This window comes from Phoca vitulina, unplaced genomic scaffold, assembly GCF_004348235.1.
Source record: "Phoca vitulina isolate PV1807 unplaced genomic scaffold, GSC_HSeal_1.0 scaffold43, whole genome shotgun sequence".
In the NCBI taxonomy this organism is placed as follows: Eukaryota; Metazoa; Chordata; class Mammalia; order Carnivora; family Phocidae; genus Phoca; species Phoca vitulina.
This window is the reverse complement of record NW_022589746.1, coordinates 10,689,368-10,761,024: the sequence shown is the minus strand read 5'-3', so window position 1 is coordinate 10,761,024 and position 71,657 is coordinate 10,689,368. Positions and strand designations below refer to the sequence as shown.

The 71,657-nt window shown below is 42.7% G+C and overlaps 3 protein-coding genes and 2 non-coding genes across 5 annotated transcripts in view; 4 read left to right on the top strand and 1 right to left on the bottom strand.

Moving 5' to 3' along the window:
• Nucleotides 1-1,721, top strand: part of LIPN (lipase family member N) — a 14,375-nt gene extending 12,654 nt beyond the window's left edge. Inside the window, exon 9 of the mRNA XM_032430386.1 lies at nucleotides 1,488-1,721. Within this exon, the coding sequence (XP_032286277.1) occupies nucleotides 1,488-1,721 (234 nt within the window). The remainder of the gene's footprint in view (nucleotides 1-1,487) is intronic.
• A 6,399-nt stretch (nucleotides 1,722-8,120) lies between these two features.
• Nucleotides 8,121-8,227, top strand: LOC116648464. Its single transcript, XR_004302531.1, has one exon. It is a non-coding gene; the product is annotated as a U6 spliceosomal RNA (small nuclear RNA).
• Nucleotides 8,228-27,025: 18,798 nt separating this feature from the next.
• Nucleotides 27,026-43,389, top strand: LIPM (lipase family member M). The gene is made up of 9 exons (XM_032430415.1): nucleotides 27,026-27,166; nucleotides 29,843-29,960; nucleotides 32,956-33,154; nucleotides 33,998-34,107; nucleotides 36,612-36,748; nucleotides 37,128-37,274; nucleotides 38,325-38,396; nucleotides 39,578-39,649; nucleotides 43,120-43,389. Exons 1-9 carry the CDS (start codon nucleotides 27,062-27,064, stop codon nucleotides 43,387-43,389), a joined length of 1,230 nt encoding a protein of 409 aa, XP_032286306.1. The 5' UTR covers nucleotides 27,026-27,061.
• A 2,132-nt stretch (nucleotides 43,390-45,521) lies between these two features.
• ANKRD22 (ankyrin repeat domain 22) lies at nucleotides 45,522-70,167 on the bottom strand. Its single transcript, XM_032430383.1, has 6 exons — nucleotides 69,863-70,167; nucleotides 54,323-54,514; nucleotides 50,842-50,949; nucleotides 48,612-48,689; nucleotides 46,394-46,492; nucleotides 45,522-46,115 (listed from the first exon to the last, which is right to left on the bottom strand). The coding sequence occupies exons 1-6, from the start codon at nucleotides 69,881-69,883 to the stop codon at nucleotides 46,038-46,040; spliced, it is 576 nt and encodes a 191-aa protein (XP_032286274.1). The 5' UTR covers nucleotides 69,884-70,167; the 3' UTR covers nucleotides 45,522-46,037.
• Nucleotides 51,058-51,130, top strand: TRNAK-UUU. Its single transcript has one exon. It is a non-coding gene; the product is annotated as a tRNA-Lys (tRNA).
• Nucleotides 70,168-71,657: the final 1,490 nt, after the last annotated feature.

Below are 71,657 nucleotides of genomic sequence, written 5' to 3'. Positions count from 1 at the left end.
TATTTAATTTATATATTGTTTCCATTTACAAGAAAATGAAACAAAAATGTCACCCATACACTTAAGACCATTGTTAGTCAAATTCTTTCTTTTTCAGCTTTATTGAGGCAAAATTGACAAATAAAATTGTAAGATTGAAGGATACAACGTGCTGACTTAAATATATGGGAGTGTCAGTGTCCTTAGAATTTCTCAATGGTTAGCTGGTCCAATCTGAGTCCAGGCTGATCCTGTCTGCTTTGAGTATGATTTTAGGTCACTTGAAGTCAAATTTTATTATATTCTGGCATTATTACTTTGCCGTCTTCTTAAGTTCCCAGCACAATCTTTGTGCCCACTGCATTTTATCGAGAATAGGGAGACTAACCCGTGTCAGCTCCACGAGGGTAGAGATTTCCTTCTGTTTTCTTCACCAGTGTTTTCTCACGGGGCAGAGGACCTGGCACTTCTTCCCTTCCTCCACTCACTCCTGAACCCCGGAAAATGTAGTTTGGGTCTTCATCTTTCTATTACAGCTACTTTATTTAAAGTCGCGGTGGTTTTTGATTGTCAAATCCAGTGGCCTGTTTTCGCCTTCAGATGTGTGTTCTGTGAGGTCACACAGCCCCTGACCATTCACTCACTCAACCCGGACTTCCACGATGCCGTGATCTTAAGTCTTCCCTTCCCTTTTTGATTGCTTCCTTCGTCCTCCATCGACACTATCTACTTTCTATCTCCTCCACTCAAATTGTCAGCCTTCCTCCAAGATTCTTCACACCTCTCTCCCTTTCTCCCTTGGAGAATGTAGTCATCCCCATAGCTTCAATTATCCCTTCTCTGGACCATCCCTACTGTGTGTCTAGATTGTTCCAGGATCTACCGCCAGCCTATTCCTTCCTCAAGGCATCCCAGACTGATGGCCCTACAGTCACCCTAAGACTGAGCTCTGAGAAATGACCCTGCTTCATCCCCCCAAACTTCCAAAAGATGTCAAAATACCTTAGCCTAGACCTTGACTGTCTGTCTCCAATCTTATATCCTACTGCATTGTCCCACGCAGTTTCTTCCCTGGGTTCACTGGAGAGCTTGCCATCCTGACCACGGTGTACATGCTCTGGCTACCTTCCAGGAAGCCCTCCCACCCTCATCCCTATCTGGCAAAATCCAACTGTCCCTCAAGAGTCATTTCAAATAACTCCTCTTTCTAGAAAGCCCCCGGTCAGAAGTTGTTTCTTCTTTGCCTTCACTGCCATTGTATTTGGGGAGTGTTTTGTGGCATTTGACATACCCTACTGTGTAGGCAAATGTTTGTTGACTTATCTTGCCTTGTTCCTTCATACTCCTTGAAGATACGGACCATTGCAGGCATTCTTTCTACTTCCCTCGGTGCCTGACAGAACTGTGTTCATAGTCAATGCTCATTTAGGAGCCCCTCTGCGTACCTGAACCCAATTGTTGTAGTGAGGAGCTTTCTCTCATGAACGTTCTTTCTCTCTTTTCCGTAGAGCCGTCCCCCACTCTATGACTTGACCACCATGAAGGTGCCTACTGCTATGTGGGCTGGTGGCCATGATGTCCTTGTGACGCTCCAGGATGTGGCCAGGGTAATCCCCCAAATCGGGAATCTCCAGTACTTCGACCTCTTGCCTGACTGGAATCACTTCGATTTCATCTGGGGCACGGACGCTCCTCAGCGGATGTATAGTAAAATCATAGCCTTGATGAAGTCATACTCCTGACTGCAGCACATCTCCATCTTGGTTCAAAGTTGCTTGCCAGCCCATGGGAGGCTTTGGGAAAGAGACTGATCAGCAAGGAGGCCTTCTCCGGCATCCTTCACCTTGTTTGCTGTTGCTGAGGGGCTCCCTTACCTGGCGTCCCGGCTAGGAATTATTTCAACTGTGTTGCTCTTAGCTAAGAACTGCACACACCTGAAATCTCCAGTCTCTTCCCCTCAGTCAGGGGTAGGCCCAATTTTTCATCTCTGTGAAATATGCACTTGGGAGAGTAGTTCAAAGAGGACTTTTCCTTTCCTAGTTAAAGTCAATTTCTTAGAAGGAAAGACTTCATTTGGGAATATATTTTGGGTGGCTGTGATCATATGGCCTACTAGAAATCACAGTTAGGTGGTCATCTATAAACAAGCCATGGTCATCTATGTTCATCCATAAACAGGCCATGAAAATAAGCTCTGGCCCACGTCCAGCATGAAAAAGAACAGCCCACTGGAAAAACTAATAAAATTGAAGTATTCCAGGAGCCCACTTTACTGTTATAAGCTAGGAAAAAAAAAAGAGAGAGACAGACAGACAGACAAAACTGGGAATGACTACGTAGGATATGCTGAATTACTGATTATTCTGAAGTTACAACACATGAGAAATAATTCTGTCCCGTCTTGCTCTAAAGATAAGTTAAACTGATCACCAGCGGTGTTTTCATGGTCGAAGGGGAATTTATACAATTGCTTGCACCCAAGTGACATTTAAAGCAGCTTCCAGAAAGCCTATTTTAGAAGCAGCAAGGGAGGCTCTAGGAATATTCCAAGTCTTGCTCTGTTTCATTCTCTAACTGATGCCAGACCTTGATTTTAGCATTTAGTATGGAGTTCCAAGAGGAACGTGAAGTTTTGTGTCCGTTTCTGGATTCCTGAATGGTGGAAACTTGCAAAAGTTCTTTACCTTCTATGAAGATTTCATTAACGGAAAACTCTTTACGATCCTCAAGGAATCATAAATAAATGGTACACATACATACCTCCCACAGTTAATTTTAAACAAGTAAATGTAAATTAGCTCCCTAATATTTGCATGGAGGACTAAGGGTCTTTTGGATGTCAAATACCACATAATCATTCTTTAATAAATAATTCATACTTCATCATTTTTAACCTTAGTTTTAATGTCTTTCAAATGAGTAACAATTTTAAAACACTTGGGAAGCCATTTTAAGTACAAATCCTTCCATATTTGTATAATTTTTATTTATCAAGATTGGACTGTCTAAGTTTGTTTTTAGTGACTTTTAGAGAGCTCTTCGAAGAGTAGAATGTAGTTTTCTTTTTTCTTTTTTTAATTTAAATTCAATTAGCCAACATAGAGTATATCATTAGTTTAAGATGAAATGCTCAATAATTTATCGGTTGCATATAACACCGAGTGAAAGTGTAGTTTTCATGCAAGCAGTACAGTCTTTTAAAGTCACATTTAACCAAATTAATCAAAATGCATTAAATAATATAACTATTATAACAGATAGAACAGGCATAAGTAAGTCTGAGAACAAATATCTAACTCTTGGTAAGCTTACAGTTCAACTGGAACGAGTGGAAAGATGTGGCCGTAATAGATTAGCTTATTCGTTATGAGTATTTAAGAGGCATTGGACATCAGTTAAGACACCTACAGAGAGAAAAGAGGCATTGGTTACTATAGGAATCTAGTTAAGTGGACGTCAGTTGAGAGAGCTCCTGCAGGATTTGTCTTATTCGGCTATTGCTATAATGCTGTGTAACAAGCAATCGTGAGTAGCTCAGGGGCTCCCAACAGCAAACATTCCTTTTTCATGCTCACAGCCCTGCAGTTTGACTGGGGTGGCTCTGCCTTGGGCTGGGATCACCAGGGCCTGGCTCAACCCGGTGGGTTGGGTCCTGGTCTGCTCCACATGCCAGTTCATTCTGGAGCTAGCAGCTAAGAGGACTCTGTTCTTCACAAGGTAGATCCCAAGAGCACAAAGAGGACTAGCTCAATCATAGCAGCATGTTTACAGCTCTGCTGGATTCACAGCCGCTCCTACACATGTCTCTGCTGCAGATGACCCAGCCGAGCCTGCCCCAGGGGGGTGGGGTAGTCTGCCTTCCCTACCGGGGGAGGCTGTAAACCACACGACCAAGAATGCGCGTACATCATGCTGTGATGCAGGAGTGCAGAAGTGGGGAAGAATCCGTTCTACCACACACAGGTACAAAACTCAAAAGATAAAAATAGGGAATACGATAAAAAGTAAGTCTCTCTCCCTGCCTTGGCTCCTGGTCCCATGGTCTCCCCTTCAAAGACAATTCATTCTCACCAGTGTTTTTGAGTATCCTCCTGTGGATTATACCATGCATATTCCAGTAGCTCCATAGATACTCATTGGGGTTTCCTTCTCACCTAACTGTACCATACTATATATACTGTTTCACATTTTGCTTTGATCACTTAATATATCTTGGAGATTTTTCTCTATCAGTTCATATGGAACATTATGATAGACTACATGGAATTTCATTATCAACAGAGATTCAGATGGATTAGGATCTTTTGTAATTATACACATTGCTGTAAAGAATATCATACAGACAGGGCACCTGGGTGGCTCAGTGGGTTAAGCGTCTGCCTTCGGCTCGGGTCGTGATCCCAGGGCCCTGGGGTCGAGCCCCGCATCGGGCTCCCTGCCCAGCGGGGAGTCTGCTTCTCCCTCTGCCACTCCCCCTGCTTGTGCTCTCTCTCTCCAACAAATAAATAAATAAAATCTTTTAAAAAATTCTCAAGCTATGCTTTTGCAATGTGTGCACTTTTTCTATTATATATGTTATATTTCAATAAAAAGTACGTTTTAAATACACTAAGCTTTTCTGCTTAAAATCAACAAGCTATGAAGTACAGAAGAAAAGAACACTTTTTACCAATACCTCTACTTTTTTTATTTTTTGCTCTGCGTATTGTAGCAAATATATTGACTATGATAAGTCTGAATAATAGTTTATTTTTTGCTAGGAGTTTTACAGGAAATATCTCATTTAAAACTTATAAGCCTATGGGATAAAACTATGGTCACATGAGGCACAGAGAAAAATGAGATATAAAAGCCAAATTTTCCTAAGATTGCACAAGTGAAGGAGTCATGATTTTAATCCAGGATGTCTGACAGTATATATCTGTATAAATGTGTTCAAATGGTATATAAATATCGTTGGGACACCATTCAGAAAGTCATGTTTGTATTACCCTAGACCAGAATTACTTGAAAAATAAAGGCAAGAGATGAGAAAATGTTTTGGAGTTTTTTGGGAGAGGGGGTTTGTTGTGTTTTTTATAAACTCATCAAAATCTCAAATTGAGATGAGAAGATAGAACTACCCTATGACCCAGCAATCCTACTTTTGGGTATATATCCAAAGCAACGCAATTCCCTATCTCAAAAAGATATCTGCACTACCATGTTCATTGCTGCATTATTCACAACAGCCAAGACATAGAAACCTAAGTGTCCATCAACAGATGAATGGATGAACAAAATGTGGTATACACACACACACACACACACACACACATGAGTAAAATATTATTCAACCATAAAGAAAGAAGGAAATCCTGTGACAACATGGATGGACCTTAAGGGCATTATGTTAAGTGAGGTAAGTCAGACAGAGAAAGACAAACATTGCATGGTCTCAATTATTTGTGGAATCTAAAAACATCAAACTCAGAAACAGTAGAATGGTGTTTGAGGGGGAGGGTGGGGGGAAATGGGGAAATGTGGTCGAAGGGCACAACTTTTAGCTAAGATGAGTAAGTTCTGAAGCTCTCTTACAGCATGGTGACTGTAGTTAACAATACTGTAGTGTGTACTTAAAAGTTGCTGGGAGAGCTTTAATGTTCCCACCATAACAACAAAAGAGTAATTACGTGAGGCAAAGGACGTGTTAACTAATCTTATCTGTGGTAAACAGTTCACAATATATGAGTGTATCAAATCATCACATTGTATATCGTAAACTTACACAGTGTTATCTGTCAGTTATACCTCAATAAAGTTGGATAAAAAATTTAGATGAGTAGATCACTAGTCAGGTCAATTGTAACACATTTTTCATCACTTTGTCTGAAATACCAGGATCACTTCCAAGTAAGCATAGAATCTAGCAATCCACTGATGTGGAACTTGGTTATAGACTTTGTAATATAAAGTTATTGAAAATTTGACAACGTTTCTCCTTTTTTTTCTTACCGTTACATTTACACAAAGCAAGAAACTCGTAGACCCCATAAACAGACTCACTAGGGAACTATAGTTTCTCAAGCCTGAATATCCCATTAATATTTTGTATAGAACAAGGTAAATCATGACATTAATTTCTAATACAAATCCAGGTCAAATGTAAAGTCTTTGGTGAGTTTCTTTCAGGAAGTATGGTGAGGTGAAACTGGACTAAAATAATGGCTTTTTGAGACTTATTAATCCAAGAGCAAGGAAGTCACTGGAAACTCTGCTATAGGTAAAAACACCTGGTCCTAGACTCTATCAAAGCATCTCATCAGCCATGTGAGGTGGCAAAGCTCCAAACACAGGAGACAGGGCCTTGGTCAGCTCTGACCACTTGCCCGTTGTCCTCCTATGCGAAGCTCATCCACACCTTCCAAGGTCTGGCTCAAGCACCACCATTTCTGAAAAGATTTCCTTGAACTTAACGCCCCCAAATTAATACTTCTTCTTCTAAATCACTTTTTATTATGCTCCTGCATTATCTCTTTAGTCTATCTCCCTAATCAATTTTAAGTAGCTTGAGAACAGGAGCTTTGTGTTTCTTACCTTTTCACTTCTTAAAATCTTTGTTTTGAAATAATATAGATTGCTGTGAAATTGTAAAAATAGTGCAGAAAGTTCCCACATACTCGTCCCTCAGTCTCCCCCCAAAGGTAATATCTTACATGACTATAGTGTGCTCTCAAAACCATGAAGTTGACCTTGGTATAATCCACAGAACTTAACCAGATTTCACTATGCCCTCCTCTGTGTGTCTGTGTGTGTGTGTGTGTGTGTGTGTGTGTGTAGTTCAATGCAATGTTATCATGTATGTAGATTGTGTAACCACCACCACAACTAAGATACAGAACTGCCCATCACCACAAAAACTTCCCTCGAGCTTTCCCTGCGTAGTTAACAACCACTCCCACCACTCCCCAGTCCTCCTGAAACCTAACCCTTGTAACCACTAATCTGTCATCTCGGCAACTTTGTGTAAAAGTTGTGTGACCTTTTGATAGTTGCTTGTTTCACTCACTTGAGAGCCATCCAAACTGTTAACTATTAAAGTGTATCACATTTGCTCCTTTTTATTGCTGAGAAATATCCGTGGTATGGGCCCACTACGGATTATTTAATTATCTACCCACTGAAGGACTTCTGGGTTGTTTCCAAGTTTTGGCTTTACCTTTTAACTTTCCAGTGCTTAGCAAGGTGACTTGAAAGTAAAAAACACTCAATTCGGGTTCGTTAATTTGAATTAATTGCTAGTCCCACCCGAAGCTGAATTCTGTGCTGACACCTGATGTACATATTTGCCCTGAGGGGAAATGTCAGTTTCTCCATGTTTCCATTGACTTCACTCTTACCTTCACCTGATACTGAGAGATTGCAAAACATCTGTGCGGTTCTCATTCCATTTTAGAGTTCAGATGTGATTTAAGAAGTGCTTTGGGGTCCAGGGAAAACGGATTCCTGGTATTCGCACCTTGATGGTTATGAAATTCTCCCCCAGCCTGTTATCAGGGTGACAGGGGCTCTTAGCTCATCAAAATCTCCATCGGCATTATCACAGCCCCCACAGAGCCAGTCCAAATGAAAAGAAGAATGACACTAATATTGTGCCATCATTAAAATTTTCTGTGAAGTATAAAGGCACCAGTATATTTTTTCAGTAACTCCTACCTTTGTGTGCCATTTTGATTGAAGCATGGTTGACACACAGTGCTTCACTAGCATCAGGTATCAACGTAGTGACTCGACAGCTCTATGCTCACAAATGTAGCTCCCATCTGTTTCCATACCATTGACTATATTCCCTGTGCTGTGTCTTTTCTTCCCAGGACCTATTCATTCCGTTACTGGAAGCCTGCATCTCCCACTCCCCATCAAGCATTTTGCCCGTCTTCCCACCCCTCCCCTCTGACAACCTCTCAGCTTATTCTCTGTATTTATGGGTCTGTTTCTGTTTCTGTTTATTTGTTAGTTTTTGTTGTTTTGTTTTGTTTTTGTCACTTTTAATCTGTGTGCAAATTGCTTTCTTAACCTGACCAGTCAACTGAGCTGGGAAAGTTAACTTTTTCAGAATACTATGTGCCCTTCGTAGGCTTCATCAAAATAAGCACTGTTAAGTGTTCACTTGGGCAGCACAGAGACTAAATTCGGATCCAGACAGAGAAGATTATCATGGTCCCTACTCGAGAATGCCTCGCGAATTCGTGAAGCAGTCCTATTCTTTTTAAAAATGATACACTTAAAAATGACCTCCGTGCCCTACCATCATCGCCCCTCTCCAAAGAAAGATCACTGGAAACTCTGCTATAGGTAAAAACACCTGGTCCTAGACTCTATCAAAGCATCTCATCAGCCATGTGAGGTGGCGAAGCTCCAAACACAGGAGACAGAGGCCAAAAAGTCAGCACTGGGATGGAAAAAGGAAAAACTGCTAACCACCTACTCTGCAAGATTTGCCACAGGGGTATATGGAAACTACATAGGTTTCTATATCATAATAAAATAATACAATTTATATTACTAAAAAGTACATGTGTATGGTAGAAAATTTAAAAATGCAAATATTATAAAAATTGTTTAATATTAAGTCGGTTCTTTAAATGGGATTTTAGGCATTGGTGTACCACATACCCGTATTTCCAATAGTTTAAGGTTTCAAAAGGCAAATATAAGAAGTTACCTAGTTGCAAAAAAACCCTTAGCTCTTTCATATTGAAAAAATTCAGTTGTTCTAAGTAATCAAAGATCTGATAAAGACAATCTGAAGTATAGGAAATATTTGCTTCTGAGGCAGATTACATAAAAGATAAACAAAAAAACATTTTATAATCTTTCATTAAGAGAAGACCAATAATCTAAGACATGTTGTGATTTTAACAGAGAGAAAATTAAAGTCTAGCTTTATATAAGCCCACCACTGAGACAATCTGGCAAGTGGTTGGTACTCAGGAGATGCTCGTGGCACTGGGGGCGCCGTCAGGGAAAATCTAAAGAGTTGATAATGATGAAGCTCCCACCCCAAAAGCTTCTTGGGGAAATCCGTGGTAAAGTCCCTGAGGGAAAACTATCTTCACCATAAAAAGTTCCTTGACCCCTGTCCCCATTGCCATCTACTTCATCCTTACCCTCTCCCCTCTACCTCCAAGCTGAAAGGATTGGAATATTTGGGCTCTAAAGCACCTCCTGGGTCCTTTTCCCATGGACCTAGCTCCTTCCTGCTTAGATTGTCCTGATTGGTCATCAGCCACCAGAGAGAGAGAGACCACATGAGCACAGAAACTTACCTTTACCTCTCAGCAAGACTTGCAAAGAGATTCACCCTTAACCCATGCCCAATAAACAATACCCCACCAATTTTCCATTGTTGGTTTGCATTCTTCCTGAATGAAGAGGAAGGTCTCTCTCCCAATCTTGTTGACCCATCCTCTATCCATGCAGAGAACATACTATCAAAGACGCAAAAGGGAAATTGGGTTTTTTTTTTTATTAAGATTTTTATTTAAGTAATCTCTACACCCAAGGTAGGGCTTGAACTCTTGAACTCACAACCCCGAGATCAAGAGTCGCATGCTCCATAGACTAAGCCAGCCAGGCGCAGGGACGCAGAAGGGTCACATTCCTCAAGGGAGGCCTCATGCAGAGCTAAGCAAGGAGAAGAGTCGTCCCTGAATGTCCTGACTCTTCCCTTATTTTAAGTAGGGTGGTGTTCTACTAAGGCAATATTTCTCAAGCTTTAGTCATTCACATTTCTCATTCACAATGCTGGTTGTACCTGCATGCCAAACATAATACTGCTTATTCAAAAGTCTCAAAATCAGTTCTTCTGTTTAACTTAAACTGCTTTTTAAAAGAAACCTCCTGCTGGGGCACCTGGGTGGCTAGTCGTTAAGCATCTGCCTTCGGCTCAGGTCATGATCCTGGGGTCCTGGGATCGAGTCCGGCATTGGGCTCCCTGCTCAGCGGGGAGACTGCTTCTCCCTCTGTGCCTCCCCCCACTCGTGCTCTCTCTCTCTCCGCCCCCCAAATAAATAAAATCCTTAAAAAAAAGAAAAGAAAGAAAGAAACTTGCTGCAGCTACTATAAATGGAAGGAAAGGTATTATTTGCCAAAACTTGAAAGTCGCCGTAAACAGACGAACAATACAAAACATAATTGATGATAAAATAGATAGCATGACTAGTCAGGGCACTAGCGTTTTAGAACTGCCTTTCTTTTGTTAAATGTACTCTTTATTTGCCAGGGAGATGAGCAATTGCTAGAAACAAAGACATAAACCAAAGTTAGACTCTCTCCTTGTGACATTCAGAGGGTTGAAAGAAAAGAAATTTTTTTAAGATTTTATTTTTAAGCAATGTCAACACCCAGTGTGGGGCTTGAACTTACAACCCTGAGACCAAGAGCTGCATGCTCTACCCACTGAGCCATCCAGGTGCCCCAGAAGGTTGAAAGAAATTTGATAGGGAGACATGGTAGGAAGAATAATGGCCCCCCCAAAGATGTCCCCGTCCTAATCCCAGAAGCCTGTGAACGTGTTACCTTCTATGGCAAAAGAGACTTTGCACCTGTCATTATGATAGGAAACTGGAGGTGAGAATTTTATTCTGGGTTATCTGGGTAGACCCAATGGAAGTGCAAGAGTTCTTATGACAAGGAGGCAAGAAGGTCAAAGTCAGAAAAAAGAAATATGACCTTGGAACAACTGGAAGTGGTGTGATGGAGCCAAGAAATGCGGGCAACCCCTTGAAGCTGGAAAACATAAGGAAGCAGTTTCTCCCCTGAAGTCTTCAGAAAGAATGCAGCCTGATCAGCATCTTGATCGCAGCTTCCTGACCTCGATCTTGGCTTTTGGAACCATAACAGAATAAACTTATGTGACTTTAAACCGCAACGTTTGTGGTCCTTTGTTACTCTCCCATCCTGTGATTCTGTATTATTTAACACCTCTGCATGATTTAGTAGCCTGTGCAGCAGCTAAAACTCCCATAGTCCCAGGGGAGTCTAGCCCATACTTGGGGGACCAGTGCCTAAGGAACTAATGGGAGCCATAGATTAAAGCAACTGCAGAAGAGTTGGGGCCTGAGGCAGTGAAGCTGGTTGCTAGAGTGATGGCTGATTACAGGGGAAGCTGTGCGTGGCCAGTGTCCTCCTTCTTCTCCTACTTCAGTCCTCGAGCTGGGCGACAGCATTCCTGAATCAGCCCTCCTTCAGCAAATGAACCCTGCCCTGAGGTAGGCCATCCCTACGGTTCTTTCTGCTCTTAAACCGCACTGCCTTTATCTGGATTAAAATAAGCTTGGGGATATTCTCTTAAATTAAAAAAAAAAAAAAATTATTTTGTTTTTGCTCAATTGCAAAAGTAAAATCTGTTTCTTATAGACATTTTAGAAAATAGACACTAACAAAGAAAATAATAACCAACATCCTCACCACACTAACAAAGAAAATAATAAATAACCAAAGTTCTCACCACCAAAAACTACCTGGTTCATATTTTGATAGATTTCTTTCTAGTCTTATTTCTAGTCAGTAAATATTATTTAGCAGCCTTTATCTTCCCCGTTGAAACATATTATGAACATGTTACTATCCTGCTACAGTAGATCTGTAATGGCTGAATAGTACTCTGTTGTGAGATTGAATTAGATTTTCTCTAACCATTTCCCTCATCTGGCTACTTATGCTATTTTTGTTTGTCACAGATGGGTCCTAGAAATAAATTTCTGAATTAAGAATATTTGATTTTGGGAGCGCCTGGGTGGCTCAGTCAGTTGAGCATCTATCCAACTCTTGGTTTGGCTCATGTCGTGATCTCTGGGTCTTGAGATGGAGCCCCGTGTCTGGCTCCGCGCTTGGCACAGAGTCTGCTTGGGGTTCTGCCCCTCTCCCTCTGCCCCTCCCCTTGCTTGTGCTCTCTTTCTCTCTCTCTCTCAAATAAATAAATCTTTAAAAAAAATTAATTTTGGAATTAATTGCAAGTTTGAGTGAATAAAAGAGAGGAAAATAAGTAGTGACTTTTTGGGGAAAAGAGTGAGAAGAGTCTTTATACTTCCTATTATATGTGTTAAACGAGAAAACATGCTTGCCTTCCTCTTTATCTTGTGTTAGAGAAAGAAAAAGGGCAGAAAGAGATGCTCTGGAAATGGAGTAATTTCTTAAAGAGGAAAGAAAATAGGTGAGGATATTTTTCCTACGGTATTTCGATGAATTTGTAGCTACTTCTTGGGTCAGTGCTTTCTGTTTTCAGAAAGGTGTAGCAGGGGGACTACCCTCACTGTGGCACGTTGGGAAGGTCCTTCCAAGGTCTTTCTAAAGTCTTTGCCTTTATCAGAAAAGTCGCATGCTACACCCTCGGCCAGAAATAGACTTGTGGATTTAATCAACACTGATGATCAGATTGTAGAGCTTCAAAGTAAATTTCTGCCTCAGCTGTCTACGCAGGTTGTGAGAGGCAGGACTTCCAGATTTCCACCTTGCCAAATGTTGTCATGGCAAAGCCGGGGCGACCATTGCCGCCCAGGACGGGGGTGGGGGGGTGGGGGGGTAGGCAATTCTGCCCACAACCAGCCTTGCAAACCCGAGCTGCTAAAGAGTATGTCTGCGATCAGGATCACCTGCTTCTAGCTCCTTATATATTTTAACTGAAATGTGAGGCAGGAAATGTCCAAGTAATCCGATTTCTTTTCAGTTTTCTCAACCTCAAGCCTACAAATTGGTATTCATTCTAATGATAAGAATGGCAACCATAAATACCAATGACATATTAAGTAGCTTCTAGATGCCAGGCACATTGCTGTGCTCCTCACGCGTGTGTTTTTGTTTGAGGCTTTACAACAATGCTGCTAGGAAGGTGTTATTATTCATTTATAGGTAAGAAAAGGGAGAATCAGAAAATGGTCCAAGGGCCCACAGCTGGTAAGAGCAGAGCTGGGATTTGAACCCAAGTCTGTCAGATTCCACCATTCCCAATGCTTCTGGTAGGGGGGACTCCATGCTTGGTGTCCCTGTGGCTTGAGGTTTCAGTTGGGATTTCCAGGTCCATAATTGAACCCACACATCCCCCTGCTTACCCTTTTAATGGCCCTAGGAAAAAATTTTCCAAGAAACTCAATGATACTTAGAGTCTTTCATGTTCCTCAATTGTTCCATCCTTCATTAGGTATATTGCAGGTTTGAAAAGGCAGGAATAAAATTTTTTTCTATATTTTTAAGGACATTGTTTTAAAACTGTACAGTTTCTGGATTTTTTTTGTTGTTTGTTTTGATTTACTTGTTTGGTGTTTCTTGATTTGATTAAGAATATTCCCTATTGATAAGATATACCAGGCATATTATAGACAATCAAATAAACATCTCAAGGCAGGAACCCTTGGGGAGATCCTTCCAGAAATGATCTATGTCAACATCAGCAACAGGACCAGATAGGCGCTACGTTCTAGAAATAGAATCCCCAAGCAAGAATACATAGAGAGGAGAAGCAACTTCTGAATACAGAGACACTTCCTATTTAATTCTTTTAAAGTGTGCCAGTTCATGTTGCTAGGATGTCCCCTGAAAGCAGTGAAGTGATAGAAGGAGGCTGTCTCTACCTTACTTCCTCTCTCCTCCTCCTCTCACTTTTCATTCCCCAGTGTTCTTTTGCCTGCCTTAGCCCTCATCATGCGGAAGCTGATCTTAAACATTTGGGCGAGTTGTTTCCCTCTTCTGGGCCTTTTTATCTATAAAATAAACCAGCTGATCTGCCAAGTCTTCGTCAGCCTCAATATGTTGTATTCCTATAAATGTGATCACTTTTATTTTTTTAATTAATTAATTTTTTTAAAGATTTTATTTATTTATTTGACAGACAGAGATAGTGAAAGAGGGAACATAAGCAGGGGGAGTGGGTGAGGGAGAAGCAGAGTCCCCGCTGAGCAGGGAGCCCGACGCAGGACTTGATCCCAGGACCCTGGGATCATGACCTGAGCCGAAAGGCAGACGCTTAACGACTGAGCCACCCAGGCGCCCCAAATGTGAATTGTGCAAGACTGTTGAATCCCAAAGGTGATCACTTTTAAAAAAGCAGTGTTGGGGGCGCCTGGGTGGCTCAGTCAGTTGAGCATCTGACTCTTGATTTCGGCTCGGGTCATGATCTAGGTTTGGAGATTGAGCCCACGCTCTAAATTTGGATCCACCCACGCCTGATTCTCCCAAGTGCTCTGGGACTAAACTATTCCCCAGCCATCGTTTGGCTGCCTCTTATCAAAATTTCCAAAATCTCAAAGGGTGACAACATGAGTAGATATTTCTAATGTTTTTAAGAAGGACCTAGATATAACGTCAGAGAAGAGATTATAGAAACCATCTCACCCAGTGATTTTAAAACAGTTTTAGAACAAAAAAATCTTTTCAAACAAAAAACATGACATAAGGCTCCAACACATGTAAAATCAATGAGTACTAGATGGTTAGTCTAAGTTTATCATATAAAATTCACATTTATAACCTTCAGCCATTATGAAGTGATAAGGATGAAGTTACCTTGATAATCCTCAGAATTAGGAATTATTGTAAGCAACAGTACTCCAGGGACTCAATCTTGGCTTACACTTCAGTACTCTAGTTTGTTGAGTTAAATGATACGATAAAATCTGCACACAAAAGTAGTTGAAGTCATAGTTGTTTTTAAACAGTTAAGAGGTTTTAAACAACCTCAATTCTCTTCAATTATGTAAGATAGCAAAGGAGATTCTAGCATAAGTTAATGAATATGTGGCTACTGATGTGAACTTTGATATACAAATAGACATTTGCAATTACCTGTGAAGCAAAGTTATTTAAATGAGTAAAATTACATTTTTTTTAAAAAAACAAAATTGAATGCTTCCCTTGGCCGACTTCTTGCAGCCCTTCTACAGAACCCAGACTTCAACAAAACAGTTTGAAAACTACCGATCTGGTTTCAACCAAATTGTATAGCTTCCAGGGCCTGGATGGGGGAAGTGAATTCCCCAGGGTCACACAACTAGCTTCCCTGGGGACCCCAGACCCTGACTCCAATTCCAGTGCTCCTGCTACTTCCCTGGAATGCCTCACTAACCAAGTTCTTTTTTATTAGTGGAACTTCAGGCTTTCTGACAAAACAAAGTAGAGATTTCTCCTAATTAGGGGAAAAAAGACGTCTGGGGGCAAAGGCACTGATTTGGATAGCTCCTAAATTACTTACCTGCCCTCGTGAGTGATTGAATCCTACATCTGATGACTACTGGGTTTATTTATCTGTATAAATGTACTCACACATCTTAGGTAGTTGTAAGTTCAACACTCACACTTCTTCACCTGCTGACTTATAACAGGTGTGAAAGTCCTAAGATCCTCCTTTTTCCTGATGCTATTCTTGAATGGCCATAAACCTGCAATCGCTAGCCCAGCCCCCCTACCCCAGAATCCGTGCACTCTGGATGTGGCTTCAGAACGACAGTCAGTACTCAGACCAGGGCTACTCGGGTCCCCTAATTTTCCCTGTGGGTAATGTGCATGGGAAAAAATATCCCTCCTTTGCTGCACTATCCCATCTTCAGCCAGACTTCGTATCACCTGGATGACAGGTGGATATCGATGGACATCAATATTACCAAGCCCTAGGTTTAGCAGGGTCCTCAGACATGCTCTGGATTCTGCCCTTCATTTTCTTTCTTTCTTTTTTTTTTTAAGATTTTATTTATTCATTTGAGAGAGAGACAGAGATAGAGCACAAGGGAGAGGGAGAAGCAGACTCCCTGCTGAGCTGGGAGCCAGACGCGGGGCTCGATCCCAGGACCTGGAGATCATGACCTGAGCCAAAGGCAGATACTTAACCATCTGAGCCACCCAGGCATCCCCTGGCCTTCACTTTCTTTTGCCAAAATGCTCTCCCCCGGGGAACTATGTTTAGCTAGCTCTTGGATTTTTTTTTTTTAATGAATTCTTTCCTCACAAATATCTTCCTTCATGATTTGCAAACATATACTGAATTTTTGTCAATTCACTTCAAATTTCTCTTCCTTCCTTGGCAAACTCTCCAGGACACCACTTTAATGATATATATAATGAATCCCTTAAAAGCTGAAAAACTGGGAATGCTAAAATCTAAAGACTTCAAAATAACCATTTGCTCTTGTTGCTAATAGTTAAGTGTACTTAAGAAAATTATTTTGCTCTCATTGAAGCCATTTTGGAAATTCAAGCCCTTTGCTGCTATTCTCATAGCTCTTTTATCTCTGGGATTGAGTGGCCCTGGAAGCTAAATATCTCAATAAACATGGAAAGGTCCAATTATCACAGTATTTGTAAAATGCCTCCAGGGTCGGCATGAGGTGACTCCCAGCACTTTCTTAGCATCGTGCGGAGCACATCCATGTGATCTGATTCTCTAGGCTTAGCTATATTTGTTTGTTAAATGCAACCCAGATTTATGATAATTAATGTTTAAATCCACTTTGAGATGAGAGCAACCGAACCAACACAAACTATCATTAGCAGCCATAAAAACGAGTAACGTGCATGTTTGTTTCTTCAACTCTTGTGGTTTTCCCTGATACATTTTAAAATCTCAAAGAGGTCGTGGTTATTATGAATCATCTTTTTACTACATTTTTTTATGCTGGTGAACACAGGGAAAACTTTAACCCTAAAAGCTCAAGTTGTACTTTACCCCCAGGATTAAATTGCCTTCTGAGACCAGTCACTCTGGAAGAATTTGCCCCACAGCGAGGGGTGATTCTCTCCCTGGGGCCGGAGGTCTGTGGGTGCAGCACGGCAGCGACCCCCAAACCCAGCTCACCCTCAGAACCATCTGGTTCACCTGATAAAAATACAAATCCTTGGGTCCCAAGCCCAGAGATCCTGCTTCAGCAAGTCTAGGGTGGAAACTGAAATCAGCATCAGCAATCGGATGATTCTCAGTCTGATTTCAGTGAGTATGGGAGGTAAAGTCAGCTGTGAAAACTTCAGCCCCACCTGGTCTGATCAAAGCCAGTGCTTTGGAAAGAGCACACAATTAGTCTATGCATATGTCATCCAGGGGAACAAACGATGTGTTCTAGAGTGGGCGAGAATAAAATACTTCAGTTGTAGACATAAGGGAACATCTCAGAGAACGTCAGTGTGAAGAGTGACATTCTTTCTCACCTGGAAAACAGCCAGCCACTAAATCATGATAATTATTAGCTCGGAAGCAAAACGCCTGTTGGAGGATTTATCAACAGTTACAAAAAGCCAGCAATCTTATTTTATTTTTTAAAAGATTTTAATTTATTTATTTGAGACAGGGAGAGTGCGAGAGGGAACACAAGCAGGGGGAGTGGGAGAGGGAGAAGCAGACTCTCCGCTGAGCAGGGAGCCCAAGACGGGGGCTCGATCCCAGGACCCTGGGATCACGACCTGAGCCAAAGGCAGACGCTTAACCACTGAGCCACCCAGGAGCCTCAAAAAGCCAGCAATTTTAAATACTGATTGTAAAACATGTTCATATGCCTTTTCCAAGTAGAATTTTTTTCTCAGACCTATATTCCTACACTGCAGTGACTCTAGGACAAGATTTCACAACCTCAATTGACGTTTTGAATGGGGACATTGTGCGCAGGGGACTGCCTCCTGCCTTGCAGGATGGTTAGCGGCATCCCCGGCCTCTACCACTAGATGTCAGGAGCACCTCCCCTAGTAGTGACAACCTGAAAATGTCTCCAGACGTTGCCCAAAGCTCCCGGGAAACAAAATTGTTCCCAGCTGAGAAGCGTTGCTCTAGGAAAATCATGTAAGCTCTCTGGGGCTTCTGGAACTTATAACAGAAGATGAAAAAGTAAAGGTCATTCATCGCAGTAGAATCGGACAAGACTAAAGGATCAATTATACTTGTAAAATTGAATAGCTACTTATATTAAAAAAAATCCAGATTCAATACCCACCCATATTGAAAAATAAATTTCTTTTTTTTAATTTTACTTATTTATTTGAGAGAGAGAGAGAGCACAAGAGCAGGGTGAGGAGCAGAGGGAGAAGCAGGTTTCCCGTGGAGCAGGGAGCCCGACCCAGGGCTCAGTCCCAGGACCCTGGGATCATGACCCGAGCCGAAGGCAGACGCTTAATGACTGAGCCACCCAGGCACCCCGAAAAATAAATTTCAAATGGTCCAGAGTTCTAAATGAAAAGCATTGCGAAAATATTGGAAAATATATTTATGTAAACTTGGGATAAAGAAAATTTGTCTTGGAAAAAATCAGAAAACCTAGAAGCCCAAAATAAAGGCCTCAAGAGACTTAACTCCGTAACATGTTAACATTCCTGTAAGATGAACAAGGAACTAAAGAAAAGCACCATAATCAAAATTTTAAAAGAGGAAAAAGAGAAAATATGTGTAATACATGTAACAAACTAAAGATCAATATTCATAAAAAAATGAAAAGCCCAACAAATCATTTTAAAAATGTAGAGAAAATAGGCTAATAATTTGAAAGAGCAATTCATAAAGAAAAATCAAGGAGCCAGAGCACAGGAAAATTTTCCAAGTTCGTTATAACTCAGTAGAACACAAACAAAAATTACCATATCATCTTGATCCCATCAGATTGGCAACATTAAAAAAATTTATGAAATGCAGAATCAATGAAGGAGGATGTGGAGAAACAATCATGCTCATGCCCTATTAGCAGAACTTACCCTGGGTGAATCTTTTGGGGACAATTTTGCAGTAGCTCTGAAGATGTAGAAACTATATAACCTTTGATCTAGTATTCCCCATCTTAAATCTACCCTATAAAAATACTCTCATATGTGCACACAATATGTAGATATGAGGGTATGGTATTGTTTGTAATAAATAAATATTGCAAACAGAAGAAAGTTAACCATCAGTAAAGAATGGTTGGTGCATTGTTATATCTTGGTACGTACAACATTGTTTTTTGCAGTAGTGAAATCGAATGAGACAAATTTAAGAAAGAGAGAGCGCACCTGCAAGGGTGGGGAGAGGGGGAGAGAGAGAGAAAGAGAGAGAGAATCCTAAGCAGGCTCCAGGCTGGGCTGAGTGTGGAGCTCCACACAGGGCTTGATCCCATGACCCTGAGATCATGACCTGGGTTGAAACCAAGAGTGGGTACCTTAACCCACTGAGCCACCCACGTGCCCCTGACAGAAAGTTTCAAAGCTATAAAGAAATATGCAAACATACACATATTTATATAAATAAATTTATTTATTCATGTCTATAAAGTTACATGCATTTGTCTGTGAATGTATAATTACATGTATATGTAAACATATAAAAAGTATCTTGAAGGTTACGCATTAACACATTAACTCCAGGAAGAAAAGTAGGATGTACATCTCATTCTATGTGCTTCATAGTGTTTTGAAGTTTTACCACAAATATGCAGTTTGCATATTATATAATTCTGAAATAAAAGCCAGGACATTGAACTCCATGATGTCAGAAGTCTGTGATTTCAGCTGTAACAAACTAGGGCTCAATTAATCTTGGGTTAGAAATAAATCTGGAAACTTAAGCCACCAAGCTTGCGTCTATATCATGGGATCCTTCAAGAAGGGAAAAAAAAAAAAAAAACAGGGAAAGAAAGTACTATGCCTTAAGCACCCACATGTGCTTACCCCATCTGTATGCATTTTCCCATTTATCGTGGTGGTGTCACAGTTTTTCTGAGGCACTGAGAGGTGAAGGGGCTGGACAAAGATCACAGGGCCAGGAAGGGACAGGCTCGGGAGTCAGACGTGGACCAGTCTGCAAGGGATATGACCACAGGTCTCCACACTGGATGACTCCTAGTTTCTCTGGTTGTTGGAGAAACTGGGTTATCTTCTAAACATCAAGTCAGCCGGCAGGAGGCCACGGTGAGGAGCAGCCAGCCAGCATCACAGCTTCCATGACCCGCACGAAGCAAACTTGCTGAGGCATGCTCGGTGCTCCCTCTTCATACCCACCTCACCCACACAGCAGGCTGGGAAGAAGGTGCCGTTCCTGTTCATGTGTTACAAGGCGGGGGACGCCTGGGTGGCGCAGAGAGTTGAGTGTCTCACTCTTGATTTCGGCTCAGGTCATGATATCCGGGTCATGAGATCGATCCCCGAGTCGGGCTCCGCGCTGGGCGTGGAATCTGCTTGAGAGTCTCTCTCTCCCTCGGCCCCTCCCCTTGTGCTCTCTCTCTTAAAAAAAAAAAAAAAGTTACAAGGGATGACACTGAGGCTCAGCAAGGGTAAGAAAGTTGCAGAGAGTCACACATACAGTAAATGTAGGACACGCCAGCCTCCAACCCCACCCACAAAGATTAACCATTAGATAACTACCCACAAATAAAAACAGCTTCGGGAGAGTTCTGGAGTCCACCTAAGGAAACTCAGCAACGCAGTGTAACAAATAACCTGAGAATAACCACACCCAAGGATAAAGGAAGACAGCCTCATTTTGCCTGCATCACTCCAGCCCCTGAGCCAGCGTTGCCCCGGGTCAGGAGGGAGCTCCCCAGCTGAGAGAATGCCCCTTGCTGAGAAAGGAAGAAGGAGGTAAGTGGGGAGCTTCCCCAGCCTTTCAGGGCACCACATCAAAGGCCTGCTTGGGCTTCACCCCACCCATTTGGCAAAGCTGGGATATTTAGAGACAGCTAGGAATGAAGAAGAAAACAGGGGCCACCAATAACAGCCACACAGCAGGGGCCACCACAGTTCCCAGGGACCGGCTCTGCAGACCAACCCAGCAACTTTTCCCACTCAAGAGACCAGTGGCCAGGGGCACCTGGGGGCTCAGTTGGTGAAGCGTCTGCCTTTGGCTCAGGTCATGGTCCCAGGGTTCTGGGATCGAGCCCCGTGTTGGGCTCCCTGCTTAGTGGGGAGCCTGCTTCTCCCTCTCCCTCTGCCTTCCCCCTGCTCCTGCTCTCTCCCTCCCCCCCAAATAAATAAAAATTTAAAAGAAAGAAAGAAACAAACAAACCAGTGGCCAGCAGAGCCCACCACAGACCCCTGCAGATTTCACCAGGTTTGCTCCATAGGTATTTACATCCCCTGATACAAGCCTCCTGAGTCCCTGCTCCCCTCCGCTACCCCCATCCCCCGCCTCTACTGCACCTGCATCTCAGATACTGCAGCTGCATGAGTGCAAGACACCAGATTAGACTGGCATGGCTGACCCTTACTGCCAGGCACACGCTCAGGGCTAGTCCCTCAGCTGTGTACTTGCACACCACCAGCATGACGCAGGTCACTGACCTCCACCGCCATGCGCATGGCCAAGGGGAGACTGCAGTCATGGGAGCACACGCTGAAGGCCAAGGCCCCCACAGCTGCCAGTGAGCCCACGGCGCCCACCTACCCCCACCACTATGTGTGTGTCTGCAATTGGCCCCTGCAACTGACGTAGGCACCTGCAACTGGCGCCTAAAGCCAAGTACGTGCATAACACCAGCTCCAGCCACCACTGCTGCCTACCTGATCCCTAGCCACTGGACCCATTGAGGACCCCAACAGCCCTTGCCTCCACCGCACACCCCCACAGCCCTCACCAAGGACCACACAGTTGTCGATGAGATGGACCTCAGCAGCCTGAGTCAAAAAGACATCACTCCCTGCTGGAGCTTCTACTGACACCTATCCGCACACTTAGCACCCTGTGCCATTAGACATAATATCACAGCATGCTGCAGCATGCTCCTGCCCACGGGCAAAAGGTTTCCGTCACCAAAATCGGCTCATAAAGTCTGAACAAGGTGACTGCATCTTCAAATGAACAGACACCTGTACAAGGCTACAGTGATCATGAAGAATGAGGGAAACATGACTCCTGCAAAGGCATAAGGCACACCTCCAGAACTGGCCCCAAAGAAATAGAGATCCAAGAATTGTCTGACAAAGAGTTCAAAATAATTCTTCTAAAGATACTCAGAGGGCTAAAAGAGAACACAGGTAACAATTTAATGGTATCAGGAAAACAATATAAGAACACAGTGGAAAGTTCAGCAAAGACATAGAAAATATAAAAAAAAACAAACAGAAATTTGGGGGCTAAAGAATACAATGGCTGAACTGAAGAATTCAGAAGAGAATTTGAACAAAGACTTAAACAAATAAAAGAACGAAGCAATGAGCTTGCAAACAGATCAAGTGAAATTATCCAATCAGAAGAGCAAAAGCTAAAACAACCACATCAACAAAAAAGAATAAAAAGGAATGAAGAAAGCTTATGGGACTGATAGAAACAGCATATGTGCCACTGGAGTCCGGGAAGGAGAAGGGAAGGAGCAGAATGCTTATTTAAAGAAATACTGGTGGAGAATTTCCCAAAGCCAGGGAGAGAGATGGATATCCAGGTTCACGAAGCTCAGAGGTCACTCCAAAATTTCAATTCAGAATGATCTTCCCCAAGATACATTGTAATAAAACTGTCTAAAATTAGAGAAAAAAGAGAATTTTAAAAACAGCAAGAGGAAAACAATTCTGATATAAAGGAACCCCCACAATGTCGTCAGCGGAGGTCTTAGCAGGGACTTTGCAGCCCAAGAGAGAGTGGGATGAGATATTCAAAGCGCTTAGAAAAGATGCTGCCAACCAAGAATACTTTCTCAGCAAAGTCGTCCTTCAGACAGACAAAAGCTGAGGGATAGCGGCATTACTGATTTTCATTATTTATTTGACAGAGAGAGAGACACAGCGAGAGAGGGAACACAAGCAGGGGGAGTGGGAGAGGGAGAAGCAGGCTTCCCGCTGAGCAGGGAGCCCAATCCGGGGCCCGATCCCAGGACCCTGGGATCATGACCCGAGCCGAAGGCAGACGCTTAACGACTGAGCCCCCCAAGCGCCCCAGCAAAATGACTTTTATAATCCCAGCCACTCTTCTTCTTGGGTTCTTCTGTTGATATTGTTAGAGTGTCTATCATTGCATATCCTCTGTGTTGCCGTATATAAGACATAGCTTTAGAATGTGTTCATCCAAGCAGAAGGGATGGTGCTGGCAGAACAGACAAAATCTGCTTACGAGTCGTTACCTGTCAAAGGGAAAACCTAACACGTCAGTGAATGTTCAAGGTAAATGTTCGTATGTTCTGAAAGTTAAAAATGGGATCCTGCTTTGAATTATTAAAAAAAAAAAAAAAGGTGAGGGAAAATTTTTTTAGGGTATGACTATTTGGTTTTAGAAATTAACCCACATTGAGGTACCTGGGTGGCTCAGCTGGTTGAGTGTCCCACTCTGTTTCGGCTCAGGTCATGATCTCAGGGTCGTGAGATCGAGACCCGCTTAGAGCTCCAAGATCAGTGGGGAGTCTGCTTGAGATTCTCTCCCCCTCTCTTCGCCACCCACTCTCTCTCTCTCTCTCAAATAAATAAATTAATTAAAAAAAAAAAGAAATGAACCCGTTTTAGGCTACAGCTTCTTTCAACCCAGCTACCGTGGTATTGTGCCATTGTTATTTTAAAACCCTGTAGTTTTCCTTATGCCTAACATACACCTAAGTACATTCTGTTATCTTATTTTGCAATCATGTTTTTTTTTTTAAGATTTTATTTATTTATTTGAGACAGAGTGAGCACATGAGCTGGGGGAGGGGCAGAGGGAGAAGCAGACTCCTGGCTGAGCAGGGAGCCCGACATGGGGCTCGATCCCAGGACCCTGAGATCATGACCTGAGCTGAAGGCAGATGCCCAACTGACTGAGCCACTCAGGTGCCCCATAATCATTTTTTAAATATTTTCTCCAAACCCTACATTTTTAAATTTAACTACACTTTATTTTAGAATTTAATACCTTTATTCTAACATAAAACAATTTCTGTTTTCTTTTAAAAAAAGAAGAAGAAGAAGCATCTTGTGTTGATTAATAGAGCTGAGAGGTATTGATTGGTCTCAGAATGAGAGTCCTATATTTTCAGGCACGTCTGACAAGCTGGAAGGGTAAACCAAAAGGCCATTTGCCTAGAGGCCTGGGGTGTCCTTCGAGATACCTCTTGGTGAGAAAGGAAGGGGTCAGGCCCAAGTCTGAGTCAGCCCAGAAGTTCCAGTCATTTGATGGCAGAGGAAGTCTGCCCAGAGCACCGACTGGGACTTTGGTTAGATTCCGGGGCTCAGGCCCCACTGGACTCTGGGCTTCAGCTTACACAACCTGAAGGAACTGTTTTAATACAACTCAGTTCAGCGTTAGGGGAGTATAACACTAAGTCAAGAGCCCTTTCACTCACAACTCAAACAGAAGAGAGGACTTCTGTCCCAGCTTGAGGGGCTTTTTCATTTTGCTTTTTTTTCTTACTCTTGTGTTACTGTTTGTTTTCTGTTTTGGGGTTTTTGTCCTATTTTTGTTTTTTGTTTTTTTGGGTTTTTTTTTTAAGATTTTATTTACTTATTTGAGAGACAGAGAGATAGGGAGAGAGAGAAGTGTTTTGTTTGTTTTAACAGTTTCCTTTTGTGTAGTTTTTACACACAGTACAACTTTGAGTAAGGCTACATGTTGATTATTCACTTTGTTCCTAGAAAGCTTTTCTTTAACTTCTGTCCTATTAGACCTGTTGCTTTTATGTAATTTTGATATTGAATTGATTTACACATAATGTACATCAGGGGGAGACCCATTTTCCTAGTTTCAAGATATCAGAGTCTTTCAGATCTCCATCTTTATGTATGGACACGACAAAAAGCCATTTTAAGAGATGGCAGAGTTCTGTGATAGAAACCTCTACAGATAAATCTCTGGAGATAAACACTTCCAAGTTGGAGGTCACATTCGTTGGCACATCTGAACCCCCATCTCTGTTCATAATGTTTCTGATGCTTCCCATGGCTTGAGAGTTGCTAAGGTGGTTAAAATTCTGGAGTGTGGAAGAACTGAACTTATGTCAGTTTGTTCAAATGTAGCTCCTTGAGCTAGACTTAGAATGTCACTTTCTGGCTTCCAAAATGACAGTTGTGAGCTCATAAAGTCACCCAAGAATTTGGTAGCCAATTGAACTGTATTTTCTCTGCATTATGCTTGCACCCAAGGAGGGCACAGCTCATAAAGGCTGAAAACCAAACCACCCAAAACATGGGATTCTTTCTGAACTGATCAGTTTAATTGGCATCGATTCTTTTATTAATAAATCTGTACAATATTCACAAGTTTATTAATCCAATGTGGGAGTTGATCTTACCTGAATGTATTAGAGCAAATGTGAGTAGATTATGTTTCCCAGATTTATAATGAAATCACTGAGAATAATTGTGAATCTCAAATCCAGGAGAGACGTTTTAAAGAGACAATTCCCAGAGATTGATGTCATTTCTTCTGATGGTTTACGTGGTTTTGTCCTCGAATGGGGAAGAGGACACTGAAATGTTACATTTTTTTCCATGTGGTAATAATACTAACCAACGAATTAAAACACCTGAATTTTTAGGATTGGCGTTGCCACAATCTACCCAGGTAATACTGGGCACGTCTTCACATTTCTAAAAACGAAAGAACCAAATGTGATTTCCTGGTTTTTTTCTAGCTATCTGACTTTTAAAACTCCTAAAATGTCGGTGGTGGGAGCCAAGGTTCCTTTGGAAAGTCTCACTTCGCAGACCGTCAGAGTGAGCTCAGCCGGTACTAAGGACATGGGGCTCTCTGCAGCGTTAGACAGACGTCCCTGCTCTTCTGAACTAGGTCAGAGGGCCCCTCCTTAGCAAGCAGCAGATCAATGTGGTGGGAATGTTGAGATCAGGCCAGATTAAGAGCTTCAGGCTTTCCTCATTACACCTCTGCAGCTTAGCAGAGGTGAGGCTGAGACCGTGGGTGGTACCTTCTCACAGACTCACCTGTCCTGTTCCAGCTTCGGTTCCTTCACCAACCACATTCCAGACGTCTCTAAGTTAGTGTGGTTGCTGTTAGCTCAGTTCTGAAGAGCTGATGTAAAAGCAAAGAAATATAATACTTCAAAGAATGCTTTTTTTGTCTTAAATTCTAACACATTCTTTACTTAAAATGACAAGAAGTCTATCCTCCTGGCCTGCTTAAACAATAGTAGGGTAAGGAAGTTCTCACATTGCCACACAGTTGACCCAATTGGGACATTTCGTTTGTGAAAATAACTAGGCTGCAACTCACTTTAGTTATTGCAGATGATTTAATTGCCAGGTATTTGTCTCATTAATCTCTTGGCATTAGCTGGTGATTATAAGCCAAAATAAAACTTTTTGCATGTGTCTGTTTAGTTGAGGGACATAGAAATGGCCTAAATGTGGAAGATTTGTTTTCTTCCAATGATCTCACCCATCGCTAAAAAGAGAAAATGTCCTATCATTTGTTGACATGTTAAAGAAAACTACTTATCAGTACACTGATCTGCAATAAAAAGACTGATCGGGGTGGGGGGGGGGGCACTTGGGTGGCTCAGTGGGTGAAGCATCTGCCTTGGGCTCAGGTCATGATCCCGGGGTCCTGGGATTGAACCCTGCCTTGAGCTCCCTGCTCAGGGGGGAGCCTGCTTCTCCCTCTCCCTCTGTGTGCTCTCCTACTCTTTGTCTCCCTGCCCTTAAATAAATCAGTACAATCTTAAAAAAAAAAAAAAAAAAAGGACTGATCATTAAAGCCTTGGAATGTGGCTATAGAAGCTTGCAATATTTGCTGCAGACTTGGTATCTTTCTACCCTCCAAAGAAAGACAAAAACTAGGAAAAAAAGAAAAAAGATCTTCCCTGTGGTTCCTATTTCCTGATGATGAAGAACAGGGGTTTTATGGGCTGTATCATATGCACATAACTCCAGGTGGCATCAAAGAAAGTTTTACACAGCCAGGAGTTGAGGGTTGGTGACTGTGAGTTCTGGGAGGACTGGGAGGGGCCTGGTGGCACTGAGACATCCTGGGCCACGTTTCCATTCTGCTTCGAGCTCTTTCCTTCCTGTCAACCAAGATTGTTGAATTTGTTTCTGAATTTAGGGGAGGAATCCTGGACGGAACATATAGGAAACAGCTTTTAAAGCTGTAGATCCTTCTGACATTAGGATTAGTGGTGATACTGCCAGAAAAAAAAATAAATGCTGATGTTGGATCTTGCCAAAAATCTTGTCAAGAGTGTGGATTGTCTCACACAGAATGGAGATGCGGCTTCTGATTCTGGTGGCGTATTTGTTCCAAAGAAATGTGAATTCAGGATGTATGCCAACTAAAGCCGTGGATCCAGAAGCTTTCATGAATATTGTAAGTTGGGATTTTTCTGTGTTTGGGGGGAAATGAAGTCGTTCACATGCTAACTTGTGCATCTGTGTATTATCTGCATTATATATTATATTTCTATGTGGTGGTGATTTTTGCTAGCAGAGCATAGTTATAAATAAGCATGTTGTACTGGGAAGAATGCTAACCTGGGTATGTGTCAACCTTCGTCCTCCTTGAACAAATTCAGTAAACTCAGGTGAATGACTTAATCCCTTTGCCCCAAGCGCAAGGTAATCTTTCTTGGATTCTTGGGTTCATTCTACGAGCAGAGAAATCATCGTGGCGTCTTGAGCCACACCCAGGCCCTTGGCAATTCCACTTTATCTGTGATTTTTATTCCTTTTCTACTTGCTCAGTCCTCCCTTCCTACTGTCAGGACGCCGGCTTCTAGTAGCATCTGTCCTCCATACCCTCTCTTGGACTGGGACCTCAGTTGACTGGCCTTGGTAAAATTTAGAGGGCCTCATGTACGTAAGGCTCATGAACGATGTGACATCTTTTTAGGTATCCCAGAGTGCTGGGCTTACTTTCAAGTTCTGGGTTGAGTTTAGGAATGCCCACCATATAGTTATACTTACCCCTTGGCAGACACGGTGATCGAAAGCTGTCAAGGTACGGCCCAGTATCAGACCCATTTTTCAAATCAAGGACCTGAGAATAAGGGGCTATAAGCAACTTAAGTTAGGCCACGCCACTGGCAGGTAGCAGAGCCGCAATTTAGAGCCGGGCCTGCCTGGACACAAAGCTCATAATTGTAACCAATGTGCAATCAACCCTCCCAGGTGAGGAGAGGCTCCCGCCAGCTCACTGGCCCTGGGAAGATCCCACACACATTCCTCTGAGTTATTGCATGGAGGCAATGTCTTCAGCTATAGGCAGAGCCGGTCTCCCCGAACCTCACCTACTGGGTGTGCCCAGCACTGGGCGCTGTTGGGTCTTCAGGAGCCCTAATACCAAAACCCATTAAATCAGACTCTGCCATTGAGTGTTTATGCCTGGAGAAGCAAAGTAAAATAGGAAATCCATATAATTACTGGGATACATTCGATGAAATAGAATACGAGTGGTTCAGAGCCTGAATGGGTTTGATTCTGTAGATGGATTTCTATGGATATAATCTATCCTATATTTTGGGATACAACTGGCTTCTTGCTTGTTTCTTTCTAGCTAGTATTAATTGAGCACCTAACAGGCCCTTGATACTGCGCTAGTCAGTGAGATTCCAGAGAGATCTACGAATGCCAAAAGACCCCAGTTCATGGAACTTAGGGTCCAACAGGGAAAATAGACCCCCAGTTACTAATTACAAGAGCAGTGAAATCGAGGAAGAAAATGTAGATGAGGGGGACATAATCCAGGGAATTCAGGAAAGTTTTTCTGGAAAAAGATCTCTTAAGCTGAAGTCTGCAAATAAATAAGAGTTACTTGAGAAGGTGGGGGTGATTTTTAATTCTAGTAGTCACTGATGCTCATTGAATGCCTACTACATTCCAGGTAACCTAGTGAGTATTATATATGTGCATTGTCTCTTCACATTCCTTGCCAGAACCCCATGGAGTAAAGACCATTGCTATACCTGACTTGCAGATGAGTAAGTTGAGGAACAGGGACAGGTTAACTATTTTCCCAAGATCACATAGCTAGTTTGTGTTAGAACCAGGATTAAAACTCAAGCAGGGAGACCTCAGGGCCTTTCTCTTAACTACTATGCCCCTTTTCCCTTGCACTACACTAGGCATTTCACCCCTGGCTTTCTCCTCTCTCGGTCCTGTTAAAGCTGAGAGAAATGATTCCTTCCTCGGGGTGATGAGGGTGGGTGGGAATAGGGAGGTTACTGAAAAGATTTCTGAAGCTTCATATTTTACAAAGAGTTTCCACATGTTATGACTGGGTAGAGTAGAGGTCCTTAAACAGGGATCCATATATAGGCAACCAGGAATCGGGAACCCCTGAGAGTAAATAGAAAAAATGTATCTGTGTGTCCATGTGCATATTCATTTTTATAGTTCTCCTCAAATTCCCTGAGGGATCCCTGACCTAAAAATGTTAAGAGCTACCACTCTTGAATCTGTGATTCTCAGAGATGAAAAGAATTGTAGGGAATGTGTGGTCTAAAGGTTCTCATAAGCTGTCCTAGGAAGAACGCCTCAATGGGTGCATTATAATTACCTGGTCCCTAACCTGAAGTGAGCCCAGGAATCTGGAGGTTTAAGTGCCCCCAGATAATTCTGGCATGCACACAGGCTTTGGAATCAGTCTTCTGGTCTAGTGGTTTTTAAACATTACAGTGAATCAGAATTTCCAAAGGAGCTTATTAAAACACAAATTGCTGGGCCCCATCCTCAGAGTTCCCAATTCAATCAGTTTGGGTGGAAACTGATCATTTGTATCTCTAGCAAGGGCCCAAGTGATGCTGAGCCTTTTGGTCAAGGGCTCACACTTTGAGAACCATTGTTCTAGTCCAGTCTCTACATTAAAGGCAAAGAAAGTGAGTACTAGAGAGGGCTGGCTAGTTTTTCTAAGATAACATGAGTAACGAGGGAAAAGATGGGACCCCTTTCTATATCTTCCAGAGTCAAGGAAGCTACTTGTTACTTTTGGATCACTGAGACTATAGCCATACAGAACTGAACTCAAAAGACACTGCCTTTTCCTTAGAGCGAAATCATCCAACATCAAGGCTACCCTTGTGAGGAGTATGAAGTTGTGACAGAAGATGGGTACATCCTTTCAGTTAACAGAATTCCTCAAGGCCCAGCGCAACTTAAGAAGACAGGTATGGTTCACCCCCATGCCATCCCAACATGGCAGCCTTCTCTATAGTAATGATTTCCTTGTGATTTGAGTGTGTAGAGGGGAGTCTGGGTTCTTGTTATAGACTGGGGCCCATTGTTTGAGCCAAAGATAGCTTCACTCCCCCATCCTCCCCATCAACACCACCCCATTTATCCCAAATATCCTGAATGATTTCAAAGAAACGTAACGTTTGCTTTAAAACAAAAAAAGACCTTCAAGAAAGGTCCATTTCTTGACCCTTTCTAGCACTTAACCCATTCCCCAAACCCCTCTTATATAGATATTCTAGAATATCCACTGATGGTCTCTTGAACAGACCATATCAACCCCTGCTCATGAAGAATGCAAACTCCAACACGGCACCCGGCGCCCACCCCTGCATACTCTGTATTCCCCAGCCAAATAGCACTTTAAGTATTTGAGATGTTGCTCAGCTTTTCACTGAAGTTTTTTAAGCATCAGGCAATAGATGTACATTTTTAATTTTCTGATACATTTCTTCAATTCATATAGTCCCATTTTTTGTATATGGGATTTTCAGCTATTGCTGGTTTTTGAAAAATATTCACATTCATTACCAATGAAAGTGTTCTGTATTCCTTTGAATACTCTAGCTCTACATTTATAGCAGCAACTACAGTATTTGTCATGAGTACAGATAACACAATTTCATACTATGTTCTTTCTAAAAGCCGGCTCTGATGGCTTGTGCTTTATTTGCATTAGTTTCTCTTAACTTCCACAATAATCTGAAGAAACTGCCACTCACAGAGGTTAAGTAACTTGTCCAGAAGGTCTATGCTAGCACTTGCTAGAATATGGCAAAACCCGCAGTCACATCAAGACCTGTCTGCCACTCTAGCCCATATTCTCAACTAGGACCAGAGACTGCCAGGCAAACGCTATCATCTTTGGCATAAACAAGCTTCGGGGTTCTGTTTTATTCCAGTTTACACGTGTGCAGCTTTTTGAAAACCAGCTTTTTTTTTTATATCAGCTGCATAGCTGTGCCTTCCGTAGGTCCAGCATGCTCCAGCCTCAGTGCGTTTGAAGCAGCCCCTTGCCACCCAGTAGAGTCCGGCCCCTTATCCTGCTCCATTCCCTACAGCACTTATCACCTGGCAGGATAGGTAATTTGCTGGTTTATCATCTGTCTCCCCCAACCAGAATGTAAACTCACTGGGAGCTGGGACTTGATTTTGTTGCAGGCTATATACAGCCAGTGCCTAAAAAAACGCCACGCACATTCTAGGTGCCAATAAATATGTGTGGAATGAACGAGTGAACGAACGAATGAACGAATGAATGAATGAATTTTATACAAATAAACAGAGAGCCTGGAGATGCAGAGAGAACTTTTCAGTGAGCCCCACAAATCCTAGGAGGTAAGCAAGGCACAGCTCTCCCAAGCAATCGAATGACTGTGGTGGTGCCCGAGCTCACAGGTCACCTGCACCCCTATTCATGGATGGAGTTTCTATTCTCACATCCTGTTTACTTACGCTGTTCACTTATAGCCCCAGAGTTTGGGAGCTCAAGGTATCCATCCATCTGCCCTTTTGGTCCAGTTGGTGCAGAATACTCCCCTCTAGTGGCCAGTGTTGTTCCTGCAGCTCCTGTCGGCCTCTTCAAGGACCCAGTAGGTTGGGTTGTATCCCGATCCCCTTCGCTATAAAGAAGGATGTTCTCTTCTATCATCACAATACATTCAGCAAGAGTAGAAATTAACATTGATTGATATTAGTATCTACTGCACAGCCCATATTCAAATGTTTTCAGTTATACCAGTCCTTTGTGTTTGCTTTTCTTCCTGGTCAGTAGTCTCATCCACGGTCATATGCCACATTTAGTCTTCATGACTTTTTGTCTCCTTTATGAACTGAAACAATTTCTCAAGTTTTGTCTCTTTTGACCTCTACATTTTTAAAGAGTTTTGGGGCAGTTATTTTATAGAACGCTCTTCAGTTTGGTTTGTCCAATGTTTCTTCATGATGTGATTCAGGTTATATACATTTTGGCCCTAATAGGGCAGAAGTGAAGTTGTGTCCTCAGCATGTCACATCATGAAGCACGTGTAATGGCTTATTCCAATATTGGTGATATTCACTTTATTTAAAAAAATTCTTTTCATCTCAGCTTTATGGATATATAATTGGCAAATAAAATAGCATATATTTAAAGTGAACAATGTGGGGCACCTGGATGGCTCAGTTGGTTAAGTGTCTGACTCTTGATTTCGGCTCCGGTCATGATCTCAGGGTCACGAGCGATCATGGGTCCCTGAGACCCTGACCTGAGATCACGACCTGAGCCGCAATCAAGAGTCAGACGCTTAACCAACTGAGCCACCCAGGCGCCCCTAGACTCACTCATTCTTAATTTATTCACTGGGATACGATTTATAGCTATCATTATTTATTTTGAGTCTCAAATTTTCCCATATTTGGGCAGTGGGAGCTCCTTCAAGCTGGCTTGTGAATCTTTTTGACATGAAGGGCCCGTAATCATTAAACCATTATACATTATGGTATAAATATATATATATACATTATATATACATTTATAATTATGTAATATTTAATTATATTTATAATCACATAATTACCTTAATAATTAGACTATACTATGTCCTGGGCACTTCCAGTATTCTCAGTGGTGCCCAGACACACCGAGTGAGAGTAAGAACTACAGGAAGACAACAATGGAAGCCAAACTCTACTGATTCTTTCTCTATGCCAGGCGTTGTCGCATCTGTTCCCTGTGCATTATTTTATTTAGTTGTAACAAAAATCCTGTTTTTCTGATGAGGAAATCAAGACACAGACAGGTTAAGTGACCAACTAATATAACTGATCTAACAAGCAGCTAAATCAAAATTTGAACACGGGTCTGTTGAACTTGAAAGTGCTTGCACACTAGAGGGTAACAAGGAAGGTGGAGAACATGTCTCATGGCTGAAATTCTCTTGCACGTAGGTCCGAGGCCAGTGGTGTTACTGCAGCATGGCCTGAATGGGGACGCCAGCCACTGGATCTTCAACCTGCCCAACAGCAGCCTGGGCTTCATTCTGGCAGACGCCGGTTTTGACGTGTGGCTGGGGAATAGCAGGGGGAACACCTGGTCTCGGAAACACAAGACCCTCTCCGTAGACCAAGATGAGTTCTGGGCTTTCAGGTATACTGAGTGGAGGCAGACACAGATGTCTTTGGGAGAACCCAGTAAAGAATATGGCTCCTAGCATTTGGATGATTTACTTTGGTTGGGTCATCAATATCCTACCAAGATAGACCCAATTGTTTTAATTTGGGGGAAGTAGAGGGAGGGACTGGGTTTCCCTAATAGAAGAATGGGTCTGGCTAATAGGGTGAGATGGTGGTTGGTGTCAGGTGGTTGAGAGAAGGTGTAGGTCCACGTCCTTGCAGATGCGTACCCTGGGACTAACTCCCCCCTGAGTAATGACAAGAACTGGCACCCCCAGAAAGAGATGAGATCAGGCAACATTAGAGATATCGGGGAAACTATTAAGCCTTAGGGACCATCAATTTGGCTAATATATATCTCAGGGTCTTACAAAGGATTTTTAATGTTTTTATGTAAATTACCTATTGGCATTCAACCTGCTCTTCATCCGTGTCATCGGAGAAGGGCCCCTGCAGCATTTTTAATCCTTTCTGTACAAATGAATTTGAACAGCCAGGTGTTGCTTTGCTAACTGTATAGCAGGACACCTTCACTAGGCGGTAGATCATGTGCTCAGTAAATATTCCTTGAAGATGATTATCGCTCTGTGATACTATCTGGAGAAACAGCAGGGTACAAATAGTGCAAATAGTCTGTGAGCCCAGAGGCCCCCATGTGTCACGGGTGGGAAACAAGTCCATCCTGGGGGTCTCGAGGGGCACGGTCACAAGCTGGTGGGGCTGACGACTCGGGTGCTTGTTTGTAAACCCCAGGGGCTGCTTTCGTTGTTTCTCATTCTAATTTTTCATGTAACTTTGTCTTTTCCCCCCCTTATAGTTATGATGAGATGGCTAGGTTTGACCTTCCTGCAGTCATAAACTTTATTTTGCAGAAAACCGGCCAGGAAAAGATCTATTATGTCGGCTATTCACAGGGCACCACCATGGGTAGGTTCGATGGGAGCAGGTTTGTATAGTCAGGGATGTGGGCATATGGCGCTCGGCGGTGCCTGGGGTCTGGCACCCGACCTTCTCTCAGCTCTGGCCCTGACCTCTTTGGTGACTCTGAGGGCTATGGAAGTCGGGGACGAAAGTAGCAGAAGGAGCAAGGGCTCTCGAGGCAGACAGATGTGGGATTAGATCACATCTGGCTCTACCAACTCCTAGGTGAATGTCTTTGAGTGAATTGTCCAACCCCTGTGGTCTTAGTTTCCTCGTCTACAAAATGAAGATAGTAACTCCCTCGTAGGGGAGTTAGAGGTGTTCAAACTATTCAGGGACAATGTGGATCAGCTCTGTGAAGGCAGGGGTTTCGTCTAAGACACAAGTCTAAGAGAAGTTTCTGGCACAGAGTGTGCACTCAAATAAATAAACATAAACAGTAAGCATGGTGGTCACATTACAGACAGGACGGCTGGCGGATTTCATTCAAGTCTTGTTCCTTCCCTTCTAAGGCCAATGTCTGGAATTTCGTGCTGTTGTCCTTTTACTTTTGGTGAATTTATGAGAAACCTTAACTCATGGCCCCTGTAGGATACAGGTCATCAATGGGGAGAACAGGAGTGGAGGCTGTGTCCTCTGGCTCTCTCTCAGACCAAAGGCAGTAGGAAAAGTGTTTGGCTTAGACCAGGACAAGGAAGGGCGCAGTGTATGTCATGGGGAGAAGGTTCTCCCTGGGAAGGCTGAGAGCACTCTTTACCTTCACCCTGAGCCAAACCCATAGGGGAAGGTCAGGGTATGGGATGCTGAGGAGACAGGTGAGCACACCCCCCTGGAACTCAGGGCAGGAGTTCAGTGGGCTTATTTTTATTTGGTGCTTTCTGGCGAATGAAGAGTCTGACTTTCACATTTTCCTCTCTGGATTTTCCAACAACATTAACTGGCTCTGGGGATGCCACGTCTCACCACACACTTGACAGAGAGCAAGCTGAGGTGTTAATCCCCTGCTCTTGCTCTAATGGCTAGAGGCCTCTGAGAGTTTCTTTGCTCTACACTCAAATTGTCCAGCTTGACATTAAGATAAAGGTGCTGATGATGAAGCCAAATGCCATTTCGAGAAGAAAAAGGGGGCAAAAAAGCATGGGATTCTTCTAGCTGTCAACCATGGAGCTCTTTAGATGGAGAACCTGTACTAACTTTGCATAAAGAGAAAGTATCGCTGGGAGAAGTTAGTGAGAGTTCTCAAACTTGACATTTGAGAGGAGTTCTAATAGGGTCACAATCCAGTTGGAATAGAGTTTAATGGAGTTCCCACCCAATCCTACTGATGGTACACCTGGGAGAGCAAGAGGAACAAGTCACTCTTGGGCCTGCCTTTGCATGGGGCTAGCAAGCTTAATCATGTGGAGGGAAAAGTTGAGAAGGATGCATTCTTCATGAATACTCACTCACCCCCAGGAACTGGGGTGGGTTGGGGGGAGGGAGTCACGTGATACTAGTCTTCTTCTGCCCCATTCCCCTCCCACTCAAGCTGCAGATATCAGCCAAGCGAGGGAGTGCAGAGATGTAGAGTATTTCAAATACAGTGACCACGCCCTGGCTTTAAATGATAGCCTTTTTTCTCGCCAAGGCTCCACAGGAATGGTCCCTACCTGGTGATAATTCAGAGACTTTCATAGGCTTAGAAACTGGGGCACAGGGCGCCTGGGTGGCTCAGATGGTTAAGCGTCTGCCTTCGGCTCAGGTCATGATCCCAGGGTCCTGGGATCGAGCCCCGCATCGGGCTCCTTGCTCAGCAGGGAGTCTGCTTCTCCCTCTTTCTCTGCTGTTCCCCCTGCTTGTGCTCTCTCTCTCTGTCAAAAATAAATAAAATCTTTAAAAAAAAAAAAAAGAAACTGGGGCACAGACTGATTTAGCCAGGGCCCCAGACCTGATCTATGACAAAAGTAAGAGTTAGGATCCAGTTCAGGAGACAACTTGTTTTTGAGATCATGTTACAGTTTGGGTTCCAGAAAAGGTAGGAATCAATGAGACCGGCAGAAACCCTGCTATCCCAACACCCATTTTATTACAGAACCTGCTTGTTACTGATCAACAAGGCGATTTCTCTAATTCTCAGTTCTGTTCACTGTAAAGTAGAGATTTGTTAAAAACACCTCACAAGAGTCTGAGAATTCAATGAGATAAGAACAACAAAAGTGCCCTGAAAAGTGTCTGGCACATAGTTACTTCTCTGTATATATATATTTTCTCAAAGTCCATACTATTGGACTCAATAGTTTAATTCAATAATGCAGTGAGAACCTACTAGCTGGAAAAGATATGCCAGGTGTCGTAGGGAACACCAAGGTGTGTTGGCTACTGGTGTTTTCCCCTTCAAGGAGCTTATACTTTCCCAGGACAGTTAAGACCCAATTACACATAGTTACTGAAATAACTTGATAAAAGTACAGTCAGCATCTATGGGTTCTGGGATAGGCAATATCCACACTGACATATCTCTTCTCTTGTAGGCTTTGTTGCTTTTTCCACCATGCCAGAACTGGCTCAGAAAATCAAAATGTATTTTGCTTTAGCACCCATAGCCACTATTAAACATACAAAAAGCCCTGGTGCCAAATTTCTGTTGCTGCCGGATATGATGATCAAGGTATGTGACTCCTCAGATAATTCCTTGTCTGCATAGACGAGTCCTCCAACCCAATTTGCTAAGACATACAGACAGCCCCGACGTACAATAGCTCGACTTCATGATCTTTTGACTTTATGATGGTGCACAAGCGATACGCAATCAGTAGAAACCATACTTTGAATTTTAAATGTTGATCTTTTCCTGACCTAGTGATATTTGAGACAAACCTCTCTCGTGATGCTGGGCAGCAGCCAGAGCTCCCAGGTTTTGATTTACAATATTTTCAACTTATGATGGGCTCCATTATAAGTTTTGGAAGATCTGTATGCTTTTAAATTAGACTCACTTCTTTTTGACTCTGATGTAATGACTATGATTCCATGTCATATTTTTACAGGGACTGTTTGGCAGAAAAGAATTTCTGTACCAGACCAGATTCTTCAGACAGTTTGCTATTTACCTGTGTGGTCAAATGATCATCGATCAGATTTGTAGCAACTTCTTGTTTCTTATGGGAGGATTTAATACAAACAATATGAACATGGTAAGTGGGAGCCTAGTCAATTCTTAGTTTTCCAAAGCAAAGCGAGGAGTGAGTCTCACCTCCTGAGAGTGAGCTAATGCCAGGGGAGACTTATTCCATTTTCTTCAAATCATACTAACATGCAGAAAACACTTCAACACAGGCTGAGTCAAGGTTGACATAAGGGCATCGCTAGACATTGATGTCATAGACTTGGAGGCGGAGAAGAGTGTGCACAACGATTTGGGGTTATACCCTTAGGATAACACCAGGGAAGGGAAGGAAGCAGGATTTGGTAGATTGAAAACATCAAGCCGTTATGCAGTCTCTGTGGGAATCTCAGTTGATGTGAAGATGGGGAGACCCTTCTAAGCTGTCCTAAGTTACAGTGAGAGGGTAGGTCTTTATACTCGCAGCTCAACCTGTCACTTGCTATAGATGTCGCCAGGGGAGACGCTGGGCAGGGCAGCTGTCTGCACCTGGGGTGGCCCCCCAAGGAAGCCTGATAGTGGGGTGCTGTCTGCCAGCAGCACCTCCAGAAGCTGGAGGAATATATCTTTCACTCCTGAAGATTTTTTTCCTTTTCTCTTAACAATATGATTAATCGCTACCATTCGATACGCACTTATTATGTACCAGGCTAAGTGATTCCCTGTAACAATCCTATAAGACAGGTATGATCAATAGCCTTCTTTTACAGACTAGTGTCCTGAGATTTAAGGCATTCAATAACTCCCAAATCGACCTAAAAATTGAATGGCAGAGGTAGGATTTGAATACAGACCCAATTCTAGAGCCCTCATCCTTAATTATTCTGGTAAAGTTTTTTAAAAGAAGAAGTCAGATGTCTAAAGAGAAGCTCTTCTCAGATGAAAAAATACAGGTGCCCGGGGATACACCTAGTGGTATTTCTTATTTATTGCATGTGTGTATATTACTGATTCGTGAATAATTGCTGATAACTTGATGATATTCCTATTTCTCAATCTGACACCCTGGAGACGTGGTCTTGACAAGATGCATGTTTTGTGAGTTTTCCATGCCCCACAAACCACTCGTGTTTTGTTATAGAGCCGAGCAAATGTGTATGTCGCTCACATTCTGGCTGGAACGTCTGTGCAAAATATCCTACACTGGAGCCAGGTAGGAATGCTAACTCTGTTGTCTTTGCCAAGGGTCTCTGTGTATTTTGTCTGGAGCAGTCAAAGGATGTCCTTTTGACAGCCCAGGTGTTATTTCACATTTATTCCAAGATGGACAATGATCTTGGCAATGCTGTTTCGACCGTGAATTTGATCCAGAACACTGAATCTTTTCAGGAGATGGTGGGGGGGAGGGTTGGCCCAAGCCTTAAGAGTGTGACTTCAGATGAAGCTGGAGATCACGTTTCTATTCTCCTTTTCGGCTTCTCCAGCACAATGGTCAAGTGGTAATAAAAATGTGAAGAAGGCAGAACCTAATTCACAGGAGTCCTTGGGCTGCAGATTTCACCCGCAATCACAGAAGGGAGGGTCCCGATCACCAGTCACAGGAACTGTCTCTGGGGGCAGTGGGGCAGATCTCGGATCATCCGGAACTCATTCCAGGACAGTGTGGGTGCTAATTATTGCTTCACCTATAAAGAAGCACTGCGCCTAATATTGCTCATTATAGATGATACTGAAGAGTGGTTGATTTGCTGTGGAAAGAAGGATGGAGATAAAGACAGAGAGCTAGAGCATAGTTAACCTTAGATTCTCAACTACTACAACCACAGCCTCGTTGAAAAAAAAAATGGAGGGCTCCTAATTCAAGCAGAAAGTTTTAAGCATACTGAGGGTGACCTTTAAAAATCATAAATATCAGTCCTATCTGTTTCTCTAACGATTTAGAGCCTAAATTGTTCCTCTAAGGTCATGGCTCTATTTGCGTGTTTGTGTGTGTGCGTGTGTACGGGGAGCGAGACTTTACAATCAAAAGGAAAGAAGAATTCTGAATTGGACGAAATTTTGGTCACCTTCTCCCTGAATCACCACACGGCACGGCGCTAGGGGGCGCTCTCCCGTGGCAGTCTGCGGAGACAGCCACCTACACACAGACTACATCAGGGATGCACTTCCTGGAGTTGTAGGACAAGGTGGCAAGTGCATCTCCAGTGCATTTTCCTCCCCGAAGGGGCCTTACTCGCCCTTACGCTCTCCCGAAGATTATCCTAACACCGAGTGGAAGAGCCTCCTCAGCTTTTGCCCTCCAATTGGCTTACGACTGCAGACTTGGTAGCACCTGCTCATCCCACCCTTATCCAGGGATGCATTTGAAGGCCATGTCAATTTGTTTCCTTTTAGGCAATGAGTTCTGGGGAATTCCGGGCATTTGACTGGGGGAACGAGACCAAAAATCTGGAGAAAGGCAATCAGGTAAGAAAATCAAACCCATCCTTTTGAAATAAATGGGAGGGAAGTTATAATGACAGTTTTTTGTAGAGGCGGGGATCAAATCTGAGTTCGGGCTTGACTCCATTTGAAGAGACAGAAGTTCACAGCTTCGCCAAGAGGCTTCCTGCTTTCATAACAGAGTAGGAGAACTTTCCTGATGAGTCGGCCGCCATGAACAAGGCACTTGGGCTTCTAAGGAGCAAGATGGGGTAGATATGGTGAAGGGAAAAGTGTAGACTCTGGTGGTCACTAGAAGGATCCCCTTAGGGTCAAAAGATAAAAATAAAAAACAAAACCAGGGATGAAGCTGGCAGGGACGAGTTTGCTTCATAGCACATAAAAGGGCCTTCAGTGGCAAGTGAGGGTTGCTTGTGAGTCCTGCCTCCGTCCTACCACCTGTGGGGTCATGGATAGGCTGCTTTCATTCTGCAGACCCCAATGTCTTTATCTTTCAAAATTATTGGACTGGGGTGCCTGGGTAGCTCAGTCGGTTAAGCGTCCGACTCTTGATCTCAGCTCAGGTCTTTATCTCAGGGTCATGAGTGCAAGCCCAGCATTGGGCTCCAAGCTGGGTGTGGAGCCTATTTAAAATAATAATAATTATTATTATTATTAGACTAGATAATCCTTAAGAGTTCTGCTGGTCACACTTTTAATGCATCTGTCATTTGCAAGGGAAAAATGTGAAAAGGTATTACATTATCTAGGAAAATGCACAGCCGATGCCCTAGAATAAAATGAACAGTTGTGGAGAGTCAGAAGTGGGTGCTATACTCTTCTGAGCATAACATCCCCACTGAAGATTATTGGTTAGCTTGTGTATGAATACAAACAAATGCTGACCATACAAACATAAAGCCAGAGGGAGCCCAACGGACAGAGGCCAACCCCTGAGAGTCTTGGATCATAAGGAACATCCACTCCCGTACATCAGTCTAGATATAAAAGCCTAGGAAATCAGACAGACTGGGGAGTGCCCTGACCAGCAAACTCTAAGTCACGGGCATCAGCTACTTTTTATTAGGTCCTTCTTCAATGTTTCCTAATACATGTCTTTGGAGAAAGCATTCCGGCTCCGAGATGGTTTTAATTTATCAGCATTAATGTTTTAAATTCTAGAGAAAGCAGCTCAGGCAACGTAGGCCCCAGGAAAGAAAAAGAAAACACGCAGGCAAAAAAGGCATTCTAGAATCACAGCTCCTTAGAGTTAGACCTGAATTCAGTTCACCTGTAAAATGAGAAAAATACATGACTGGCACCGTAGAATATTCCAACCTTTCCTGTCTAAGTTAGACCATGAAAGGTAACTCTGATCACCAACTTCCTATGTGTGTATGGGCACAGGGAGATTCCCCACCACCAACAGGCAGGTCTCCAGACCCCAGCTGGGTGCCCTATGATCTAACTCAATTCTGACACTATCTGTAGATAGCATCAGAGTAAGGGCTCGGTTCGCTAAGACTGCCCTCTAGTTCATATGCCAATCTCAAGCCCAGGTTTTTCCTATGCTTCTGGACCCAGGGGCTATACTCAAAGATTCTAACAGCCCTCTCCTTGGGTTCTATTAATTTGCCAGATTGGCTCACAGAGCTCAGAGAGACATTTTACTTACTAGATCATCCATTATTACAAAAGACTGTAACTCAGGAACAGCCAGAAGGAAGAGATGCAGAGGAAAGTGTATGAGTGAAGGTCAAGGAGTTTCCAGCTCTCTCCTAGCCGGCCTCTTTCCCCAAATCTCCACTTGTTCACCGCCTGGAAGCTCCCCAACCTTGTTTAGGGTTTTTATGGAGGCTTCATCACATAGGCATTATTGATTCAATTGTTGACCATCGGCAATTGAACTCAATCTCCAGCCCCCTCCCCTCCCTGGAGGTGGGGGGCAGCACTGAAAGTTCCAACCCTCTAATCACAGGCTTGGCTCCACTGGCGACCAGCCCCCATCCTTTTTTGTAAAATTTTTTATTGTTATGTTAATCCCCATACATTACATCATTAGTTTTTGATGTAGTGTTCCATGATTCATTGTTTGTGCATAACACCCAGTGCTCCATGCAGAACGTGCCCTCTTTAATACCCATCACCAGGCTAACCCATCCCCCCACCCCCTCCCCTCTAGAACCCTCAGTTTGTTTTTCAGAGTCCATCGTCTCTCATGGTTCGTCTCCCCCTCCGATTTCCACCCCTTCATTCTTCCCCTCCTGCTATCTTCTTCTTCTTTTTTTTTTTCTTAACATATATTGCATTATTTGTTTCAGAGGTACAGATCTGAGATTCAACAGTCTTGCACAACTCACAGCGCTCACCATAGCACATACCCTCCCCAGTGTCTATCACCCAGCCTCCCCACCCCTCCCACCCCACCACCCGCTCCAGCAACCCTCAGTTTGTTTCCTGAGATTAAGAATTCCTCATATCAGTGAGGTCATATGATACATGTCTTTCTCTGATTGACTTATTTCAACCAGCCCCCATCCTTAAGTCAAGTCCAAAAGTCACCTCTTTAACTTAACAAAAGACACTTTATTGGCTCTGGTCATTGAGTAAGTTCCAAGGGTAAAGAGGAGGTCTGTGCCAGAAATGGGGATGAAGACCAAATATATACTCCTTATTGTAAATCACAGTCTCAGGCTAGAACTCTAAATTCTTAGAAAGCCACAGAATCAACCAAGACTCCTAGGTTGAAGCCTTGGCTCCACGGTGGATTTTCTGAGAAGAATCGGGGCTCAACATTACTGTGGAAAGTTCTGGGTGCTTGATTAACCTCAGGGCTCAGCCAGCCAGTCTGATCTAGAAGCACTGCTTGAATAAGGGAGATCGTCAGTTTGGAATCCTAGATGACTTTCTTCAGGTGATGGGGGACTGGAGCAGGGGTCTAATCATTACCCCTCCCCGCCCCCCTGCTCAAATGACCCGAGTTCTAGGGCCTCTGACTTCCCCAGGTTTTGAGCTTGGACTGCCTCAAGGCCTTTCTGTTCTCCCAGAAAGTCTCTGTGAAGACCCAGCTACCTTCTCAGGGGACTCCAATCTCTTGCCTTTCTCTCAAGAATCTCTCTCCCTCTGGCCTCATGAAATTTGTGAAATCAGCCTTTAAAAGGACAGGAACATTATCTTCCAAAGGCAACATATGTGTTAAATATTTATTAATAAGGAGAAAAAGAATTGAAAATTCATGCTTAAGGTGGAAAGCCACTTACATGGTTTGTCACTTAACCTCGTAAGTTGTTACAAGCGTCATCCCCATTTCCTAGATGAAGAAACTAAGGCTAACCGACTGTACCTTCAAGCAGGGGCTGAACAGACAACTCTGGATGGGGTCCTGTTTGGCTGTGGTGCCCGTGCACCTTTCTTCACAACACATGACATATTTTGACTCTGTTGACTTGAAATATAAATCGTGAGTTTGGAAATCCATATGTCACCGACAGTTAAAAACGATTCCTTTTTTCTAGCCAACTCCCATAAGGTACAAAGTCGGAGATATGATGGTCCCCACCGCAGTGTGGACTGGGGGTCAGGACTGGCTTTCAAATCCAGAGGACGTGAAGACACTGCTCTCTGAGGTGACCAATCTCATCTACCATAAGAACATTCCTGAGTGGGCACATGTGGATTTCATCTGGGGCTTGGATGCTCCTCACCGTATGTACAATGAGATCATACATCTGATGAAGCAGGAGGAGACCAGCTTCTCCCAGGGAAAGTGCGGGATCAGGCTGTGAAGCATCCGATACTGATGAGTCTTAGGATTTTTCAGGATTTCCAGAAATGAGAAACCTCCCATATCAGTAGAAAGGGGTGGGGAAGGGAGGGCAGAGATATAATACCCATTCCTTCAGAGTTCCTGTATTTGCCACTAAAACGGCCATTTAAATTTTTTTTAGCTAGTTAAAATAGTCATTGGGTGAACATAGGTTTCATGTGTTATATATTCTGCCATCCTGAAGAGCAGGTTTTACCTGACAGCCAGAAGTTAACTAGGACTCTTTATGTCGTTCAGGTAGACCCCTTTACAATGTTAACTTTTTTTCTAGAAGCCATATTTTTGGAACAGTCAAGTAAAATGACGGATTGGGACAGAGACAGAGGTCTTGAATGTCTGGATTGTTGTAACTACAACAAAATAAGCTCGACATTTTCACCTTATTGCCATAGAGACATCACGCTACCTCAGGAAGCTGAGCTGTTTTAGGAAAGAGAGAGAGAGAGATGGAAAAAGAACAGTATGGACGAAATATATTTTCAGCATCATTAAAAAGGGCCAAGTTTTATAGTTGAGTCTCAGAGGAAATAATCTGGTAAGATATTTAGTGACTTTTCCAGCAAGTACATTAAGCCCTGCATGGAGCACGTCTGTGTTTCAGTACCTAGTGCCAAGTCCAAGTTCATATGAGAGTTTACTGCCTGAGGCTACCAATATCTGGCCCCGTTTTCCCCCTTCAAAAATTAAAAACTGGGAAGAAAGCTTTAGAAAGTCATGAGCATAATGACACAAACTGTCATGTGTTCTATCCTTTGATCTTGACAAGTACCCAGACTCATCCACAAATCTGGATTTATTTCTTTAGAAAAATGTTCAATGTTCACACAGTTTCAAAGATGACAGTTATAAATTACGTGAGTGAGAGTGTAATTTTGCAAACCAGATTGAAGGTATACTGGTGCGTGAAGTTCACTTGTTTATTCAATCCCCCAGAGTCACCTGCTAACTTCATTCAATGCAAATCTGTCTTAAATACTTTAAGAGACACTTAAAGGCTTCAGAATCTATATCTACACCCTACTACTTCCCTCACAAAACATGTACCTTAAGGCTCTGTACATAGTTCAATAAATACTCCTGGATTGGATTTTCATTAAACCCTTATTCTGTTCAAGGATGGTAAATCATTCTTTCTTAGACTGTTTATTTGTTACCACATATAGTGTGGCTCAGTCCATGTCTGAAGATATTAATGACTCAGTCTTGCTTTGCAAAATTCAATCATCTTTAAATGTGTTTATTTCTTTTCTGTCTCACTGACAAAGGACTTGAGAAATATTATTTTGATATTCTCTCTCTCCTCTAGAAGTATAATCCAGATACCATCACATCCTATTGCTCTATTTCTTGTAAAGAAATCCTTAGTCTAGATGGACTCTGAAAAACAAACTGAGGGTTCTAGAGGGGAGGGGAGTGGGGGGATGGGTTAGCCTGGTGATGGGTATTGAGGAGGGCACGTTCTGCATGGAGCACTGGGTGTTATGCACAAACAATGAATCATGGAACACTATATCTAAAACTAATGATGTAATGTATGGGGATTAACATAACAATAAAAAAATAAAAAAAAACTAATGATGTAATGTATGGTGATTAACATAACATAAAAAAAAGAAATCCTTTGTCTAATAATTAACAATACTATTTTAAATTTTACCAAAGAATATAAACAGAATGAACAACCTTAGTAGCTACCTTGCATTCACAAGAGAATCAGAAAGATATTTTTGAACAAACATCTTGATTGTTTCATAATTTTGTTCAAAATCAAAAGCAAAATGTTTAGAGGTATGCTGATTAAATTGGCTCTCTGGAGGGATGTGTGGGTGGCTCAGTAGGTTAAGCGTCTGCTTTTGGCTCAGGTCATGATCTCAGGGTCTTGGGATTGAGTCCTGCATCGGGCTCCTTGCTCAGCGGGGAATCTGCTTCTCCCTCTTCCTCTGCCCCTCCCCCTGGCTGTGCTCTCTCTCTCTCTCTCTCTCAAAAGATTTTAAAAAAAAGAAATTGGCTCTCTGGAAAGAAAAAGAAAAAGCTCTGACTTGTAGCATTTGCCAATTACTGTGGCATAAATACTCCCTCCCCTGACAACTGATGGATGATTTTATTGATGTTGTTTCACCAAGTAAATATTTACATATGAAGCTCACCTCCCATCCCCCTAACATATCAGTCTATACAAATACGGATACTTTGAATCTTCCTCTTACTACTCAAAAAGGACGGAGAGAAAGAGTTGTCTTCTGGGCATGATATCCACAGGACAGCCTCTTGGTAAGAGCCACACAGCTGAGAAAACCGAACCAGGTAACTCTGATCCTCTTCTTCGGAAGAGACTGAGTTTGAAACGTCACCTTTTTTTGGACCAAAATGGAGGCTCCAAGAGCTTTAGTGTTTCTCCTAGAAGTATCGTGACCATGGTGAACTCCACTGGGCAAAAGAAAATTCTAAATACAAAGCTCTTCCAAAATGTTAACTATGGAAACCACCATTATGGTTACCAAAAAAATCATAGCATCCAGGTTCAACGGTCCACAGACCAATTGTCCAAAATGGAGATAGAATCCAGTCCTTTAACTTTTTCTACTTCTCCATGCAAGGCCACAAAGATTATGATGCTTTCCTTAGCATGAATTCAATCTGGGAAAACTTTAATCTCCGCGCAATATCCAGGGAACTCTCACCACGCTGAGGAGAAAAAGAAACTAGAGTTATTTATCTCCGATACAGTCCAACGTCAAAGCTAAAGGTCTAGCGAAGAGTCCAGACTGACTGACTCACAGGCTTGGTAAGGGCTTTAAATGTCATTCGGCTCCAACAGTAATAGGATAACTTCATTGCTTAATGAGGACAATTAGTTTTGCTGTTAACAACATCAGAGGCAATTAATTCACTTCAATACAAAGTCGAAATGAGAAGATGATGCTGCTGGAAGAGACTTCAGACAATGGTCCACAGATGCTTACCTTGTTCTTGATCATGGGGTCAGCACGAGCTTCCAGCAGCAGAGGAATAAGGGTCTGGTTTTTCATTTGGCAAGCGTAATGTAGCGCGGTGCAGCCATCCTGAAACAGAGGACCGACACTGCGGCTCGTCAGTGGGCTCCACCAACCCTAGCAGGTGTCGTGTCACATCTCACAGCCTACAACTAAGCAAACCAGTCTGCAAACCATCTATGCACAACTACATTTCTCGTACTTAACACACCTTTCCCACCTCAACGTGCATATAATTCATGTCCTATAAGCAATTAAGATCTTCCTCTCTCATTTTCTGTTCCCAGCTTAAACAACGCTACTGCCGAATTATCTCAGGGATTCTTGGTAGGATTCCATATGTCTGGGCGATGACCCCTTGATCATCTTGCTGTCTTTTCTCCTAACGGGTCCCCTCATGGGCCTTTTTGCAAATATCATCCTCTGTGGTTGTTGATTAAAGTCCCCACAAGCTGAAGAAGGCGGCTGTGCTCATACTGTCCTAGCACAGTGAGAGGATCAGCACAGCTCTATGGAGAAGCCGCCCATACAGGTTTCCTGGAGCTTGTATTCTGTGTTCTAAAATAGTGGATCTGCTCTGTTGGTACCAATTTAAAACACTAACTCCAAGTGATAAGAAATGTACAGCTAGGATGTTTGTACCCCCCAATTTTGCTTTTCAAAGTGCAGCCAAGCAACCGTGGCTTTGGTATGTGGACAAAATATCAGACCTTATTAACTCTTCTGAGATCATAGCGAATAATGTTGCGATCACTCATTTTTATTAAGTGGTGAGATGGTAAGTGGAAGATCTGGCACTGAATGCTCCCATGTGAAATAAAGAGTCTAATTCCCTAAAAATACAATGCACCGCACCACTTAAAGGTGGAAAAACGATCTGAATGTTCCGTTTTAGAAAAATGGCGGGGAAGGTGTGTCTGCGTGCATATAGGGGCACACGAGTGTGCCTTTTGAATTTAAATGAGAAGACCAAGAAAAATCTTCAACAAATCTTTTACCTAATCTTTAATAACATCTTACTTAATACATTTCAAAGTTATCTACAGAAATGGTGGAGCACAGTAGTCATCTACTCCAATTAATCCAAAAATCCTATTTTAAATAAAAGGAAAAACATGCATTTCATAAACTTATTCTCTTGTGTTCTCCCCACACACACATACACACATGCACACACAGGCACATGGAGCTACCTCCATCTAAACATACAATACCAATATAACCAAAACTAAGATGATGTAAATAATGAATAGAAACAGCGATGGGCACATTTTCTCCAACACAAAACAAAACGGTAACACACACGCACGCACACAGATACACACAACATAAAATGAATTAGGGGCCACAAAGAAAATATTGGTTCTTTTCGACTCAAATTTCAACTTGCCTACTTTTTCAATACAGAATTGGGAAGTCAAAATTTCATCCAATCAATAGAAGCAAATAAAAGTTCGTACAAATAAACATTTGATCCATTTATGATCATTTAAGCGAGGAAGAGGCGTGCAGGGGCGAAAGGTGAAAACAAAACCTGATATTTAGAAACAGGAAGAAGTTAGGGGCTGCCGCTCGGCGGTCACTGCCCTCAGCACCACCTGGGCTCTGTGACCTTGATCCTTACCGATCTAGTTTACAGATGGGGCCTCTCTTACAGGTGGGCTGGGAGCTCGGCTGCAGCGGCTGGTACTTGCTGAGCTTACTAAGCGCCAGGCACACAGCCTTGCAAGATGGGTGCTATCAACGTCCTCACTTTACAGGTGAGAAAACCGAGAGTCCAGTAAGTTTATGCCTGGCCACAACACACACAGACAAAAAGTGACAAGCCTAGACTGACATGTAGGCATTCGGCCTCCAGCGTCTTAACTACGGAGGATGGAAATTTCTTAGCAGAGCCTTCATTTCTCATAGCTTCTCACCAAAGGGGGAGCGGTTCTTTTAAAAAAAATGTCCTCTCGCCAATAAAGATTTTATTCCCGTGACTTTAGTGGCAGCATCTAAACCACTTCAAGGTTGCCTGACTAGCAGTGAAAACGAAAAGAAAGAAAGACAATGGAATATAAAGAAAGCAAAGGAAAATGTAGAAGTGTCTAGGAAAATAAAGCAAGTAACTTTGTAGGTGACAAAGACATTGCCTGCAAAAACCATTTTGAATAGTCTTTCAAAATGACTACACACACGAACTTACACAGTCTTTGGCATTCACATCGACCCCAGCATTGAGCAACGTTCGGACAAGAGCCTCATTCTGCTTGGTCTTTGACACCTGTTACAAACAGCAAGTACAGAAGAGGTTCATTGACGAAATTTTTCTCCATCTTATGCCTAGACTACTCTACTCAACAGGATTTATTTTAACCCCAACATGTCTATACGTCTATGCACCTTTCTTAAAATTTCCCCCACCTCCCCGCCCCCTCCAATATCAGTCAGGTAAAGCCTGGGTTCTCAGAGTGCCGTCCTGGGATAGCAGGATCAGCACCCGGGAAATTGGAAATGTAAATTCGGGGGCCCCATGTTAGACCTCCCTTCTTTGCCTGGTAAATCCATCTTTAATATCCCAGCCCAAGCCCCTCTTCCTCCAGGAGGCTTTCCCTGACCTACCCGGCTGGGTGAAATCTCTCTCTTCTGGGAGAAGATCACCTCCCTGTATCACTTACTTTGTAGTAATTTTACATGCGTTCTGTGGTTATTTCATTAATGACCCATTCTTCACTACTCTCTAACTCTCTCGAGGACAAGGACTACACCTGTTTGCTTCCCCACTGCATCCCTCCCACCCAGCAGTGTGTGCACGGAGTGGGTCCACAGTAAGTATGTGCTGAATGAACGAACAAAGGAACGAAATGAACGAGACTCCTCAGACATCCACGTTTCCTGCCCAGTCCCGTGAGATTCTGACCACAGGACAGTTTGAACATCCCCCCAACATCCCATTGCTTTAGGGAGCACAGCTCTCGAAGGGAAGAGATGGGCAAGTCCTGAAGGTCATCCCTTTTGCCTTGCAGGAAGCCCCACCCACTTTCCTTCTTTCTTTGTAATTCCCTCCCGCCTCAACGTGGAAACTGCCTGTCTCCTCCTACCTTTCTCTGAAGTAACACAGTCCTTTCTGGTCCCTTCCTCTAAAATGTTCTCTTACGCCTTGTGCATCACAAATGTGCAGTTTCCGGCCCCATGAATAAGTAGGATAAATTGCGCAATCAGAGGCGGTTATTCATTACCATCAGTGTTTTTGCCAAAGCCTCCAGCTTTTAAACCTCCGACGGTCTTAGAAAGCAAGGTTGTGTGTCAACAAATTCTGAACGAGTCTTGCTCATCACCCTTGTGATCGTTTTGGAAATGAATGGTAGGTCCCTCGCCCGCCCCGAAACTACAAATACACCAAAGCTCTGTACTAAATACGCAATTAATTTTCAAGAACTTTTCCAGGATAGAAGCAGATTATGTGTTTATCAGGGACTTATGTTTTCTTTTTCCCATAAATCCAAGCATCAAAATCGGCACGATCATATTTAATTAGAGTTCCACAAGTTCTGTGACATTTAAATACCCAAGGAGGTAATTACACTTCCAACTGGCAGACTCTGTTCTGAAGCCTCTGGTAGCAAAAGTAACTAACATGCATGGTCTATTAGCTACAGAGGGAAAGGAGCTTGGTCATTTAATTGGATTAAGTGACACATCTGCTGAGTCATCTCTCAACGATGGAACCGGACTCCAGGGAACAAGGTGGGAAAAAGGGAATGAGTCAGTGCAAAGCTATCACTCAATTTGAAAAAACAAAAATAACCATCTCAAGCTTCATCTTCTACTCATAAAATGAATGCATTCCTACACCAACTATATCTTTTGTTATTCAACTCTGTCAAGGTAAAATGTTGGCTTTAAATTCTCTATAAAGATGTTCCGTGTTTCTCAACTTCTGGCTGCAAATCTCTTGGGATCTGCTTTTTAACATACAACAAGGGCAGGTCCAAAAAAACCAGAAACTCAAAGATGTGTACAAAGACACAAGCTCTTTTGACCAAAAAGGAGAAAAGACGTGGCAGGGGAATTTTTTTTTTAATATTTGGGATTTTCTGCTTTCTTTGGATGATTCTTAATCAAGATTAACTGATTTTTCTAAAAAACATCGCACAGATGATTTTACCGCGGATTAACCTAGTTGGCTACCTTTCTTCTCACTTTCCTGCAATCCCAGCATTAAATAGATGTTGGACATGTCATTTTTTTTTTTTTAGAAATAATTATTTTCTCTTATTCTTTTTTTTTTTTTTTATGTTATGTTAGTCACAGAATAAGAACCAGGGGCTTATTTTGTTACTGTTTCTCCACATCTGACTGGCCCAGCAAAACTTGATGAGTCATGCTGTTGATCTCCTCCCCGTTTACCCTTTGATCACACTGGTGTTACTCACCATGAGGAAATACCCAATAAGCAGAACGGGCATTAAGAGGATAATGAGTAGGTAATCAAAGAAGGTAAATTTTTTCTTCACAGCGTAATGCAAGCAGTTTCTCTCTTTCTGAAAATTAAGAAAACAAAATAGAGAAAATAAAGAAATTTTTTATTAATATTTATTTCAAATTTCATATTTTCAGATTGCCATATCAGAAAGTTTCGTTTGTGGGGCGCCTGGCTGGCTCAGTCGGTAGAGCATGCGACTTTTGATCTCAGGGTTGTGAGTTCAAGCCCCATGTTGGGCAGCAGAGCTTACTTTAAAAAAAAAACAAAAAAACTACATTATTTTTAAAAAAAAGGTTGGTTTGTGCTTTTTATTTTTATGGTACCCATGGCAACTCTTTCTGTGGAGTGTGTCTGATTAATAAGGCCACTTCTCCATTGATGGGAATGTCAAACACAGTATAATCTGAAGATTCTCAGGGCGCCTGGGTGGCTCAGTCAGTTAGCAACCAACTCTTGGTTTCGCCTCAGGTCATGATCTCAGGGTTGTGGGATCGAGCCCCACGTGGGCTCCGCGGGAAGTCTGCTTGAGATTCTCTCTCTCTCTCTCTCTCTCATTCTGCCCCTCCCCCTCTCACGCACAGCCTCTCTCGAAAATCTATAAATAAATATTTTTTTAAAAATAAGGTGGATTCTCACACGCATGTTAGTTTTTTGGGGAAAAAATACATTGAGATAGAAACATAGGACTGAATTCAGTGTGAAAAGCTATCATTATCCCTGACACATCTCTGGTATACAATTATTCATTTTATGGTTTGTTTCTGGGAAAATCTTAACCACGTGGCATATCTTCCCTGTTCGTACATGCATACATACAGTGCTGGAAGAATAGAAATAAGTCAATTTAATTCTTCAAATATGTGACTATTTATCAGGTGACAGACTTAAGCTTCTAGGGGCTGTGGGGGGATGTAAAGCCTCATGGCCTCATAATCAAACAGAGGTAGACAGAAACAAACACAATAAATATAATGCAGACCAGGCCATGATGATTGGAATACCAACCAAATCAATGGGAAAAGAGAGAAAGCCAGAGAAAAAAGAGAGATTAATTTCAACTTGGGGGAGGCACAGTTCTTAAATAAGAATAATTTTTGTTTTTTTAATATCAAGGTAATATGCTCTCTGTAAAAATTTTGTAAACTAAACAAGGATATAATGACAGAATTTAAAATCACCCATTATCATAGCCCAGAAATAATTGTTGACATTTTGGCTGTAGTGTCTTCCAGTCTTTTAAAATGCATTATGTGGGGGCGCCTGGGTGGCTCAGTCGGTTAAGCGTCTGCCTTTGGCTCAGGCCATGATCCCAGGGTCCTAGATCGAGCCCCACATCGGGATCCCTGCTCAGTGGGGAGCCTGCTTCTTCCTCTCCCTCTGCTGCTCCCCCTGCTTGTGCTCTCTCTCTCTCTCTCTGTCAAATAAATAAAATATTAAAATAAAATAAAATAAAATGCATTATGTGGAATTTTAAAATGTGGGATCATACTGCACATGCAAAATCATATCTGCTTTTTTTCAACTCACATTTAGAATTCGTGCATTTTCCATGCCATTTAAAACTTTTAAACATATGACTATAATAGCTGCATGTCTTTCTATTGAACGGAGCTATTCTAATTTATTTAACCAAACCCTATCTGTTGGACTTTCCAAGATTTTAACTTTTTATTTTTATAAATTATGCTGCTTGGACATCCTCATTCATAAAGCTTTGTCAACATTTCCAAATTCATCCTTAGCAAAAGTTTCTAAAAGTATAATTGCTGATGTGAAAGGTATGAATGCTTTTCACATTGTATTGTTAAATTGTGCTCTGGTAATGATTTAAACTTCCTTCATGATCAACACTTGGTTTCCTTTTTTAATCCTGGTCAATTTGACAAGCCAAAAAAAAAAAAGGTATATTTATGTTTTAATTTAATTTGCTTTCCATAGAATTGATGTTCTCTATTAAGCATGTGCATATGAATTGCCAGCAGAACTGTGTGTTTTATTTTAAGGCCTTTGTTTATTTAGTACTTCTGAAAATAAGTCCTAAACATAGATTTAAGAAATGAGAAGACACTGGTTAAATTATTACTGTGCCAAGATTAACATTGGGGGAAAATTAAGAAGATTAAACATTTAAAAACCATTAAAAATATTTTAAAAACAGAAAATGTAAGCCCAACCCTTCTTGTGATAATATCTCTATTTTTCTAACGTATCCGTCAAGTCCTTTCCAAGATGTTCATGATTACCAGAGGATCCCGGCAGGCTGGCTCAGGTTCTGTCCCTTCTCGGGCTGATCCCTGTGTTGACCAACATCTCCTGCCCGCAGCTTCCGAATAAGTGCGTCTCCCGACAGAGGTCGTGAACCCACAGACATCTGTCTTTGTCACTCGCACTCACCGCAAGCACACACACCTGGTTCCTCAGCTCTGAGCTAGGGACAGTGTGTCACACTCCACTAAGCTGCATATCTGTGACATTCAGTGCAGGCCTGACTTGTTTTTAAACCCAACCAAGCAAAAAAAAAAAAAAAAAAAAACAGTAACTACAAACAAGAAGGTCCAGGAGCAATCCATTTTCTGATAATACGTTACTGCTCCAAATGAGCTGGTCTTGAACCAGAAGGGGCAAGGGGGGCCCTGTAGGCTGCTTTTCCTCACTGAATGTATGTGAGTGGGAACAGGGCACTCATAATTATTACAAGTAATGACTTTTTATATTTACTCAGTGTACTTTAAATGTTGCTTGTTGCTATGATGCAGACACATTCAGAATGTTGGAAGTTGTTCTGAAAGGATGCTCACGGCAATACACACGTATTCTGCTCTTCCTTGATTCTGAAGATCCCATCAGCTAACACTGCATCTTAAATACAATCTTTATGCCTTTCTGTGTGGCTTCAAGGAACCTCTGGTTCATGAGCTTGTTTGTCCTTAAATGTCTCACTAGCATTCTTCAACCCAAAAGCAAACTGTAGGATCTTCTGGAGAACATTGACCCAGGAGGCAAAAACCTAATGACATAACACCAGCAGGTCAATATTTTTTTCCAGGAAATCTTTCCCATTACTTCTGTGATAGTGAGGAGGAGGAGCCAAAGAGGGAAGCGGGAAGGCAGGGAACAGCATGGGGAGGAGGAGGAAAAGAAAGGAAGAAGCTCTCACTAGTCAAATGAGTGAACAATGACCTTTCTTTTCAGAAGTACGGGGACATAATTTACCACAAAATATGCCTGCTGACTGAACTGTGATTTATTTGGCTTTTTAGCCTAATAGAATAGTATGTGTCTGTCCCTCTAAAGTAAGGCAAAAAAAAAAAAAAAAAAGTTGGTATCAGGAGCTACGAGCAACAAGAGGACGGCATTCACTACTTCATTGCTGTGAAGAGAAAGGGTAACCATGGTCAATGACCCTCCCCACTCATGTGTCATGTCCTCACCTGGTTTTTGAGGTTCACATCAGCATTTCTTTTTAAAAGGAAGGAAACGATTCTTAGGTGTCCTCGCCTACAAGCACAGATCAGGGGAGTGTCTCCATTCAAGCCATCTCGAACGTTGATATAGGCTCTGTCTTCTCTCACCCACCGCCACACTTGACCCAAGTCATTCTGGTAGGCTGCTTGGCAGACAGGCTGAGACGGGAAACACAAAAGCAGATTTTGCAATACAGGTATAATGGAACCCCCATAAGAGAAAAATCCTCACCCCGTCACTTAAAGCTCAAGTGTTTCCAGATTGCAATAGATTGCTTTGTAGGTGAGATCTTTGGTCTCCATCATGCCTAGGCTTAAATCCAAGCTTAAATCCATGAGGAAGCTCTTGGGATTTCCTAGATTGCCTGGCATACAGATGTGTCCACCGAATGAGGGAAAACATGGAAACAATATTGCAGACTCAGGTCAGGGAGGAAACTCTCTGGCGTGCGGGTGGATAGAAAGGCAGGATTTCACTGAAGACAAAATAGGCATATGGGAGGGATTTAGGGTCACCCTAGGTGATGACACAATGATGTATGGCCCCCTGTACTCAAGGAACCCGGTGCAGTGGAAAAGACCTATTTTAGACAAATAACATATAAATAACAAATGACTTAATTAACTGGATTCGACGCTTTTTATTTCAAAAGTGTTCAAAGGAGCTTTTGCAAAGCATAATGGGAGCTTACCAGTAAGACCGAAGCCAACCTGCCCACTCTGCCCCTCCTTCTGGACCTCTCTTCTGTTTTCAATACCTCATGTTCTGGTCCTTCCATCTGAGCCCCTGCCCTCACTGCTCCCTCCGCACAAATCCTTTTTTCCCCTCTCTGCCCAGCTGGATGCCTGCTGACCCGTCTGTCCTTCGTGCCATCGCTGAATTTTTACTTTATCAAGTCTTTCCTGATGTTGGCACTGCTTGGCCGCAACTAGATAACTCTCATTCTTTTCTTAATGGTTTATAATCACGTGTCGCAGGCATGGGGAGAGGTTGCACAAGTGAGGGGAGGCGTCCAAGTTCAGGTTGCCAGAGCCCTGCGGACAGAGGCTGCATCATTCCACTCATCACTGGAATCGATTCGAGTCATATCCCCAGTACTAACACAGCCCTGGCATATGTTAGGGAGATACTGAATATTCTCAGACTGATTTTAATTAGAGACTTAAAAAAAAAAGGCACTTAGAATAATACCGGGCACAGAGATGGGGCTCAATTTATGGAAAATTATTGTTCCTGCTTATTCAGTCATTCTTTAATTTGGTAACAAAGTCAGACCTCTCCTGGGCGCCAGCCGCAGTTGCCGGGGGACAGGGAGGAGGATAAAATGCATTACTCTTCACCCCGTGAAATATATTTACCAGTTGGGAATATAGTGCATGCACGCACACACACACACACACACAAGCTCACCAATAGGAATACAAAGTTAAAGAAGCACAGATTCCGGTTAATAAGCACCAGCTGAGGCAGACCTGAGTGACAAAGCTGGGGTGGTACATTTACTAATCAATTCATGTTCTAACATTGCCAGATACCACATCCAGTGAGCTTTTGAAAGGTGCTTTTAGAGGGGCGCCTGGGTGGCTCAGTTGGTTAAGCAACTGCCTTCGGCTCAGGTCATGATCCTGGAGTCCCTGGATCGAGTCCTGCATCGGGCTCCCTGCTCGGCAGGGAGTCTGCTTCTCCCTCTGACCCTCCCTCCCTCTCATGTGCTCTCTCTCATTCTCTCTCTCTCAAATAAATAAATAAAAATCTTAAAAAAAAAAAAAAAAAAAGAAAGGTGCTTTTAAGCCCAAGGCCCAACTCATGAAAGAAAATCCTAACGGAAAGTCAGCTCAGTAGCAGATAAGAGGTGAGCTTCTGTACCCCAAAAGGAAATGAGCACGATACAGGGGTCCGAAATGCAGTAGAAATGCACAATTACACAGATCACTTTTCTACTACCCTGAAGTCATCCCTTGACTAGACCTTGTCACCAGTTGGGCTCAGCCGCGTCCCCGGGTTTTCTGTCTGGCCGACACAGAAGTGACCCGAGCAGTTCAAAGGACGTGTATCTGCTACCAGCAAACTGGCTTGTCGTCGTGGTTCTGCTACTATTTCCCTGGTGACCTGGAACAAATCTCTTCCCTTCATATGTCTCCGTGTCCTCAGTCACAAAACAAAGGAATAAAGTAAAAATTGTTCTATGTTGTCACACCCTATGACTGTCCCACCCTGGACCTCAAGTGTCTCTCCAACCAATGCATCTTCCACATCAACTATAAGGTCAAGACGTAGTCCTTTCTTTTTTTTTTTTTTTTTTAAGATTTTATTTATTTTAGAGAAAGAGTGTGAGCAGGAAGAGAGGCAAAGGGGGAGGGAGAGGGAGAGAATCTCAAGCAGACTCCATGCTGAGCACAGAGCTCAGCGCGGGGCTCAATCCCACGACCCTGAGATCACGACCTGAGCCAAAATCAAGAGTCGGACACTTGACCAACTGAGCCACCCAGGTGCCCCAGAGGAGTAGTCCTTTTTAAGCACAAATACTGCTCAAAAACTTTCATCGAGTCGCCCTTATCTTAGTAGGGATGCCCTGTCTTTTAAATTTAAATAACAAATAAAACGGAGCTAAATACAACAGGCAATGTTAAGTCACCAACTCTTAATTTTGCCAACTGAATACATGAGAAGCAAAATCAACATTTTGTAAAATAAAAGATACTTTAACATAAATGTACGTGCAAAACAGAACTATTTTAACAAAATATATAAGGATACAATCACAGGAGGGAAAAAAGCCATCCTTTATATTAGATAGATTTAGCTGTATGGAAAAACCTATTTCACTGTCTTTCTTTTTTAATTTCATTGTAAATCAGGGAAAATTTGCCACTAATTACTGCTAGTCATTTGTAGGTCTAGCATTTGGGAACTGATAGTCCACCACACAGAGCTACATAATTACACAATTGTGAATTGAAAATGGGTAGCTATAGAGTTAATTTTGCTTGTCTAAACATTTTAAATTACAACATGAAAAATACTGGAATATTTCATGTCGTCGTCGGGCTTTCCAGCTTCTCTTAAAAAGTTAAAAGCTTTAAAAAAAGTTAAGAGCTTTGACAACACTGGTGACGCTGGGCCCACATTCCCAGAGGACACCAAATAAGCCCCCTCTGCTTGGGCTCCTCAAAAATCTTTTCAGAGAGTCCGCTGAAAGGAGGAAGGGGGAAAGTAGACAGTTTGCCTTCAAGAGACACCGGGTGCCTCTGAGTGCTTTCTTAGTCCCACTCGAGTGATTGTACTTAACATATTAACCCGATTTATCTAATCTTTCCTAATCTTCCTATACCCAGGCACAGAGTTCCTGTGTGTGCAAAGTAGTGTCCCCCTGGTTCAATTAGACACACAAGTGGTGGGTCCCAGGAGTTGAGTGAACCCCAGAAAAGGTTCTATGCTGTTGAGAACTCCCAGTGTCCACCAGGAGGCAGCTCAGGGTCACAAAAGCACTGACAAAGGCAGAAGGAAAGCCAACAGAAAGCTGGGGCCCAGAAAGAGGAAGAGGCTGTCCACTGGGGTTGAGGGAAGAGTTATTATGAATTCTGCTGACCTCTGAAGCTTCTGGGACTTGGGGGAACTCTCAGTGAAGAGGAAACCAGTGGAGAACCTGGGAAATTGTCATGATGATTCTATCCCTTAGTACTCTTCTGTCCATCCTCATGGTCAAAGTACCAGTTCAGATCTTTGTCATTCTCATCAGGACTGTTGCAGAACTAGCAGGTGACTGGTCTTGCTTCTCTCTGTCTTGCCCTTCCAGCCCCAAGGCCACCCGTCAAAAGCAGCAGCTTCGTGTCACTTCCCTACTGAAAACTTTGGTCACTTGGTGACCAATTGAGTTAGGATGCTCTCTTTGAGCTGACACAGGATTCTTCAGATCTCACGAATCCTGTCTTTCCAACTTCAACTCTTACCACTGCCTTATCTGTACCCTTGATCTAAGTAAACAAAGGCATTGGGGCGCCTGAGTGGCTCAGTTAAACTTCCAACTCTTGGTTTTGGCTCAGGTCATGATCTCAGGGTTGTGGGATCAGGCCCCGTGTCGGACATCATGCTGAGCACGGAGTCTGCTTGAGATTCTCTCCCTCTCCCTCTGCCCTTCCCCCTACTTGTGCATGTGCTCTCTCGTGCTCTCTCTCTAAAGTAATTACATAAAATCTTTAAGTAAATAAAGGCACGAGTATTACTAACAACTATCTCCCCTGCTAGACTGAAAGCTACATGAGGGTGGGTATTGTGTCTGTACTCGTCCGTTGTATCCCCAGCATCCCACATACGCCTGACACATAGTAGGCATTCAGTGTTTATTTGGTGAGTAGATGTATGAATAAATTATAATATGAGGTAACTTTTATTGAGCGCCTCGGTTAGTTCATTTAACCTTCACACAACCCTCTAAGCTAAATAGTATTATTACACCCATTTTGTATCAGTGAAACTGAGGGAGGTTGTCTTTCTAACCTATAGTCAGCTCATAAGTGGCAGGGCCAGGAATGAAACCCAGGGGAGTGACTGTAGCACGCACACACCCTGGTTCTCGTTACTGCAGGCAGTTTGCAAAACAGCCTTCACAATGTCTTTTGGCTATAGGTCTTTGCATTTGAGGTCATGTCTGGTTCCACCTACACCCCAGTCAAGCTACAGTCTACACGCTCAGGACACTGGTCAGTCCTCGTCTGCCCTGGGCCGTTTCCTGCTTCTATGTTCAGATTCTTCTCCAAGCTGACCTAGCTGTAGCGATATCTGGCAAGACGTAAAGAAGTAGTGGTCGGGGAGGTTGCAGGAGAAACCGGAAAAAGATACGGCCCAGGTGCAAGGAAGGAAGAATTTCGAGAAGGAAGATGGACTTAGGGAGTGGGGTGTAAGGGGAGGTTCTGGATCTGACTCTGAAGGACCAACAATGCTCATAGAGCAATGGGCAGAAGGCAGACCACAGGGCCCTGAGCACAGGGTCTATGAGGAATCAGGCGACGTGACCGGAGAGGAATTGTGGCAGGTTGGGCTGTGAAAGCCAAGCGGGAGCGAGCGGTGCACAGAGGGAAGCAGCAGGGTCCAGCCCAAGTCCTGCACAGCGGCAGGCAAAGTGCTGGTGTCAAGGGGTCGTAAACCCATGCTCAGGAAGCAAACCCTCTGGGCTCCAATCTCGACCCCACCACATAAGAGTCGTGTTATTAGGACAACTTACTTAACCTCTCTGTGCTTAGTTCCCTTCTACATTTAATAATCACAACTTCTTGGGGCGCCTGGGTGATTCAGTTGGTTGAGCATCTGACTCTTGATTTCGGCTCAGGTCATGACCTCAGGGTCGTGAGATCGAGCCCCAAGTCGGGCTCCAAGCTGGGTGTAGAGTCTGCTTCAGATTCTCTCTCTCCCTCTGCACAACCCCCCTCATGCTCTCTCTCTCTCAAAAAAAAATTTTTTTTTAATTAAAAAAAATCACATCTTCTTTATCAGGTCACAGAATTGCGACTGCACAGAAAAAGCACTGAGCTCAGATCAGACCCATAAGAATAAACCCTCAATTAAGGTCAGCTTCTCTTACCATTATTAAAAAACACGAGGAGCCAGGGAAGATGGGCAGAGGTGATTGTGAAAGAGAATGAAGAGCTGGTGAGATACAGAATAACAGTGGAAACATTGACCGTCCCAAACCGGATGACAATCCCGGCTCTGAGCAAAGCAAAAGAGGAAAAGCAGGTGGTTGGGATACAAAGAACTTCACACTGGCTAAAATGTTTGCCCAAAAGTCTGTGGTTTGATCTTCAGGCTTTATGCCAATATGGATCTATCATCAATAGAGACAGGCATATACAGATGAACTCAAGAAGCCACCATTACATTTAAATCGACAAACTGGTTAATAACTAAGGAGACAGGATTGAGACAAGGAAGGAAGAGGCTCTGGAACATGGTGGGGACAATTCGGGGCAGCGATCATGAAAAGTGCTGCAGGACATGAACACAAATAGGACATTGCTTGAAGCCTCCGGTTGTAGAAACCCAGGAGGAAGCTTCGGTGGGCTGAGGCGACAAGAAAGGCTCATGGTTTTCCTCAACCAAGGAAGGGTGGAGAAGGTGAGGGGGGCAAAGAACAAAGGTTAGGAAACAGGTCTGACCGCAGGGGATTGGGAGGAGCAGCTCATCTTGGGATTCAGACCGAATGGACAGCTCACGGACAACAGGTGGAGCTGGACGGATGTGGAAATGGAGAGAGACAAGCAGACAGCAACACAAAGGAGGACTAGAAGCAGAGTCAGCGCATGTGATCTCATGGGAAATGGGACCAGTTATGGAGTTAGAGAGGAGGCAGAGGTGCCAAATCCTAAATGTTGCTGACTGAATGTGGTCCCGATGAGAGTTCATGGACCATCACGTTGGGTGGCTGATTTGGAGCAGAGGCAGAGAGAGGTCCAGAAAGGAGAGGAAAGGCTTGTGATGTTGAGGTCATTGTGGATGAGCCCGGGGAACAGAAAGAAAGGGGACATTGTGCTCAGGAATCAAGGAAGGTAGAAGTGGGTCTTAGAGGACAGTGGGCAGAAGTGGGAAAATGGAGAAAGGGACACAAGCAAAGACTTCAAGCCACGGTCATAAAACAACACTGGAGGGGCGCCTGGGTGGCTCAGTCGGTGAAGCATCGAGTCCCACATGGGGCTTCCTGCTCAGTAGGGAACGTGCTTCACCCTCTCCCTCTGCCTACAACTCCCCCGGCTCGTGCTTTCTCTCTCACACTCTCTCTTTCTCAAATAGATAAATAAAATCTTTTTTAAAAATGTAAAAAAGTAAATAAATAAAACAACAACGGTGAACAAGAAAGAAGTAGATGGAAGTAGAGACCACCATGAGAATTCAGTGGGGACACAGGGGAAGGTGGCGGGGAGGAGATTGAAGAGAAGGAATATTTACCAAAAGTGTGCGTGTGCGAGTCCACATCGACTAACTTGTGGAGGGCGCCCCCTAGAGTTGTGCTCTGTGCAGCCTGAAAGACTAAGGCACAGGGTGAACAGAGCACACTGATAAACCAACCTTTCTCTCCAATTTCATCTGTTCCTCTCATCTGTGCTCACAACACTCCAGCGAATTCAGGAGCATGCTGCGTTCATTTCTGTCTTCTGTCTTTGCACCTGCGTGGGAGCTGTATGGTTCCCTCAAAGCCCAGTTCATGGCTCACGTCCATGAAACCTCCTTGATCCATCCTACCCACAACAAGGACCACACAGTTCCTCATGCTGCTCGCTGGCCTTTTTCCTGTGCATTAAGTCTGGTCTCCCTAACCAGATTGTTGCCTTAATGTGAGAACCAGCTCAGTGTTTCAGCTCAGTGGTTCTCAAGTCTAACTAAGCATCTCTTTTATAGTACAGGCTCAGATCCCACTACTAGCCACCGAATTAGAACCTTGGGAGGAGGGTATAGCGAGTAAGGTGCGAGCGTTAGTGTTATTTAAATGTTCCCTGGCTGTGTCTGAGGCACAGAGAGGGTTGGGAATCACTGCAAAGGTAAAAGGAAGGAGGCCCCATAATAAAAGTAAAGCCAAAATGAAACACTGCAACCCTTACAGTAATAAAAGGTGAGGAGCATCAGAAACTCTGGAAACTTGGAACATCAGGGACAACTCTTTGTGCCTTTTAGGCTTCCTGTGTGCCTGGCTTTAAAAATACCCCCAAACTTGGTGCTAGAACCCCACCCCTGTCCCACTGTGTGTCTCACTTTCCCAGAGCCTAAAATTTAAGAAGTGTCTCTCAGTAATGTGACACGTTCAGCATGTGGATATCAACTAAAATATTCAGTAGATATTACTTAACATGATCATGTTTGGGGCACAGCTGGTTAAGCGTCTGCCTTCAGCTCGGGTCATGATCTCAGGGTCCTGGGATTGAGTCCCTATGGGGCACCCTGTCCAGCAGGGAGTCTGCTTCTCCCTCTCCCTCTGCCCCTCCCCTTGCCTGTGCTCTCTCGCTCTCTCTCAAATAAATAAATAAAATATTAAAAAAAAGAAATATCTGAGCTGCTTGCACCATTACAGATGTCTCTAAGAGCCAGATGTTCCCTGAACCCCACTTTCAATGTGGTTTCCCCTAAAGAGTAATGGAACTTCTTCCCAGTCTACAGAAAGATCGTGTGGAACTCCGCCTGAGCTTCAGAGGGCTTGGTAGGTTGCTCATTAACTATCCGATGATGAAGCTCCATCCCTATAAAATGTTTCCTAACGACTTCTGAGAAGGATTTGTGCTTTCTGAAGCAAAATGATTCAGGTAATTCTGGTGCATTCATGAAAAGTCTTCTCAGAAAACAAAAGAAGATATGTTCTTCTCCTTCAGATTAAGCAATCCTAGGGAACAATATCAAAGGTTTCATTTTATTTGTACAATTAATCTCAGGCCATTCTTTCTGATGACTCATTTTGTCACAGTGGATTTGGAAATTTCTTGGTAAATTCTTTCCTCCAGGTCAATAAAAAGGCACAGGTTTTTTTTTTTTTTTTTTTTTCAAAGGTTGCCTTAGGCCCATTTAGCCTTTATGGAACATGAAGGAAGGTCCCAGAAGTGGCTGGATTGTGAGGAATAGTAGCAATGAGGATACATGGAGGCAGGGCACACAGTTATCTGTTTTGTGTTCTTTCTCCTACAAGGTCTGCTTGAGACTATGTTGTCTTCACTGCTGGGAGGCCAGAGGAGCCCAGTGCTGGACTTCAGACCCTAGAAGCTCTGAGGTCAGTGATGACGACCAGGAGAGAGCAAGAAAGCTTTTCCCCATGAGGAGGAGAAAGGGTGGGCTCCAGCTGCCAGGATGGAGCAGATCAGAAGCCCAGATATCTCCCTACCACCTCAGACCACCAAGCAGGTGAGTGCAGAGCCCGGAGGAAGCAGGAACATCACCCGCACAGCCTCCTGGGCACCCGGACCTTCTGTCAAACAACGGCTACCCAAGGGTGAGGAGGACAAAGCTAGAATTACTGGAGCATGGGTGATACTAAGAAGCAGAACAACCTTTAGCCAGATTTATGAGTCTCTAAACTCTGTACAGACAGTGAACCTTGTTGCCTGGACCTGCACGGGGTGCTGTCACCACCACACCTGCGTGCACCACTCCGTCCATCATTCCAGTGGGCTCAGCCGTCCATACTTCCAATTCTCCACACATCCGTCCCTCTGCCTGGGACTCTCTCCCCCAGCTTCCCAAGACTGGTGCTTATTCCTCAGAGCTCAGCTCCAGTGTCACTACCTAAGAGGAGTCCTTCAGGTCAAAGAGCATATGTGCACCCCTCCCCTTAATGCTTCCTCAATGTCACTTTTCATTATTTATACTTATTTTTACATGTGTATATTCATTTTATTTATTTATTTGAGAGAGAGCAAGCTAGAGAGAGAGAGAGAGAGCACTAGCAGGGGGAGGGGCAGAGGGAGAAGCAGACTCCCCGCTGAGCAGGGAGCCCGATGCAGGACTCGGGGACTCCATCCCAGGACCCCAAGATCATAACAAACACTCAACCGATTGAACCACCCAGCCTCCCCCGTGTATATTCCTTTTTTAAACTGGTAGCTCCAAGAGGTCAGGGTCCACTTTTACTTACTTATCACTATCTACCAGGCACTAGCATGTGTCTGGAATGCAGTGTGTGATCAACAAATATTGTGGATTCGATAAATGGATGAATGAATGAATGAATGAAGAAATATTAACAAATTTTTGGCCCTGGTTTCTGTTCCTGCATTCAAGTTATCATTTCCTTTTAGAAATGTGACTTAGTACAGTATCGTTTGTAAAAATACTTCTATAAGGAAGAATTAAGAAAGCAGTTAGAGTAGTGCTTTTTTTTTTTTTTTTTAATACACAGTGCCAATACTAAGGGTTCAACACACAAAGTAGAGAGAGCTGGTAAGATTATGAAGGAGGCACTTTATTTCCATGGTCTCTACCTTTCCTTTTCTCATATCACGGAATGACACGACGCTAAACCTGACCTCACCCTGCTTTCGTTTTATAGATATAAAGTCCCACAGAGTTCCCAATGCAGTCAGTACTGAATTCTACATTTTCTTGACTTTCAGTCCAATGGCTTCCCATTGCCCACATCTCTCTGTCTCCCTGGGTTCTCCCCCTCGACTCAACCAGCTCTGCCCAAAAGCCCTGTTTGACCTCCATTGCTCTCTGTGGACATTATTCTTCAATACAATCTTTCTCCTCTTTTGTGCCTTTTTCTATAGTAACATCTGCCTCGCTGACAAAAAGACCCATGCCCAAAAGATGAATGTTAACGGAGGTGGTGGTGGTGGCGTGGCGTGTGTGTGTGCCTCTGTTCACAGATCACCTTATCATTAGACCTTCCCAGGTTTGAGGGATACCTCATTCTGAAATGATTTTCAAGATATTTCTTTTGGGGCCTTTTACCCCAGCTGATAGAGTCAAGAGTCTACAGAAGATTCTACAGGTCCCTTAAGCATGAATTCTTGACCTCTTTTGAGTTGAGTTCTTACACATCTTCCTTCTTTCTAATTTTTGTAGTACTTTGCAGTACTAGCAGTAAGTAGAGTGGTTAAGACCAACTCATTCATGGAGTATGGTGTCCCTATTGAGAAAACAAGTAGACAAAGAACTCTGTGTGTTCATCAGTGGGTGTAAGCATTATTTCCTTGAGTAGACAAACACAAGTCTCCTCTTGCAGCCTCCGGTCTCTAGCCAGGAAGTACTTTTAGCTGCATTACTGTAGGCAAGTTACTTAAACTCTCTGCTTCATTTTTTCATTTGTAATAATAATAATATTATTATTATTAAGATAATAATAGTGATTCTCTTATATGGTTGCTCTAAGTATTAAATCAGTTAATGCACATGAAGTGCTTAGAACATGACCACATATATAACAAGCCCTAATTAAATGTTTGCTGTGATTGTAAATAGTGTGAACAAATATGTTTGATAAGGGCTTAAATGAGTCAGGCCTGTTTAAGAGCCCAGCTCCCCTAGCAGGGGTTGATTATTCCAATCTAGGTCCTGTCACTGACCTCTAAGCACATCCTCTGTGGCAGATGTTAGAACCGACATGGGAATGCTTCCTTATTCTCCCTTCTTTCTTAAAAATATATCAGAAACATCCTAAATATCCACTGATGGATGAATGGATAAAGGTGTGGCATATACATACCATGGACTATTACTCAGCCATAAAAAAGAATGAAACCTTGTCATTTGCAGCATGGATGGACCTTGAGGGCATTATGATAACTGAAATAAGTCAGACACAGACAGATGAATACCATATGATCTCACTCATATGTTGAATCTAAACAACATCAACAGTAGCAAAATAAAAACCACAAAAGCAAAAAATCCAGTGCATGAGAATAGATTAGCAGTTGCCTAGGGTAGGGTAGGGGAGGTGAAATGTGCTAAATTGGTTAAAGGAGTCAAAAGGTACAAATTTCCAGTTATAAAAAATATATTTGCAGAATATACACCCCAAAATATACCTCTGGCATAATAATTATTTTGAGCTGAAGTCAACTGAGAAGAAGCAGATACAAGGAAAGCTCTCCACCTTCCTCCTATTTAGCTAAAAGCATGACATAAATTTATGGAAGGGCTTCCCCTCCCCTCTCTGCCAGGAAGGACAAAAGTCACCTTGTCAGCCCAGAGAAGTCACCAAAGGAATCGACATAATAAAATTGACTACATAGCCTTTGTCTTCCATTAGCTCCACCGTATATTTGTCTTCCACGGTTTGCCACCCTAGAAACTCAAAGTGCTTCTCCTGTGTCCGGTCACTTCTCTGAAAACGTGCGGTCCTTTTGTTGAGATGCTGTAAGAGCCCAAGTTCTAATCACCCCTGTGAATCACTCATCGCTGGGTGCTCCCAAGCATATGCAAGATGCCCATGCTAATAAACTTCTGTATCTTTTTCTTTTGTTAATATTTCAGTTATCAGTCAGATTTGCAGGGCCCCAGCCAATCAACCCAAGAGGAGTAGGGGAACAAAGAATTTTTCTAAGGAAAAAATGACAAGCCTACATCCCCAATGTAGAAGAGCTCCCCACACTCAAAGTGGGAAGTTGAACTTTACTAAACATTTTTTAAAAAAATAGATGCCTGATGAAGAGTACACTTATCATGATGAGCACTGAATAATGTAGAGAAGTGTTGAGTCACTATATTGTATACCTGAAGCTAATATAACACTGTATGTTAACTATACTGGAATTAAAAATTTTTTAAAAGGTACTGTGAGGCAGTCTAGTCCCAAGGAATGGGGCAGGTCTGGCTGGCTCTTGCCCTGTTCTTAATTTAGTGGTTCCCATTCTTTATACCTGGGCAACGCAGAGCCATTGGCAGAATTGGCAGAGGGCAGAAGAGAGCCTTGTATATACATCACAGATGAGTAGGTTATGTTTATGTATTTGAGGGATTACTCCAGAGCATCTCAACTTCTTTAAAATTAGAGATGGGAGAACCTCACAGAAGATCCACCCCAGACCTTCTGCATCAGGACACCAGAGAGTAAGACTAAGCTTTTTTTTTTTTTTTCCATTCACAAGTAACTCCCACACGTAACTACAATTGCAGCTAAGCTTTCTTCTGATCTAAAAGGGCCCACTTCTCTTCAGCACTTACATCCATTGCTCAAGCCAGATTATTCCAGTCCTGGGCATGTAATAACACAGTGTTAGTTTACATATCAAGAAGGTGGTATCTGGGGATACTGAGTATCTTCAAGAACTTGGGCAGAATTGGTGCAGCTCTAGAATCCACTGCCCTGGGCATCATCACTCTGTCAACTGAAAATGCCAAGTGTCTAAATCCAGCACACAAGCCCCAGTCCTTGCAGCAGGGCTCAGTGAGAGCACACTCATACCAGCTGAGTATCTCCCGGGATCAGCTGCTGGGGAGTAACGAGACAGCAGAATAAACAGAGGCATTCCGCAAACAGCATCCTCGACACAGCTGACAATGAGGAAGATTCAACACTTACTCCTGATACAAACCTGCCACCCAAGCTAGTCTTACCAATGACTTTACTATCCTCAGTGATGGCTACTTTTACCTTAAGAAAAAAAAAAAAAACAAGTTGATATCAAGGGGGAATTCTGCAAGTTGAGAAACTATTTGCCAAAATGGTGGTCAACTATCTTCTTTCTGGAAATGGCGGACTTCCCAGGGGCTCCTGTGTTTCACGCGGCTAACATTAGGGTTAGTGGACAAGTGTGCACAATCAGATGGAAGGGCTTAGAATCCACTTCCACTTGTGATATGGAGTGGTCTGGCCAAAGCATCTATTTCAACACTACCTTAGGCTACCTTTGGTTCAATATTAATTATGAGCTTTGAATAATGACCTCTGAGCTTCTAGGTATGCTAGGGCTTTTTAGGGGTGTGTGTATGCATGTGGATTTGCATGTGTGTGGTTGTTGAATTTGTCTTTAAATATCATAGTAAATTCCAAGTCACTTTGTCCTCCATATGTTTGAAAAGTGAAACATTGATTCCACTTCTGGGGATATTCTCATTGATGCTGAAGGGGTTCAGAGTTAAGTCTCCCAAAAAATATGCCACTTTGGCATGTGAACTCTTTTGGACTAGAGGCAATCAAGATCCAGCAGTCTCAAGAGAAACTTTTCCCTTCCCTGAACTATGGAGTAGAAGTTAAATTAGGGGTCTCTCCCAGAATGAGAGTTTTTACCAGAGATAAATTTTATCTGAGTGGCCCTTTGTAGGGCAGGGCGCACATCTCATTGTCAAACATCTGCTCTTCTCTTTGCCTGTGGATTGGCCTCCTCTCCATTGAATCCTGGACTCCTATCCCATGTCTTAGCTCAGGATGGCATATTACCTTTCTGTCTTTGAACTCTCATATACATAGGGTTCCCCTATGTAATACAAAATTAAATTTGATTTTCTCCTGTTAATCTGTCTCAGGTCAATGTAGTTCTTAGACAAGCCAGAAGAAATTTTGAAGAGTAGAGGAAAATTTTCTTTTCCCCAACAATACTTAAAAACAATTCAACATATCTTATCTCACCTTGACTCAACTCAACTACTTGCCAAATCAACACCCAATCAACAAACAATTGCACTGCGCAGGCAGAGACTTTTTTTTTTTTTAACGTAATTATTCTCAGGACCTAGATTGCAACCTGGCTACTCAAAGTGTGGTCCGTGGACCAACAACATAAGCATCAAGGAACGGAAGTGCAAAATCTTCAGGCCCACCCAGACCTACAGAACAAAAATCTGCAGTTGAACAAGAGCATAGGTGATCTGTACTCACATTAAAATTTGAAAAGCCCTCAGCTTAGAGTAGTGTTTCTCTCCCATGGGGGGTAAACTGATCACCTATGGGAGAATTACCTAGGATGCTCCCCTAAAAGCTAAGTTTGCCAACCTTACCACAGACTGAGTGAAATGGACTATCTGGGCTGGGGGCTCTCGACATTGCATTAAACAAGTTCCTGTTTTTTAGATTCCTCTAACTCCAGCAATCTAAAGTTTGAGAAACCCCAGAGTAGTAGCATTTTAGAATATTGCATGTATTGTCAGTTTCATATATAGGATCTCTTCACCAAACTAGAGTCACTGAGCAAGACATACCTGCAATTTTAAACTAATCAAAGACTACACTGACTATAGAAAGACACACACACACACACACGCACACGCACAGGACAGGCATTAGAAATAATTGCAAATGCAGAGAAACTGCCTTTAATATGAGGAGAAGAACCACCCAAGGAGATTCTGTTGAGCATTTGTAATGAAATGCAGAATAACTGGTTGTGTTAGAGAGGAAAGGGATAAATTGTGAATAATAACATCATTACACCTCTTATACTCTTGTGTATACATTACTTGTACTTCTTTGAAACAGTATTACAAATATATTTGATTCTAATAAGTTACTTTCAATACAGGGGAAACATTTTTTGTATTTATCAGATGTGAAAAGAAAAAACTCAAAGCATCAAAAATATAGTCTGCATTTATCCTTCTTCTATATAGGGATGATCTCTATTTATAATTGCTGATAGTGAATTTCTTTTCAAATGCCAAGCTGAAAGGTGTTGCTCTGTCTGTGTGGTTCCATAAAGGAGCCAGTCTACTTTTGTATGTTTAGAAAATCCAGTTGGGTACAATTTTCACTTTTCCTCTGGAAGTTTGACATCAGAAAACATGACTCCATTAATTCCATTTTCATAAGTTCCTGCAAGATCCAAATTACCCCCACAAACATCTGGATATTGTGACATATTTATCGTATTGCTCCCTACTTAGATGTAGGTAGAGTTTTAGAATTGCAAAATAATTTGCCTTAAAATATTAAATGTATCAAAAAGATTAATACACAGCACTTTGTTTTGGCTTAACACTCTCACAGAAAGCTAAACAAGGAAAGGACACATTTTAACAGGAAAAGGAAATTACATTTGAAAAGCAAGAACAATTTTCAACACCTTTGGAATCTTACTTCCAGAAAGGTCACATACCTCAGAGTATAGGATCCCCATGCTGGTCCTTCACAGATTTGCGTCACCCTTACCGCTTCTTGAATCTTCTGGAAGTATTTCTGATGAACATAAAATCCTTCCCAGCCAAGAGAAAAGTCCCTGAAGCTGAGGCCGGTGGCACGTCCTTTCTTCCCACACCTGTGGAATGCTCTTCCAATAACACAGGCAGCAACACACCTTCTAAAGAACCCAGCCCAACGAAACATAGGCATTGGCTTACAGCGTAATGACCCAAGTGTGCATCATTTAATATTACAACCCTGAGGAACCGGTTTCTGAGTCACATTTGCTCTGCGAGTAGTGACATGTGGAGAGAAGGGGGCAAAGTCAAGGGGAAAGGGAAGTTCTCAGCCTCTCAGGAAGGACTCAGGGTTCAAAATAGGGCATTGTATATAAGACATTTCCTAATTGAAATCTGGTCTTCAGTGGCTATTGAGAAAGGCTAGGGTTGAGCAAACTCACTTGTTAGAACCACGGATATCTGCCACGGGCTTGACTTCCAGGAAAGATAATCCTCAAGGGGCCCCTGAGCAGCTCAGTCGGTTAAGTATCTGACTTTTGATTATGGCTCAGGGCATGATCTCAGGATCCTGAGATCGAGCCCACCGTCAGGCTCCACACTCAGCATGGAGTCTGCTCAAGATCCTCTCCCTCTGTCTCCCCACCCTGCTCAAAAAAAACAAAAAAATGAGAAAAAAAAATAATCTTCAAAACTCTCACTATGGATTATTTGCTATCTTTAAGCCTGGACAAAGCTATTTGTTTTTCCTTGATGGTCCTGATTAATATAAAGAAATTAAAGCAATAAATTAAATAATAGATGAAGTTTTTAAGCTATATTATTTTATATACATAAATGTGTTCACTTTCAAGGGCATTTTGAATAAAGCTTGAGCAATTCAAATTGAAAAAAACGAAAATCTTTGAAGAATCAGTCCCACTTATATCCTAGTTAATTAAATTATCTTTAAACGTTTAAATTACACTTATAGTATCACTATATTTAATTTTCTTTAATAAGTACTTCAATTCTGAACCTAACAAGTAATACTTTCCCAGCTAAATGGTCTCGTAAATCTAATAAACTTATTAACATAATAAATATTAAGTTGTCTTAAAAATTCTAATAGTGTTTATAAATTCAGCCAAATTATTTTATAATATTCAATTTTAACATTGTAAGTCTGAAATCAATTGTCCCATTACATATTTTAAAAGGAATCACCAGGCCACTTGGTCAAACATGGTTTTATGCCAAATCTCTTCAACATTCTAAACATTTTATATATAAATATAATACCAACCATTCACACATTGTCTCTGAACACAATCATAGCAAAGTGTGGAAATTTTCCAGAATTAGAAAATCCACACACACACCCATGAAAGAGCCAGTTTCAACCATCCCAAACAAATTGATGTGATTCTTCCAGTCACTGAAGGTTCTTCAGTGGCCAAGAATAAGGGGCCAGAATCCAAGCCCTGAGCCTACATATATTCAGGGAACTTCTTCCTACTCCACTGATGGACATAATGAGCTATTTTTATAAGTTTTATAACAAAAAGTACATACTTTCCCTTAGATTTGGCTTTCGGACCAACCTCCGGGGAGTTTAAGAATTAACTAGTTCTTCTGTTGAAGATGGAAGTCTGCAATAACCACTAAGTTGCAGCTGACTTTCCTTTTGGCTTGGTTTGATTTTGCGTTTCTTAAAACACTTAAGACATTTAAGTGTCTTTCCCTTTGACATAAACATTAATGTTTTTTCCACTG

Coding starts and splice junctions, on each gene's coding strand:
- LIPM (XM_032430415.1), top strand. CDS start 27,062: ATGGAGATGCGGCTTCTGATTCTGGTGGCGTATTTGTTCCAAAGAAAT. Junction 27,167..29,842: donor CAGAAGCTTTCATGAATATT/GTAAGTTGGGAT, acceptor CCTTTTCCTTAG/AGCGAAATCATCCAACATCA. Junction 34,108..36,611: donor TTCACAGGGCACCACCATGG/GTAGGTTCGATG, acceptor CTTCTCTTGTAG/GCTTTGTTGCTTTTTCCACC.
- ANKRD22 (XM_032430383.1), bottom strand. CDS start 69,883: ATGGGGATCCTATACTCTGAG. Junction 54,515..69,862: donor TGGGGATCCTATACTCTGAG/GTATGTGACCTT, acceptor TTCCCGTCTCAG/CCTGTCTGCCAAGCAGCCTA. Junction 50,950..54,322: donor ATGTGAACCTCAAAAACCAG/GTGAGGACATGA, acceptor CTTAATTTTCAG/AAAGAGAGAAACTGCTTGCA.